Here is a 72,089-nt window from a genome sequence, read left to right as displayed (position 1 = left end):
AAGTGTCAGTACAGCAGAGAAATGTCACAGGAATCTAGAATACCTGAACATGAAATTTAATTGAGCCATCTAATCTACTAAGGTCCAGTCTTGACTATAGCATTTCATAAGTTGAATTGCTGTTCTGCTTTTCTGACCTTATAATTCTTTGGATCTCATAATCCCTAACTTGTGATGGCTTGCATTCAGCTTATCTTAAGACCCAGATACAAGACAGGATATATTAATTTCTCTGCTAAAATTAATGCATAGTCTATCTTCACAGTCCAAATGTCTGTCCTGAAAGTTTTCTATTGTGTCATGTCAGCACTTTTTACAGTGACTTCTTATTCAAAATAGATATACCAGGCACCAATAACTCTGGAAGTTCATGTGGCCTGAGTGATACAATATCTTGCACCTCAGCTATACTTGCTGCACAGTCCTTTCTTGCTTTAGCCCACCCAAAATTGTTAGCCTTCCAGGTCTTCTTAAAAATAATGTAACCAATATTCCCCAAAATGGTATATGCTCCTTTTTCAATGTTGAACCACTTTTTTAGTAATAGGATGCATCAGGTTCAACAACTCAACTTTTCTCTTTGGGAAAATGTTGCAGAATGCCCCAGATCCTGGGTCCTCTAATTTTTTTTTTAACAGTCCAGCAGGAAGGGTTTCTCTCCCAACTTTGTCAAACATGTCTTACTAGATAAGCTTTTAAACTTGCTACTTTTTGATTGCTAGGTCCAATTAGTATGATTCCACAATTACAGTGCACAGTGTGGAGATTCTGCAGAATGTCAAGATTACAAGATCTATTTATTTTATGTGTAGCAGGAGAATTAGCATAGCCTTGTGGCAAGATCATAAAACAGTGCTGCTTTTGTCCTTTGCACATAAAAGTGAGCTATTTTTAATCCTCCTTATTGATAGGGACTTAAAAGAATGCATTTGTCTGATCAATAACTGCACACCAAGTAGATGTGTTCCAGTAAAGATACCGCAGCCTGCATGGGCTGCCCAATTGAAGCTACCACCTGGTTAAGTTTATGATACATTATCTTCATCTACTGCAGTCTATCTTGTAGGGGCATGACACATGAATGGAAGGGGTATGATAAGCCCACTGCACTGAAACCTTAAAGATTTGATTGCTGTGCTAATATGATTTGTGTCTTACTACTTTGGTTGCAATGGAAAGATTGGGTACCAACCTGTGTCCTACCATAATGACCTCTTAGGTCTGGAAAACAATGAGAATTCTGCCAGCTGTTAAGTATATCTGTGCCAATTATATAACTGGGGAATGAAAAATAACATCAGGATGAGTCCATTGTGCCCACTGGAAGTAAAACTTGGCTCAAATGCCATTGAATGCCTGGTATCCAGTAGTTTTCCTTTCTACTGGAAGGATTGGACCTTGAATAACCTGGTATCATTTTTAGCTTAGACCTCATTTCAAACTGTTCTTAACAACCTGGGTATTCTTTTTCTACAGTTCAGAGTTACACAGTATTACCCAGGTAAATGGTGGAAGAGCTCTCTATGGAAAAATTATGGTATTTAAATATATGTACTTGTGCTGACATCATGTTGTCTCTCTTCAATGGGACTAGGGTTTCCCTCTGTATCTACGAACCAAAGTTTTCATAATGACCCAAATGCCCTACTAGATCTGTCTTATCACTATTACAATAGCAAATTACACTGCTTTCTTTCTTGTCAGCTCTCCTCCAGCCACACTTCACTCTTGCAGCTTATTGAGAAGCCAGTAAGCTATCTCAAAGCACTTGTTCCATCTATTCTTTCTCCTTTGAATTTCCTTCCTCAAGATATCTGCATGGGTAGATCCCTCACCTCTGGTAAATGATGGCTCAAAGATAACCCTCTAATGAAACTTGAAAATGTATCCCTGCACCAACCATCTCTGAACTTTACTACTTTGTCTGTTTCCATAGCACTCATCACATATATAGTAATAGTTAAATTTTATTTATTGGGTTGAATTTTTAATTGTCTATACTAATTTTCTATTATTTTCTCTTTTGTTTATATCTGGGAAAAGAAAAAATATATTCTAAGAAAAACACCTGGAATAGATCTCATAACAAATAGGTGTTCAATATATATTTGTTGAATGAATTAATTTCATTATCTTTGATCTTTGCAACGGTTTATTTCACTTTTTCTAATAAATATATTCTTTTACATCAGGAATGATAGTGTCCATTTCACCATAGCTACATCCAGGTGCTTTCTTTATTCTAAACAGCTATTGCCTCACCTGACTAGCTCCTGAAGTCATCTAAATGTATAATACCTTTGTTATAATAATCCCTATTACTATATTTTAAAAACACTTTCTTTTATTTTGCTGCAATTTAAACATTTTCAAGGTAGCAGACAGGAAAGGGCCAAAAAAAAGAGAGGATTTCATGAAGTGTGAAGACAAGGGAGGGAAAAATGGCCTTTTCTTGTGGAACAACCTTGAAAAGCCTAGAAAGCTTTCAAAGGACTTGGGGTGCTGGGGTCTTGGCTCTCCATGCAAGAAATAAGGTGTCTCTACTAAAAGTTGCATAACAAACACGATGCTTTTTCTACTCCTGACATTTCCCAGTATTAACTGTACTACTTTGGGACTGATTCTTTAAAAATATAATAAAACAAACAAATCAAAATAAAATAAACATAAATTGATAATCACTTCTCTCTCTTTTTTTTTTTGAATAGCAACGTCTTAAGTGTTTAGTGGGTTTCAGTATATTTTTGACTCAAATATGATTGCTGAAAATAATTTGGAGAAGTTGGATATACAGCTTAGTCTGCTGTCATCTGATAGGCATCTTTATGATCCACAATATGGAGTGATGTATGATGGGAAAGAATTACATAACTATCTGTGTTAGTTAGATTCAGTTGTCAACTTGGCCAGGTGAGCATACCTAATCTTGTTGCTGCGGACATAAGCCAACGGTACGTGAACCTCATCTGTTGCCAATTACATCTGCAGTAGGCTAGGAGGCGTGTCTGCTGCATTGAGTGACTTTGACTTAATTGGCTGGTGCTTAAATGAGAGAGCACAACGTAGCACAGCCTAGCAGCTTGGCATTCCTCATCTCAGCACTTGCAGCTCAGCCCAGGCCCTTGGAGATGGAGAAAGAAATAACCCCAGGGAAAGTTGTTGGAACCCAGGGGCCTGGAGAGAAGACCAGCAGAGACCATCCTGTGCCTTCCACGTAAGAAAGAACCTCAGTGGAAAGTTAGCTGCCTTTCCTCTGAAGAACCAACAAAATAAATCCCCTTTTATTAAAAGCCAATCCGTCTCTGGTGTGTTGCATTCCAGCAGCTAGCAAACTAGAACACTATCTGAAGAAACAATTTGCTTTGCAATATTCCTAACAACCTTCTTTTCTGGACCATTGGAATCTTCCTTTGTGTAAACATTGATGATTTTGTATACATGCACAAGTACACAAACAGTAATAATGTCCTATTACCAAATGGCTACTTCGTTCTAGGTAAGCAACTATTCATATCTCACAAGTCAAAAGCCAAGTTGTACACCCCTAAAGTTATGATTTATTTGAATATGATGTTGCTTGCCTGCCAACATATCATTGATTTAGTTCTGTAGCCAAACATCCCCAAATTTTCGGGATCAGAACATAAAATTCATGCCTCTAACTCATACAGAAAATTTTAATTCTCTTGTGCTCCTTTTTACTCAAGGAAATGCATTCATTTCCATATTTTTTAAAAACAGGGCATTATAGAGAACTAAATTGCTCATCTATGATTTCTATAAAATATTAATAAAGATTTTAAAGATCACACACTGATAAATTAGTTAAAAATAGTTATGATAAAAAAATACTCAGAACTATTTTACTATAAGTTAAAAAAATCTAAAACAGCTAACACTGAAGGCAAGTTTATTTACACTCTGGCATACATCGATTACTAAAGCAGTGATGCCTAATCACATCTAGAAGTGTATGTACTGAGATTCAGGATTTTTTTAAGACCCCAAGAATGTCAAAATGATAGCATAAACCTTCAAAAACTACATTAAAACAAGCCTAATAATACTTACCTCCTTGAATGCAGTTAAAATTTAATAAAATATTTTCTCTAAATTGCCTAGAAGAGGTATGACCTTCAATCATTCTTTAAAGTAGATTAATATATTTCATACACTATTAATTAACATAGACAAACTTTGAATGCTTCTTTCCTCTTCATGTAGCAAGGTCCATTTCATCAGGGCCAGGAGTGATAAGTTAGCAGTGTTTGAGTATCTCAAACTAGACAATCACTAAAAGAAAGTGAGAATGTGTACTATTTTGTCAACAAATGCAGTCCAAAGCTTTGTCTCATTCTGATAAACATCACATCCAGTAGGAAATGCAGTTTTTGAAATGATTCATAGGAGACCATATCGTTTTGAAGGCATATTCTCTAACTCTATCTCCAATGAGAGGATGACTGGCAAATTTAAAATTGTGTATTTTTCTCTGGTTTCAAAAGGTTATCTCTCAGGTTGATTTTAGGCTCTGTAAAATGTTGATAACAGCCTGCCAGAGTTGATGTGTTTTAAATGATTTTTCACTGGGTTAGCTGCATATATATCCTGTGAAGTAAGGGTCCTTAGAGCACTTTTTGAACAAACTGCTGTGATTTTTGAGAAAAATAAGTCATAAGACCTGCATCAATACTCTGAAAATGTCATCACTTTTTAAAATTCTTGCCCTGCTAAGGTAATTTTATAATGCATATGCGAACATTTCAGAGTTAGAGAAAGAAGTATAGTTAGAATGTTTTGCATTCTAGATATATAAATTTTTCAGGAGAACAAATGCCTTATTACCATGAGGAAATTAATATTTCAGAGGCTCTAAAAATGTCCCTTTACAATTAATGAACACATTAGTCTTAGAAAACCCTATCAGTAGTGATAAATAAAGTATCCTTATAGATTTGCTATAAACAGTTACATTTTTACTACTGATTTTACTATTTTGATTTTACCCCCCCAAAATAATAATTAAGCAGAGAAGGGGGAGAATTATCTCCAGGTACATAGCAAAACAACAAGAAAACAATAAACTCTGTACACAAGATGTGGGCACCATTGTGTGGTGGTTTAAAGCTGTTTGTACCCCAGAAGAGTATATTCTTTAAGTTAATTCATTCCTATGAGTGTGGACCCATTGTAAGTAGGATCTTTTGGTGAATAGGATCTTAATTTAAGTTAAGATGTAACCCAACTCATTCAGGGTGGTTCTTCATCCTCTTACTGGAGTGCTTTATAAAAAAAAATGAAACTCAGACAGAGAGAGAAAGCCTCAGAGGCCGAACACTGGAAGCAACGACATCCAACAGAGAAGGGAGAAGCCAGCAGACACCATCATGTACTTGCCTTGTGATGCAGAGGAATCCAGAATCACAGGCAAACAGTCTTTAAGGAGAAAGTATTGTCCTGATGATGCCTTGATTTGGACATTCTCACAGCCTCGAAACTGTAAGCTTATAAGCTAACACATTTTCATTGCTAAAAGCCAATGGTATCTGCTCTGGGCAGCCTAGTTACTCAAATATGTTGTTTAACAATCTAGGAAACAGACAGGAAGTAGTTGGAATAGAATTGCTAACACCACAGAGGCTCATGATTTGGGGAATGAAGGAGCTGGTGCCTCAGAGTACGCAAAGAGATAAAGCTTTTTTCAAAATAGAGCTGAAGTTCTCAATCTTATCCTCTAGCCAGCAAGTTTCCTAAATGTTATAGGAGTACATAATGTTTTAGAATCATTACAGCAAATGGAAATGTGAAAAAAAAAAGTCCTTTTAGAGTTCTAGGAAGGTGTTTTTTCTGATGTGTACTATACAATTACCATATCCATTATCATTCAATGACTATATTTAGATGTCTCACACAAAATCCTTCTGGATATGATGAACTGAAAACATTCTGGTAATTTCCTGAGTCCATTAACATCAGGGAAAACTGTATGTGTATATATATGGACACATATATTCATATGTGTTCATAGGACACATTCATAGGACAGAGAAAATTACTGACAAGGTAGATGGACACAAGGGAATTCCCTTGTGTCCATCTACCTTGTCAGTAATTTCCCTTGTGTCCATCTACCTTGTCAGTAATTTCCTCTGTCCTATGAATTGCTTCAAACTGGAGTTCTGGGATTTTACTTCTTTTTATAATTCTCTAATATATCAATAAATCTCCGAAATTATCAACTCCAGAATTGCCATTTTAAAATAATCTCTAGTTTGCCTCCATGGACTTTAAAACATTTCCAACTGAAAGAAAAGTTTTTCTAGGTTAGCATATAATTATAATTCAGAGAGAATAATTCTTGCAAATTTATTCTCATTTTACTAAGTTTTAGGGTCTTCTACATCCTTTAATTCTCCATAAAAATGTTAGCATCAGCTTGTTAGTTTCTAAAACCTGCCTGAATTTTTATTGGAATTGAATTGGATCTGTAGATAGATTTGGGGGAAAAGTGGTATCTTAAAATACTAAATCATCTGACCTGTAAGCATGATCTATCATGTTATTTATTTAGATATCCCTTGATTTATTTCATCAAAGTTTTGTTATCAAAAAAAGAAGAAAAAAAAAAACATGTATTCTTCAAAGGATACCACAAAACAATATAAAGGAAAGCAGACTAGAGAAAATACTTACAATAAAGATACCTAAACAGGAATTTACCCTGGCTATATTAAAAACATTTCAAAGTTTATGCTAAATAGATCCAATTATAAAAGAAAAACAGGCAAGCAATTAGAATGGACACTTTTCCAAAGATAAAAATTTATCACTAAGCACTTGAAAATATGCTATATGTATATATAAAGATGAAGAAAATGATATATATATCATTAGTCACAAGAAGAAAAAAGCATTCATTCAGAAAACAATGACCTCTTTTTATTTTACTAATTGTATAAAACATTTTTTTATATTAATGAATTTATTTTTAATTTTATGAAATAGTATTTGGCCTACTGAATATATGATGATGTCACATTTCCCCTTTGACTGATCAGTATGATATAGCATATACATCCAAATATTGATTCAATTTTGGCATCCTCAACAAAGATCACCTGATAATGAAATAGCTACTTTAGTATATTGTTAATTTCTATTTGTTAGCATTTTATTTAATATTTATGAACCAGTATCTTATAAGTGAAGTTATTTGCTTTTCTTTAATAATTCTGAACTATCTTTCAAGGGCTTATTATCAATTTTATCCATAAATGTATAAATAATTTAGAAAATTCCCACTTTTTTCTTGCGTTGGTACAGTTTATATAATATCAGAAGTGTCTTTTCTGTGGAAAACTGGAATAATTCACCCATGAATATAACAATGCATCCCTTTGGACTAGGGCTGGAAATTAGTACTTTAATGATTGTCCCAAATTCTTACACTATTAGGCTCTGTTGAGGTTTTGATCTCTCCTGAGGTATACTTTTATAACTTACATTTTCCCAGGAAACCACCTCTTCCATTGAGATATTAAAATTCATTTTCACAGGACTTTGTAAAGTATTTTATGGTACTTTTAATTTCCTCTTTCAGGGATTAATATTCTCCTTTCATTCTAATTTTGAATGTCTGTACCTTCTCTCTCTCTCTCTCTCTCTCTCTTTCTCTCTCTTACTTCTCTTCTCTTCTCAGGTTGTAAAAATTTTATTTTTAAAAAGACCTTTTGCAGTTGTAAGGCAATAATGGTCTCAATTATTTCTGATTTTTCAAGTAATAATGTCTGATTTTATTTTTATTATTTTATCATTTAAATATAATTTTCTCATTGTTTTAATTCTTTGATTAAGATGCTTAAAGAATTTATATTAAACATTGGTAATCTTCTCTGTTTCTTGTATCTGAAAATGCTCCCATTCTGTTGTTTTGTTTTGTTTTGTTTTTCTCTTTGGGATTTGAACTTTCACAGATATCTTCTGAGATACAATCTCCGCAATCACCATTTACCCCTCCTGCTGTCATATTATCTCTTTGTCCATTTTATAAGCAAACTCCACGCTTAGTATTGTCCTCTACAAAACTCTTAGCCTTCAAATGTTTGACTTCCAATATGACTTCAGTCACCATTAATCTAGTCTTCTAAACTCAATGGATATATCCACTACTTGTACTTTTTCTGATTAATTTTTTCAGGTCATCCTTCCCTGTACAGTCTCTGAATGTTAATTTTCATTGCTCTGGGCCCTCTCTTTTCCCATCCAGTTTCTATTTCTAAGCAATGCCATTTACTTCTAGGATTTCAGTATGTTTATGTCTCCAAGATTCCTGTCTATAGCTTAGACTTATGAGCTCTGAACACATTATCAACCACTCACTTACTATCTGACTGTCCCAAGAAATCTGTGAGTATATGTGGAAGTGGTGTCTACTTCTTGAACTCGATCTCTTTCTATGCTGTTTTTCCATGTGTGTTAAACTGACACTGCTGACATTTTTTTCCAGTGGATCTCTTGTAGGTCCATACATATTGATGGAGAAGTGATATTTATCAGTCAATGGCCCTTATACTTGACTGGACATCAGAAAATTCTAGGGAATTTGCTAATAAACATATTGTTGGCTTCTGCCCCCATGTTTCTGCTTCAGTAGGATGGTTGATGGAGGGGAAGGCAACAACTGGAATTTCTAAAAAGTCCCTAGATGATGCTAAGAACCACAATTTGAGAACTACTGGTCTAATTCACAGGAGGAAAATTTTAAGAAGCTGGAAGGATGAAATTATATATCCTCAGTCTTCCATTTAAGCATGTGAATATTCATTCGTGATTCTTCAGGCTCATTCTTGTTAGGCCCACTCATCTAATATTCTCAATGTTAATTTTCAATATCCCAGTGTTAGTAGATATATATGGAGAACACTTAATCTCTCAGAGATCCAAAGAAAATCATGAGGCACCCTTCTAGATTTGTATGCCCTGGAATTCATTAGGAGATTATTTTGTTTAGCCTAATACTACTTCATTCAATCTTTTTAAAACACACACATGTATGCACAAACGTACACATAATTCAAATTTAATGATAGTGAGAACAGCACAATAGGAGATGGTCTATATTCTTTCTTGTTCCCAAATTAATAATTCAATATGGATTAATAAGAAATAATCTACCTAGATGCATACAAGATGAAAAAAAAACTGAGATAATTTCAAGAGTGGTAAATATAAAAACACATGATAAGATGTCAGATTTAAATCATCAGTAGTGTTAAGGGATAAAATGTTTCAAATACAGACAAAGATTTCCAGATTGATTTGTTTTCGTTTTTTCTTTAAAATAAGCCCAATTACATGTGGCTTAAAAATGGTTATATTACATGAGTCTCAAGAAAGGTTAATTATAAAATAATGGTAAAATAATTAACATGTGAGCACCAATCAAAATAAAGGGCAGTTATATTAATACTGGGCAAATAGAAAATGTCAGCAGAAAAAGAGGTCCATTTCACAAGAGTAATTGAAATCCATAATCCAGAAAGATTTACTTTTCAAATTTTCTAGCTCCTAATAACATAACCTTAACTATATGAAACAAAGAATTATGGAATTGTAGGAAGAATACATAAACCCTAAACCATAGATTTTTAGCACATCTCTCTTAGAATTGAATTGAATGAGCAGACACAAATGATATGAAGATTTGTTCTACTTACCTAAGAAACTGGTGCAACCAACAAATGCACAATACACATTATTTTATACCTGAATTGGAATATTAACAAAATAACCACATGCAAGGCATAAAGAAAATCTTATTAGTTTTCAAGGGATTGATTGAAGTCCTACTAATATGACCTCTGAACACAGTGGGATTAAAGTAGGCACTAAAAAAGCAATACAATTAGAAAATATACTTATATTTCTAAATTAAGATATTTCCTAAATAACACATGATTTAGAGGAGAAATAAAAATTGGGAACAACACATTAAATTGCAACTAAATTTAGCTAAATGTAAATAATTATGGAGAAGCAAATATTAATTTGGAGAAAAATAGAGAAAAAAAGAATTTCTTGCTAAGAATAAAAGATAACTTTAGATAAAATAGGTCAAATTTTAGAGGACAAACAGGAGGTAACAAAAACCAGTGTCATAAATAAAGAGAGAATTCTACATATTCTCAACATTTAAAATAAAATGAGAGTTTAGTATGGTGGCATTCATAAATAAATATGACAATTTAACTGGAAAGAAAAATTTCCTGGAAAAATCTAAATTTTGAAGTAGACGAAGAAAAAGAAAACATAAGTAGTTCTATACTGATTATTATTGAAAACTTCCCCATAAAGAGAGAGGTTTCACAAGTGAATTCTACTAAACATGTAAAAAAATACAATCTTATAGAACCTCTTCCAAAGATTAGAAAATGGGCAACTTTTTTCTCATTTTATTAAGTCTTGACATGAAAATTTCAGGGTAATTCCATTCACCTACATGGATGCAGAAATCCTAGACAAGATATTAATAAAGTGAATCACCAGTACATTCAACATTAATATACCATTATCTCAATGCTTATATTCAGGAATTAATAGTTTTTTAATACTCACAAATGAATCAAATTTATTAATCAATTAAATTTATCATAATAGAGCAAAAGACATAAATCTTACAATCATCCCAATAGTCATACAATACATAATTAATGTAAATCAAAAACTATATTATCACAATTTTTTTAGCAAGCTAGGAAAGCAAGGGAGCTCTTTAACTGAGAACCTAGATTAAACATTATATTTAATGTTAAAAGATAAAAATATGCTCTCTGAGATAAGAAAAAGATGTACTCTATTGTGACTTCTGTTCAACACGGAACTGGAAATCCTACCAAGTCCAATAAAGTGAGAAGAACAATTAAAAGGTTTAGGAATTAAAAAGGAAGAATATAACTTTCATTTTTTCACAGTTAAAAATACTGAACACTTAGAAAATGTTAAATATTGTAAGTTTACATTTTTTAAACATATTAGAATTATTCCATCTAATGGAACATTTTTCAATCATGTTGAACTTATGTTTTCTACATGAGTTAAAAGTGCTTTGTCACACTGTGGGCTGATCATGAACTTATATCCATTCATTTGTACATGAATTTTTGGGATACCATTCTGTTTCTCCTAGATGTAAGTCAGCAGGGACTTCCTTAGCCCTTGCAATATCATGCTACAGAAGTCACCACCTTCTTGACAAATACTCGACACCAGTACAATAATAGATTGAAGGTAACATGAAGAAAATTAATATTAGCAGGGCCTATGACTAGGAACTAGGCAAGAGAAAGAATGTACATGTTCATCATATAGAGAGAGGAACAAAAGTAGAAACAGTTAAGGAATAGTTAGAAATCCACATCAAAATACTATTGCATGTAAGTTCTACATTGCTTACAACTCATATAAATAGGCAAGGTATGTTTCATTAGGGCCAACATTTACAAAACAGGAAATTTAACTCCTAGTGGCCAAAAATCCAGGTGATCTAGGATTCGAGTGGCAAGCTCAGTCACGCATACCACTTTTTAAAACCTGTTGACTTTGCTTATTCTTGAAAAGGAATGAAAATAACAGTGGGTGAAGGCACAACTGGATTTGGAATATCAAATCGAACTAGAATTTACAGGTGAAGGCAAGATGCGACTTGTGAATTAGTTTACTGAAAAAGGTGGGGGGAGATGCTGGTTGTGTGGGAAGCTAGGCAGAGACAGGTTCAAGGATAAAGACAGATTTTACAATTGGAATTTTAAGTGTGAAAGGTCCCAAATGTCTTTGAACATTTATAAAGCAAATCATCAAAGATAGATTTCTGCACTTTTGCCAAAAGCCAAAGAGCAATGACATATAAGATATTTTAATATCGGGTTAAATAAGTAATATGGACTATAAGTGTATCTTAAAGCTCTTTGAATTTATGGGATAAGCCCAGGAAATAGAGTAAAAATAATATGTCTTAAATGTTAATATAATGCAGTAATACTCAAGTGTACTTGTTAAGATCACTAAGTCAGGAATAGGACAACCTGATGTGATTCTTATTTATAAATTTTACCCATACCTTTGTTTTATCATTTGTAAAATGGAGATAAGAATAGTGCTTTTTCATAGAAGGTTGTGAAGACTAAATGATTTAATAAATGACAATAATAATAACAGTATTTGGAGCATAATATAATATATGAATATTGGATATTATTTATATGTATGGAGGACTATTCATATTCTCTCATCCTAAACATACCAGTTGTGATACATTTTGGGAGAAAGTAGTCTAACCATAAAATATATTTTATTCTCTTTTCAACATATTTTCTTACATTATCTCAATATATGACTTAATGGATTAATTTTTAAGCTACATTTTTTTCTAAATGCTGTTAACTCACCCTTTAAGAGATTTGTGTGTTAATATTACTCATTCATCTTCCATTCTTAGTGATTTTGATTTCATTCATATCATTTGTGATAGCTTTCATGCATTGGGAAGTTATGAAAATATAATTATGCATTCACAGTAATCATCAATTTAATGTTATTTTTGCACTTGTGCTAATATGAATTTATAGATTTTTGAGTTTGTGTTTACTCCTGTGGGGAAAAGTGCACAGGCTTGAAAAATAGGAGCAGAAAGGTTCTTAGTTCTCTAAACATACACACACACACAAGATTTTAAAAAGCCTCCCTTTGTTAAATAAAGAGTAACACGGTTTTCCTCAAATATGACTTAAACAATAACTTATAAAAGATCACCACTTGATTTCTTTCCCTCAAAATACAATGAAAATCTCTGCCCATACGAAAACTTGAAAGTTACCATATCTCAGTGTTAAAAAGTGATTTCTAATATGTTTAAGGCCTCTGAAAATAGCAATTAAATTAAAGAGCTAACTGCTCTTACATTGTAATAATCATAATTCAGAGAATCAGGTTTGATTAAGTGCTAATGGACTATCATTGATCATTCAAATCATAGTGGATTTTGAGATCTATTAAATTCTTTAAATTAACAATAATTTACATTGTGGATGAGACAAACCCAAGTCACCAGTTCATTACTTAAGCCCAAATTAAGTGAAAACACTCCTACTCAAATGCTAGAAAAGTTTAATGGAGATAAAGCAGCCTCTCAAAAATTTTAGTGTGCACATTTGTTTTCTAATCGGAATGATCACTGTGTCTTTAATAGTGATTTATTTTTCATTATCTCAATGACGTCATCATCCTTTAATTTTGGATTATAGATGAAGTCATTTCATTATTATAAAGAACTGAATGAACTCCTATTCCAGTTCAATTATTGTAAACAGTGTTAAACCCATGTAGAAGCTAATTATAAGGCAGCATGAATAGCCAGATTGAATATAAATAATATAAATGGTTCATGTTTTCACAGCATGATTCTCTTAAACACTTACTATAAATAACCGAATAGTTTCTTTTTTTCTATGTTACAAGGAAAATGTGCTTATAGAATGCTTTTCTGGATAAAAAAATTGTAAACAAACTATTTTAACTTTCTATACCATTCTGTTGCACATATTCTGAATTTTAGCTCACTTTCTCCATCTATTGTTGCAACTTTGAAGTTTATGAATATCATGTGAATTGAACTATAAATCCAAGCAATACTGAATAACCAGGAATGCAGTAGCATTTTAATGGATATATTGCTATGAATTGGAAGAAAAAATTTTGACAACTAAAATGATTTCATTGTAATTACAAAATTAAAATTCCAAATACCCTTTGAGAAAGTTAACATCAATCTGGGGGAAAAATCAGTGTGATCCAAGAAATTTAGATTCACAAACTGACCAGCTGTGTGATAAATGTAAACCATTTTAATACTTTGGTCTTTAGTTTTAATTTGCTGTATAATAAGAGAGTTGAGCTAAAATGATGTCAAAAATGGAAGCTGTACAAAATGAAATATTATCTTTCCAAATTAAGAAATTCAATACAACAAATGATTGGAATAGGAAATAAAAACAATAAATAATAATAAATTCAAAGGTTAAGTTTGTCCAGAGAGTTTTTTGGGCCAGAAAATTTAATGTCTAAGGAAATTCTATGAAATGGGAGAAATGAATATAGGACAAAAACATTTTCTTGGAAATGATATTCAGGGTAATATCTAACATGAAAGAGAGATATTCACTGAAAAGGTAGATGAAATAAAGATACTTTAGAAAGTTATGGATAAATATTCTTTCTTGAAGATAAAACTAAATAATTATTTAAACAATTTTCTTTTCCTACTCTCATAATTTTAGAATAATAATGTCATACCTCAAATTAGTCACATTTCTATCTTGCTAATATTTGATTACTTTAAAATTTTTAGCTATTCCAATAATTGTGGTTGGCTGTGGAATAAATAACTAAACAATTAAAATACATTTTTCTAGAATATTTGATATGAATATAAGTGTGAATGTTCTTTTTAATATGAAAATTGATGTTGAAAGTAGTATTTAATTTCAACATTAAAATGTATTGAAGGAAGGGAGACAGATTTAATTTATTAGACATCTCCAGTCTTAAATTTATATATGTTAGATAAATATTTTTAAGGAATCCATTGAAAAATTATAGTATATATAATTTCAAACAAAATAAAAATAAAAATTTCCAAAGACATATAAGTAAATTAGAAGCACAAAATAAGAAAATTGTAATTATATGTCAATATTTATATATCAGTAAATTACAGAAAATGTGAAAAGATAAGTTGCTATCTTATCCAGATTTATTCCCGGGTCTCCTCAAGAAAAAAATTCTAGACTATGACATTTAATGAGATAAAATAAAAAACAAAAATAACACCGGGCATTTCAAGATAAGTTGGAAAAAATATGGACGGCAGCATCAAAAATAACTATTAATATAGGAAACAGTAGAATTCACTTTAAAAATACCTGAATGAGAAAATGAGATATCTTTATTTTCTAAAGCAAGTAGTGAGAATTAAATTCTTTACTTCTGCATAATATTAATTGTCATTCTGGATCATCTTTCCAATCTCATGACATAAGTGTTTCATTTCTAATCAATTCTAGCATTTATTTGATAACCTCTTCTTTTTTCTTTTAACTCTAGAAATCACTTTAGTCAGATAAAAGAAATCAGGGATTTAGTCTCTAATTTCGATTTTTCTTTCCAATTTTACATCATATTCTTTTCTTATCTTCTCTAGAATATGGGTCAGCATGCTATAGACAGTCCCCTCCCTGTGTTTGTAAAATTTTATTGGAACACAGCCTCATACTCATTCCTTTATGTATTGTATTTCCTTTGAAACAACAGGATCGAGAAGCTGGGGCAGATGCCATATGGCCACAAAGACCAAAATATTTCCCTTTACAGGAAAAAAAAGTTGCTGAAACCTGCTGTAGGAGATTCTCCCAAATTTGTTTTTCACCTCTTTTTATGCATGATATATATATATTTTTTAATCTCTGTGTTAGTTAGATTCAGTTGTCAACTTGGTCAAGTGAGCATACCTAGTTCTGTTGCTGCGGACACAAGCCAATTGTTCGTGAACCTCATCTGTTGCTAATTACATCTGCAGTCAGCTAAGAGGTGTGTCTGCTGCAATGAGTGACATTTGACTTAACTGGCTGGTGCTTAAATGAGAGAACGCAATGTACCACAGCCTAAGCAGCTCAGTATTCCTCGTCACAGCACTAGCAGCTCAGCCCAGGCTTTTGGAGATGCAGAAAGAAGTCACCCCGGGGAAAGTTGTTGGAACCCAGGGGCTTGGAGAGAAGACCAGCAGAGACCATCCTGTGCCTTCCACGTAAGAAAGAACCTCAGTGGAAAGTTAGCTGCCTTTCCTCTGAAGAACCAACAAAATAAATCCCCTTTTATTAAAAGCCAGTCCGTCTCTGGTGTGTTGCACTCCGGCAGCTAGCAAACTAGAACAATCTCCAAGGAAGCTTTTAATTTCTTACCGTTCCTTTCAAAAATATGCTTTCCTGCTTTTTGGAAACAATTCTACTTTCTGCAAAGACTATTACCTGAGATTTTGTTTTAATTTTCTGTTTAACTTTTCTTTCCTTGCTTGTAGTCACTCTTTCTCTGGGTTATTTTATTCCTTTTTGTTCTGACTTTCACATCAGAATGTGCCTTCAAAAGGAAACTTTTTATTGTGCAGTCCATACATTATTAAGGTGAAGCATTACATTTCTGATTAAAAGTTCCGATGAGTGGGGTACACTGGTGGTTGGGGGGTAGAATGCTCACCTTTCATGCAGGATACCCAGGTTCGATTTCTGGACCATGCACCTCTTCTCCTCACCCCACCCCCCTCAAAAAAAAGTTGCGATGTGTGGATAAATGTGTGCATATAGTTATGTTGAGGGCTCGTTCACTATCACTCTTGAGCTAAACTCTGTGGCGATTCCAGTTTTTCTCTTTTAGGAGGAGAAAGGTGTGGTGGAAAGCGCAATAATATGTCTACCTCTTTTTTTTGTTTGTATTTTGTTTTTAAGAAAACAAACAGTACACTTAGAACCACCAAAAATGGATATCTTAGTTAGCTTACCCACAGGCATATTTAAATAAATTATCTATATAATCATTGTAAGGCTTGTATTTGTGCAGCAGGTTTCATAAACAAATTTAAAATTAAGACAAGGAAAAAAATCTACAAATTCAGATAGCAAAGTTCTTAAATTCTAAGTACTAAACACTAACTTGGATACCATTTGATCAGCTGTCAAAACTGAAATGTTCTCAAAATATCAAGTAGAAAGTTCTTACAAATATCTGCACAGCTATAGTAAATGTTACTAAATATTTTTCTTATTTTAGGAAAATATGAAGCTACAAATATTTGTACAATTAACATATGAAGATTTTAACCACATAAAATGGACATCTTAATTAGTTTATCCATAGGCATATCTTAAAAAATATATCTATGGCGGGCCATGGTGGCTCAGTAGCAGAATTCTCACCATGTAACAACATGGATGAAACTTGGGGATATTATGCTGAGTGAAATTAGCCAGAAACAAAAGGACAAATGCTGTATGGTCTCACTGATATGAGCCAACATTAGTGTATGAACTTGGAGAATTTCATTTAAGAACAGAGGCCATCAGGAGATAGAAATAAGGTACATATTGAGTAATTGGAACTGAAGGGATGCAGATTGTGCAATGGGACTGATTGTAAAAATTCAGAAATGGATAGCACAATATTGCCTAACTGTAATACAATAATAATAGCACACTGAATGAAGCTGAACTTGAAAATATTTACCCCTATTATTTGTTTATTTTTAATCCATATGTTTTACTCATCTGTCCATACCATAGATAAAAGGAGCATCAGACACAAGGTTTTCACAATCACACAGTTACATTGTGAAAGCTATATCATTATACAATCAAGATCCTTAATTTAATCATAACTTCTAAGTTATTTTTGATTTGTATTATATTCATAGGTCCTGGTAGTTAAGACATGGACATATTTGGGCATCATTACTCACCCAAGCACAACTTCAATCTTAGGCAGGTCATGTGTATCGAGGCCTTGTGGCAGGTGTTTTCTCAGCATTCCCATCCATCCTCTCAGCCAAATTTTGCTTGCTATCTCCGTTCAGCTTTTGGCAAGAAACAGTTTTCTGCCCCTCCCTTAGTGGCACAGGGTCTGTTCTTTTTTTTAGTACAGAATCCTAAGCCCAGTGAGTTTGCATGTCTCTCTCTCTTTCAGAGTAAGCTTTCCCCATAATCAATGTATCTCTGCCTGAGTTTTCATCATAGTATTTTCTATGCCTCCTGCTTGCTGCCTCTTCCCCATCAGTTTAAGGTTTTTGAATAGTGATGTTTCTACCTATTACGTAGTTTAAGTTTTTTACCTCAATAAAATTCAGGATCCCCCAAAGCATTCTCATCTCTGACACTAATGGTAGACTTTGGGGATCCCATGAACATCTCACTATGGACACCAACCATAAGTTCAGTGATCCCCAATACACTATAATTTCTGGCACCAATTGAAAGTTCCAGGGCACCCAAGGTCACTCACAGGCTTGATAATGCACACAAACTCCCCATAGTCTGATATACTTGCAGTCATGATTAATTACAGTAAAAGGATACAAATTAAAATCAGCCAAGGGGAGAAATATATGGTCCAGAGTCCAAGAGTGATCCACACTGAGAACAACCAATTGTTCTCTCTCAGTGGAATTATGGACAGTGCTAATTCTCCTAGAAACTTTGTGTGGCAATATACACAGATTATAGTCATCAATTAGGGATGCTTACCTGAAACTTGATTTTCATTGCTTTTATTAAGGCTCAGTCATGTAGACATGGTTGACTGCCCATGTGTTGACTCTTAGCCTCCAGCCTTTCTCAAGATCGAGCTGGTATTAGGTGACCTAAACTTCCCACCAAATTGTTTGACCATCCACTATGGTCCAAGGCTGTACAGGTAATCAAAGACATTCGACAGCCACAAAAAATTCCAAGAATGTAGGGGTCATCTCCCAGGAGTTGAGGGCAAAGGCCAGTCCTCTCCTTAGAAAAAGTTAACTTTTTACTACACCACATAACCTCCAAAATGGACGCACCTCCAAGGCGTAGGCTCAGGGGAGATTAATTCTCTCCAGGTCCTCATGACCCAAAGTTCCTAAACCTTGGCACTACTAACATTTTGGGCTAGATAACAGATAGATAATCTATTATGTGAGATCATCTTTTTATGTTTAATATCATCCTGGTCCTTTACCCAATAGATGCCAGCAATTCCCTTTATTATTAATTTTCTATTTCTTCATAAAAGATTGCTATGAACTTAGGGACTTAAAATACATGTATTAAATATCTCACAATATCTGTGCATCAGACTCTGGATAGAGGTTAACTGTATCCTCTATTCAGAGTCACATAGGGCTATAGTCAAGATATCTTGTCTGTGCTCCCATGTGAAGCTTAAAATCCTCTTCCAAGCTCACAGATTGGTGACAGAATTTAATTCCTTGCAGTTATAGGACTGAAACCTTCAGCTCTTAGGAACCATCTACCATTCTCAGCAATGGGGCTCTCTCCTTAGAAAGTTTACATGATCAGCAATAGCTTCTTCAAGGCCATAAGGAGAGAGATTCCTGCTTCAATCTGCTAAAATGACGTCTTATATAATGAAACAGGAGCTACATCCATCACCTTTGCATATTTACCAGTTAGAAACAATCACAGGTTTTGTCAACTTTCAAGGTATGGGAAAACACAAAGGTGTTGCTTGTTGAAGGCCATCTTAGGGTGTGTCTGCAACACCCCTAACCCCAATTGTGATCATGAAAAATGTGTCCAGACATTGTCAAATGTCCCCTGGGGACCACAACTTTCACAGTTTGAGAACCACTAATTCACATGGTCGGTGATTTAGACTTCATTAAAATTTTAGCTACTTCTTTAAAATTTTTTCAACCTGATTCATACTGAGCTAAAGTTGGCATGAAATATCCAACAACCATTTTCTTTGGCCACTGATGTGCGATCATCTTAGACTGGCTAATCTTTTATAGTGGCTATCTCTTGCTTCCATGATCCCCCAGAGTGGGTTGTGTATTCCATCTTTCCTCTGAGAAACTTGGTAATCTTTGGAATTCAGTTTACTTGGTTTCCTTGTGAACTCTGTTCTGGTTGGGATCAATATAATTTATGGGATTGAAAATTATCTGTCAGTTTTCAATGCTAATACAGGAAGAATTAGGCTTTTACATCTTAAGTATAAAGTAGAACTTCCTTGAAGAATGAATTTCTGATAGTGTGTCTCATAAAAGGTGAATGTCAGACCTATTTTTTTTACACAGGAAATCCCCATTATTTTATTGTTCCAACAATCATTTACTAATAACTCATGCAAGTTACTATACTAGCTAGCATGAGGTAAATAAAAGACAGTTTTCTGCAATAAAGAAGGTAGTAATCTGAAACTTGTGATCATTGTCAATTGTAATATATTCAGAAGAGTAACTCATATATTCCCCTGGATTTTCTGTATGATAGGAGTATTAAAACTGAACTATGATTTTTCTATGCTTTTTTAATAAATAATTTAATTTATAATTCAGACTAATCAGTTTTAATTAATGATAAATCTTCTTGCCTTGGATCATAATCAATTTATATAGAAGCATCAGTACATTTGTTGTATTATTATATGTTGAATATAAAAAATCTAAATAATTCTCATTCTGAAAGTATTTCATTGTAATAATATGTTCATAAATACCCTAATATCTATGCAATCTTTTATCATTTCATAGAAAAAGCAGAGGCATTTAATGTTTTCCAAGCAGATAAATATTTCCAATAATAATTTTTTTAGGTCATGTCCTATATTTGTCAGTTTACATATATGTATCTTACAAAGTTATTAAGATTTTTCTAGCTAGTTGAAGTTATTATGCATTCTACTAAATTTATACCTTAAAACATGTTGACACAACAATTAAGGAACAAAAGATTAAAAATGTGTGATGTTATTTATTCATATCATTACATGAAATACAATAGTTGAAATGTAAAAGATGGAATCTTATAAATTGCCTTATGACAGGTGAAAAAAAAGAAAGTATTGTCCAACCTAGCAGAGTAAAGTAGTGTTATTTTTCTTTCATAATATTTATATTACATTAAAAGCATATTTGGAGTAGTTTAAATTATTTGGTGTTTACAGTTTTTGTTGCAAATATAAAAATATCATTTTTCTAAATCCTCTCACTGTTATTTTTAAATATTTGATCTGACTTCATTTTTTCTTTTTAGCTATATTTAAAAGATTATTCTGTTTCTTATTTTACATAGTTTAGGAACAATAGTTTTAAAATCACAGATTTTGAATAATGTTAGTAACAGGGATATGTAGAACAGTGACATACAACATGGAATTTGAACATGGACACAAACTAAAGAGGGAATTCCATTATACTTATTTGTAGATCTTTAATTCATTTCCTTTAGAATACAATATCTTCTGAATTTGCATATCTTTAGTTTTGAACCATATTCCTGCAGTTCTTTTTATATACTTCATTTATTTTTTTATTGTCTTTAATTTATACTGATTAGAAAAATCCATGATAGCAAGTATTCACTGTAGTATCTAAATACTTCCAACTTTTTGCATTAACTGCAGGGTATTAGTATGATAGAATATAATTTTGTCACTTTCTTTGTTTCTCTCTTTATCACTATCCTCCTTCTTTCCTTGGAGCTCAAACTACAAAGCCCATTTGTTAATGTCTTTCCTAAGGCAACAACTTTCAGTTTCAAGCTGAGATTATCTGTGCAACTGCCTTTTTCCTCCATAACATACTGAATTAGTTTCAAATTGGATGGAAACCTCTTGTTGTCACAATAATTGAACTTCCCAGAACCCATCACAACTTTTTAATTCTTCCTAGTGGGAACTAACCCTTGGGAATTGTTCTCCTTGAGCCTTTAAATTTATTTTTTAGTGGCTTTTCCCCAGAGTGTTTTAAATTTTGGGTGACCTAGATTTATGGAATAGTTAACATTGTTGTCACTTTCCTTATGGTATTGTTTCTTAGAGCACTGAGAATCAAATAAGAGAAAAATGCATTATTCATTTTAATTTTTGTGTTTACAGATTCCAAAACACCAAGAAAATCAGAAATAAAAGAATTTAGTAATGTTATCCCTGATTCAGAATACTAACCCTGACTATTTTCACAAAATGCTTTCCTGTGCTTATAATCTAGAGCATACCTACTTTGTATTTTATTGAAAAGGTACTTTAACTCTTTTGTCTTGTTAATAATAAGTCTGGCTGTCTCTAATCAATCAGTACCTCAATTTTTTTCCTAACTCTATAGTTTCTTGGCACTCTTTTTTTAAACTAATGAAGATGTCTTCCTAGATTCCATTCAAATTTAATTTTTAGAGACGTTTGTTAGTTTTACATTCTGTTATTTGTTTTTCTTATGGCATCATCACTGAGCATTTTAGCTGACTTATAAAAAATAGGTAAATCATACATTGGGCCAGGAGGAGTGCACAGTGGCTGCTTTTGCTTGAATGTTGGGGAATCTAGAGAAACCATTGAAGATATGGACTTTTTGAGGCCATTTACGACTGTGAATTGATAATCAGAAACTATAGATGTTTTATGAAGTTCATTCTACTAACCAAAGAGCAAAGACATTAGATCTTGGTTACTGTACTGTTGTATTCTGCAATTATGTCCGGGGCCCAAAGACAAGAAACTCTTGAACTTGCTGCTTTGATTGAAGAAACTTAGTCTTTACAGCTCTGAGGCCATTCAAATAGCACAACACTGAAGTGATTTGGGCAGACTACACAAAAGAGTGAGTATGTTAGCACAGACTTTGAGGCATACTTAAGATAAGAACTTATATGTTACGATGGGTGAAAAGATGTTTGCATTCACATTCTAGTCAAAGATGTTATCACAGAGAGTGTTGGCAAAGGCTGACAGAGATCTGTTTAAGGAAGTCACAGATCAGTGGTCTATTTAGCCAAATTTTGGCCTGATTTAGCATGATCCCTTTCTAAATGTCTCTCAACCACTCTGGAAGAAAAAAGAGGAAGAGAAAGGGAAATTAAAAATGGTAGCGGGTCTCTGCAAACAAATGAATCCCATACTGATTTCCATATGTAATCATGGGTCTTCTAACTCTCAGGAGAGATGCAAACCCCTAAAGCTTCCCAAATATAGGATATAAGGGAAGAGTATGTGCCGTTGTCTGCCATAAGTTAATGGCTTAAGGTGAAACATTGGAATATAATGCTTAACATTTTCTATCTATCCCTTACTCATTATTCATGCAAGGCATTTCTGCTGTTATGAGTATAGAACCAGGTTATCCACTGAGATACCCCCAGCCAAACTCAGGCTTCAAATATCCATATGTTAGTACATATCCATATCAGTATATCTATATGCAGATATAGTGTTGACAGACTACATTTACTTTTAAAGCCGGAGCTAAGTCACTGAAAACGCCCTGTTAGTTCTTTAATAAACTTCTTATATTGGTAAAAATTCTTTCTTTCTGACAGCAATTGCAAGAGGTTCAAAATATGAGGGTTTCCATAAGCAAAATATTTTACATAATAAATTTACTGAATATTGAGAGTGGAATTTTAATCATTGTGATTCAAAGTCCTGAAAAACAACCATTTTGAAAAGCACATTTAAACCACTGCAAGAAGGAAACAAATACAATCTAGGATTTTATTTTACTTTTCATTCATTCACAAGAACTGCTTGAACTGCTGTTAAAATGAAAAAAATTGGTCTCAGTTGGACAAAGTTGAATTCAGAAAGAATTTGAACCCACTGCGGTTGGGGCAAAGCAGCATAGAATGTCCCGTTCCTCAAAGGCCAGGGAATAATGCCTGTCACCATGGAAAAGGCACTGCCATAATGCTTTTGGAGTCATCAGTTTTATAGAATTGCTTCAAAATGAGAAGACTAGACTGGTCCACTACGTGGAACTTTCCCTGTAGAAATGGGCGGCAGTACTTTTGAAAATGCTGAAGAAAAGTTAAGAAAGAATTTATGTGCAACTAATTTCCAGGTACCTGTGGGTGGCTATGGTGCCATATTTTGGACTAGCCCGTGTATATTGTTTTGTCTCAGGGAATTTATGATTTTTGTGGAAGATAGACAAGTAATTACATAATCATATTAGAAGGTTGAAAAGGCATGTTCCATATTCATAAGCTCAATACTAAGGACAAACACCAAAACAGATCACTTTTCCTAAATAATGTGATATGGATTAGAAAACTTTTTTGGTCCAATCTACATAAAATTATAGTTAAAAACATTATGTCTTCTTGAAGTACAAGTTATACAGTTTCCAGATATCACTCCACCCATTTACTTTAATTACACTTAATATTATAGGATATGTATATATGTTGTCCATGTTTGTATAGATTCTAAACATAACATTGTATCTCTTTTTAGATGAAAAATGCCTGACTTTTTAGTTTGCCCTGTTATGACTATCATGTTTATTATTTGCTTTATTATTCCATAAATTACAATAGTTCATTATTTATGAAGAACTTTCACAAACTACAGCTTCATTTTGGACCTAAATTGTATTAATGACATTAATATTAGTAATTTGTTTTTACATTCAGTCATGATGAAGAGATCACACTGCAACAAATATCAAAACTGGAATTTAAGTCAAATGACCTTTCCAGGCAAACACATTTCCAAACTTCAAAAGTTTCATTAATTTGTTTTCATAATTTTTTTCCTACTCAAATTTTAAATTATCATATAGTGGTAAAAGAAATAGTTTTGTTTTGCTCGCACACTTACACTTCTTAATCATGCTCAGAATTAATTGGTGTATGGAGATATTATGTAAGTTCCATTCTGTATATTTTAGAGATTGTCCCTTCTATTATTAAGGTGTATTTGAGATGGATGAACAGAAAGGCTCCCCAATGTATTTTTTCAACATTTTAAAGATGTTTCAATTTTCATGGTATGCCAAGTCAATTGCACACTTAGATTTGCTGAAATGTGTTCATATTTTTTCCTTTACAGAGTATTAACATTTTAGATATTCAATAAGAATATACCTTTATATAATTTTATGATATATCGTCCAGCCTACAAGTGGCTACACAACCTCCATTCTTTCATTTAGCTCTTCCTTGTTCAGTCAGTAACTCTAGAATGGCCAAATACAACATATGACACTTAAGTAAGGTGACTCTAGATTGTGACACTCTGACCTCCATTCTTGGTTCACAATAAGACTGTGCATTTGTGCCATATTCTTTAGTTACTTGCAGCATCAATCTTCATAGCCTGGAGTTTCAATATTTTATCTACAAGTTTTCTGGAAATTTGCTATTATATCATCCCAAATCAAAATGTAATAGGACATCTGTGTTTGCAATCATACTAAAACTTTAAATACACTGTCCAAATGTCATTTGTTCAATCCTTTATATAAACATCACCAACATATGTTTTTTTTTAATTAGAATTTAGTACTTGAAAATAATGCTTTGGCTAGAGTAACTGGAATGGGTTTTCCCTTGAAATATTTATGGCCATGTACATTTAATTTCGTTTAATCTTTCTGTTAGGAATCTTACACCACAATGCAATACCCTTTTGAAATGCCTAATATCCTTTGTAGAAGAGATATTATTGACATAAAGTTTTACATTAATTTAAGCTATTCTGAAATTTTTGGTCATTTCTGAACATCCTGTTTTCCATCCTAGATTTTAACTATCTTCAGAACACAGAATATATACTGAATATTCCTGCAGATTTTAGGTTGGCTCCTGCATTGTGGCATATGTGGTAGGTATAGAATCAAAAACAATTTACAGTATTTAAGAAATAAGATTTATTTGCAAAAGAACTATTTTTAACTAGGTGATACATATATATTTCTTATGTTTTTCTACACAAGATAAACTTATAAAGTAGACCTTAATATTTCACTTTTTTACAGATGAGCAAAATGAAGCTGTTGAGAGATTTGTTCAAGATTTAGAGCAAGTATGTTACTAAGTCACTACCAGAACTCAGATCTTTTGGTGAAAATTAAATTAACTGTCCAGTCTATGATTGAATGGTTTCAGTTTAAAATAAATGAAATCCTACCAGACAACTAAAAATTCAATTTTCATCTATCTTGTTCAAATTTATCGAAGATTGCATCTACCATCTCACAGTTGATTGAGTGTTGATTCTTCTGGTTTATGGTATGGGATGTAGATGGTGATAACTAGTGGCTTTTTGATTTAGAAATTGCTAACACTCAGAGAGTTTCCTGTTTTTGGAACTGTAGTAAAAATGAAATGTCCACTAATCTTTCTGTCTGTGGAAAAACTTACATGGAATAGTGTTCAGTCATTCATCATTTTTCAAGAAGTATTTTTGAGCAGCTTGTATTTGCCAGGTAATATGCTCCATGACTGGAAACATAACGATGACAAGAGAGAGTATGAACTTCAAGAAAAGTAATTTCTACGGTGAGTATGTGTGTGTGTCTGTGTGTGCAATTTCATAACTAAATAATGTCTAAATAAGGTAAAGGTAATGGTTGAGAAATATACAGGACATATGGGATTACTGGAGAGCTGGTACACAAGAATGCTGCACTGGTTTGAAAGGAAGTATGCCCCCTAGAAAAGACATGTTTTAATCAAAATCCCATTCCATAAAGGTAGAATAATCCCTATTCAATATAGTATGTTTGAAACTGTAATCAAGTCATCTCCCTGGATGATGAGATTTAGTCAAGAGTGGTTGTTAAACTGGATTAGGTGACGACATGTCTCTACCCATTTGGGTAGGACTTGATTGGTTTATTGGAGTCCTATAAAAGAGGAAACATTTTGGAGAATGGGAGATTTGGAGACAGCAGAGAATGCTGCAGCACCACGAAGCAGAGAGTCCACGAGCCAGCGACCTTTGGAGATGAAGAAGGAAAATGCCTCCTGGGGAGCTTCATGAAACCGGAAGCCAGGAGGGAAGAAACTAGCAGATGATGCTGTGTTTGCCACGTGCCCTTCCAGCTGAGAGAGGAACCCTGACGGTGTTCACCATGTGCCTTTCCACTTGAGAGAGAAACCCTGAACTTCATTGGCCTTCCTGAACCAAGGTATCTTTCCCTGGATGCCTTAGATTGGACATTTCTATAGACTTGTTTTAATTGGGACATTTTCTCGGCCTTACAACTGTAAACTAGCAGTTTATTAAATTCTCCCTTTTAAAAGCCATTCTGTTTCTGGCGTATTGCATTCCGGCAGCTAGCAAACTAGAACAAATGCTTACAGGTGTCAGAGAAAGTTCTATAAAATTGAAACAAAGCCCACAGGCAAAGTAGAAATGTGCCTTGCAGATTAAAGAAATGTGGGAATTCCAGGTGATGCAAATAGTTCGTATGCTATAAAGTGAACGGGTACTAGATATTCTGAGAACTGCATATAGTTCTTTATCTTGTATCCCCAAAATTGCTCAGAGCAGAGCATTTAAAGATAATACTTGCAGCTAATAAGTAAAATATTCCGCACAAACACAGGTTTTCCAAAATGTGCTCCACCCCAATTCAGTGGATGGCACTAAGCATTATATGGGTACAAAAAATCCCTTTGTTCTAGTAAATTGGGATTTCACTTTAAACAAATTCATTTACTAAGATTCTCTCATATTAACATGTACAATGGCCCTGTAAGAGGAAGTGTTTCTCATAGTTAGCCACAGATTCAATTTTTGAAGAACGATGTAGTGAAGGCACCCCCACGGTCATCCTGTTGCTCAGACCTGCACCCACACATCCTCACACTCCTGCAAAGTCAGATACATTCACACTCATCAGACTCTCCCACACCTACTAAGGTTCTTCCTGCCTTTCCCTCCCTCTCTGGCTCTTTTAAGCACACAAAGCTCATGTAAACATCCCAAATGCACTACTTCCTAACTCCCTCCGTCTACGTAACAAATACGTTGTATTTTAGAGAAATATTTGGAGTATATATTTTCAGAGTAGAATGCATTTAATATACTTACATTAATTTGATAATGTTTAAAATTAATAAATTGTACAGCATATCATTAAGAAACACCAATTTTTAAACTTTGTTTTTATATATAATTGTAGTCTAATATATTACCATAATGTTTATAAAAATTGTTTTCAATGCAAATGTAACAGTCATTTTCCTTAGAAAAGTTCAATCGAACTTTACCTTTAGGTTTTCCCAACAGGAGAACGTTTTTTCTCATGGGGAATTTTTAATTTATAATTATTAAGATAAACACCCCCCAAAATTATTTCTACTGAACAACAAAAAAATAGCAAATGAAACTTTTAAACAGCATGTTTAAATTTTGGCTGATTCATAACTTGTAATATATTCCATTTTGCTTTTTCAGTATTTAAGTGGCTGTAAAACTGTTTGCATAAATCTTCCTCTATTTTATTTTCCATCATAAAATAATGACTTTATATAACTGAGGGTTTTTGCACTGCAGAATATACTAAAATATTAAATATTTTATGATTATGCTCATTAATGTTAAAAATAAGAAATATATTAATTTATCAATCTGCAATGCTTTAGAATCATTTTTAAGAAATTTTACACTTAAATTTACATAACATTTATATATAAATTCTACTTATCAAAACAATATATGTTTGGCATGAAAAAATTATCAGACATAGAAATAAGGATAATAAAAAGTAAACTACGGGCGCACAGTGGCTCAGCAAGAGGCCACGGTGGCTCAGCAGGCAGAGTTCTTGCCTGCCATGCTGGAAACTCAGGCTTGATTCCCAGTGCCTGTCCATGTGTAAAAAAAAAAAAAAAAAGTAAACCACATTGTTGTCTTCCAGGGATAGTGGATATTGAAATTTTCATGGTTTAGTTAATTTTCTGTGCCTATATATATATATATATATGTACATACACACTCACATACATAATTTAAACATTAATATTTACTATACATTTTTTCTGCAATATTATGTGCAACATAAGATGTATGATGAGCATTTCCTCAGGTCATTAAACATATTTTTTAATGCAGATTTTATATAAACTGTTCTCCCTAGTTCAAATAGAAATTCCCAAACTTCTCCCCACAGAACAGCTAAATTTCAGTGGGTCAACTTTAGTTCCAGGATTATTAGCCCTGTACTATGCTAATATGCAGAATATAAGGTTAACTCTTCTTTCCAAATGTTAAGATAAAACTAAGAGCTTGAGAATATAACGCACATAATTGATGCATGAATTGTCTATATCCTCTGTTACCCTTTAAAGCCTAGTGGTGTTTGCATAATATCATGTCAAATTTATTCCTATAATTAAAGGTTTTGGAATTGATATGGTAATCATTAGTGTGGTACTCACGTCAAGAAGAAAGCTGCAGTTTGTTGTATCTGTATCTAAAACACATCTCCTTAGGTAGTTTAGAGGAAATCGTTGGGCGTTGAGATTTCCAAGGGTCATTTTATGGATTTTTACTATCTGTCTTCCTATTTCTTAATCATTAATAAGCATTCATTTTCCAGTGCCCTTTCTGCCTGTGATCACTACAGGTGTTTGTTTGCAATTAAGTGTCCTTATGCATGGTTTCCAACGCTTGGATAGCAGTGGATAAATTAGTCTTGTTTTGGTCTCTAACTTTATTGGGAGGTTCCAAATTTTATATTGAGTGATTTTCTTTGAAGCTTATTTTGATTTCCATATTGATTTTACCTTCTAGGGCTCATTGAAAATGTTTAGATATTTGTTGACGATCATCTATTTGAGCAGTTGCCTGTTCTAAGTTAATTTTCTAAGCAATTCTCCTTTTCAGATCTAATCACATTTTCAGTAAAGAGAAGAATGTTCCCTTTACTTCAGTTTTTGGGTCTACCCTAGAACACTCTTTGAAATGTTTCTGACTCTATTTTTGAATATTCCTATTAATTAATTCCCCCCACAATTTTGAATTTTCCCAATCTATCCTTAAAAAGACTTCTCAAGCAACTTTAATATAGTTCATTTATTACTTTTTCCCCCTCTTGCAAGGCCATGGGTTATTTGTTGAAAATTTTGAAGTAACAAAATAAATTCGATAGACACATATCAATGAATTAATTCATAACTGAGATTGCTGTTAAAACAGATGTACCTGGTCATAAGAATGATCAAATTTGGGCCAAATTTTCTAATCATCAGACTTGTACATCCAAGGTTGCAATAGAATGTTTCCACGTGATAATCTTCAAAAAATTTTTATGGATACTCCAATTATCAAAGAAAGAGGCTATCATTCAATATCAGAAATAAGAACATGAATTTATTGTTGCCAAGGAGGGAAGATGTGTGATGTAGGACACCGTCTATGTGAACCAAGCTCACTGTGGATCTTGTATAGGGATATTGGAAGTGCATATGTATGAACTGGCTACCTTCCAGAAAAGTGGGGCTGCGACTGGCTGATTACATTTAGTATCACAATTACTCACGGAAAATTGTCATTAATTATGATGGATTTCAAACCACTTCGATTTACTTGCTACAGTTAAAGAATAATTGCCTTTTTTTTCTTTTTAAGATCATAAGACTGTGGAATGAATTGATGATAGTGCTATACTGGTTAATTACACATAACACAGACTAATTTTGATTATTGACATAATATATGATTTATCTTTTTAAATGAGTTGTTGTGTAGCAATATTTACTTAGTCCATTCTTTTACCAATGTACCTTAGAAGCAAATGGCCAGTGACCATTTACAGAGTCCAGTGAGAAGCTGCATATGAAGTAATTAAGGATTAAAAAAAGTAATATATATATATATGTGTGTGTGTGTATATTCATATTCAAGAAATTGTTTAAAAGTACTTGGTTAGCATTACTTAATCCCTGACCTGAAATTGTATCGATTATCTTTGCCCTGGTGTTTGCAGTACACTTAGCTGTATCATATTATAACTAGACTAAAGCAATCACATCTTATTTTTGTTCAGTCCATCCCTACCTAAGTAATTGAAGCTGTTAATTCACCCTATCACTAAAATACACCTTCTCTGTGCTCTCATCTCAGGAACTACTAATATCACTCCCACAAATATTTGGGCCAAAAAAGTTGGTAAAACTTTCACTTATCTATTTTCTCATATTCCAAAACACATGGAAGTCTTAATGGCTCTGCTATCAAATTATATGTAGAACTTCCACCACTGCTACCAACATTTGCCTGGTCCATTGGGATAGATTCCTGTTTCTCATTACACACCTGCTTCCCATCCTCCTTTCTATTCTCATTTAACATCCAGATTGAAATATTTATTTTGACATAAATCTGAATTTGACACCCTTGTTTAAAGTTCCAGTGGCTTCCTAGCTATCCCACTTAGTGGTTTAGAAGGGCCCATGTGATTTGACTACTGGTGACTTCTCCATCTTCACCTTTTCTTCTCCCTTACACTGTTTCATATACTCTGTGTACTTTATACTTACCATTTTCTCTGCCTGGAATATCCATCTCAATATATCCTTGTGGCTTGCTTCATTGTTCGTGTATTTTTTAGACCCACCAACAAAAAAGTTACCAAAAGCCAGCTGCCCAGCATCCTGCTTTCCTCTTCACCACATTACTATCTGACATATTTTATATGTAATTGTGTATTTATTACTTTGGTATTTTACTGAAGGTGGAGCTTTATTTCATTTTCATTGCTGTATCCCTAGCACCATTAAAAGTGTTTTTGGTTTTTTTTTTTTTTACTATTATTATTACTTTTATTTCTTTTCTCTATATTAACATTCTATATTTTTGTCTGGTGTGTCGCTAGTTCTTCTAAACCGATGCAAATGTACTAAGAAATGATGATCATGCATCTATGTGATGATGTTAAGAATTACTGATTGCATATGTAGAATGGTATGATTTCTAAATGTTGGGTTAATTTCTTTTTTTTTCCGTTAATTAATAAAAAATAAATAAATAAATAAATAAAAAAGTGTTTGATATGTGATAATTCCTTAACAATACATTAATTGAGCTAAAATAGGAACCAACCATAGAATAGTTTGATCTAGGAATTCTCTTGGGAGACTGGGAATTGAGGTTAGATTTTGGTGACTCCTCCTGTTATCATATCACCTCTGAAATAGAACTCCAGTTCTCTTTTTCAAGTGGCTGGTGTTGAGTGCACAAAACAGGTAGAGTCCTGAAGATGAACAGATGTAAAATCCATTTTGAAACAATATGCTTCTAATATAGGTTTTTCGGTCCATTCTCTTCGCTCATGTACCTCTCTTCTACAAAAACAGAAATAAACCAGTGAATGAAAAAAATATATATATCAGTCTGAAATTCCTGAAAACATTCTCCTAATGAAGAATTCTCTTATCTTAGATGTAATTCTGACCACTGGCAACTGATCATGTCAAACTGTCTGACTGTATGAACAGGCTTAATTCCACAGTTTTCACTTAAATTATTATCTTTCAACTAAGAAACTGCATGAAAATGAAGAACAAATAAAATTATCAAATAAAAAGTTGGGATTTTTGCTTAGTTTTTAGTCTATAACATTTATAATACTACAGGATCTTTACTCTTCAATTATCCATGGAAAAACTTATCAAGTGCCCGTTTTGTTGTTGTTGTTAATGAAAAATGGCAGGGATTCCTTTTGGATTTAAAATATCTTTCATTTTTGCTCTTTTGAGAGGGCAATAATAAAAGAAGAGGGCTTTTTGACATCTTAACATACACTTTCAGAATTGTTAATGCTCTCTGCTCACTTTTAAGTAATTGTGATATGTTCACACTATTGTCAATATATCTACCTGTCTCAAAATTATTCAGACTAGCCTTAAAAACAGGTTCTTTTGAAAATTAAAATTTGGAAATGAATACAAGTTTAGATGATTACAGCATAAAGGATTAAAATATAATTATTGTGTTTCTCCTCCACACTATAGTTTCAATTTTATCTGAGTTTTTCTCCCTTTTGTAAATGGCATCCAGAATGACAGAAAATCTACATTGCCATGTTTTTAAGATAAATTAGGTAAATACATGTTATGCAATCATTCATGTTTTGAAGTATACACCACATGGAGAATATTTACAGGATGTGAGTGTGCATGTGTGTGCAACCATTTAGATGGAGACAATCTCTAATTAAATGATCATGATTATATATGAAAGGATTCCTAATTAATATGCACATTAAGCAATAGTTAGCAAAGTCTTTTGCAGAAAAATGAAACATATTTCAGTATACCTGACAATAGACACCATGATAGACATTATCACAGGAGCATATTCAGTGCTGTGCTGCCTGCTGCCCATGGCACTGAGAGAGCTTCAGGGACTGGTCCGGTGGATCTCTTCCCGACTTCTCCTTCAGTGACGTCATATCATTAGTTTGAAATCCACTTTAGTAGGAGTATTTACACCATGAAAGTTAGTAAATGCTACACATCAGAGCTTTTTTATTTTTTTGAGGGGTGGGAAGTTAGTCACAATGCTAACTTGCCAATGTTTACACTAACATTTACACTAGCAGTGAGAAATAACATAATTTTTATGTTGGATAAATGTTTTAAATAGAATCTGATTATTGAAAAATGCATATTATTATTAAAAATTTATTTTCAAAGCATCTTTGAACTTTAATACAGAATATAAGACAGATGGCTTGAGAACTAATTTGATGTGACAACATAGTTCATGGATTGTAAGTGGTACCTGTTATGAAAAATAATCTAAGCTTCAGATTTCTGCATATGTAATAACTTGCTTGTTCACAATTCCATAACTTCATAAATAACTAAATATGTGAAATATTTCTTCTCTGGTTTTACTAAAACTAAAATTAATTTTCAACATTTGGAAATCCATTCCTAGTTTGAGAAATGCTAATTTTGCATCCCAGAACTGCACATCACAGGAAATGTAAGTCTAGGTTAACAACAAAATATTCCAATGTAGTTTTTATTATTTACCAATTTGGGTTTAAAACAGTGACATGCACCATATTTTACTATTTAATGAAAATTTTTAAATAGGAACTTTCTCCTGGGAAAAAAAAGAACCTGTTTACCTTTATTTTAATGCTTTCAATATTAATGAATTAAAGGATTTTTGCAATCCAACTGGAGGCAACACTTAGTAAAGGGTCTCAATGATGTTATTTTGTATTACAGACAGAATGAAAGCAATTAATCTTATGTTAAATATATAATCCCTAGCACCTAGTAGCTGTAGCATGTAACATCACTTTTGGAATATAAGAGCAAATTATAATTGATGAAAAATATTAATATATTGAAATAAGATTTTTAAATTTTTAATGATTTATGTGGACATGTGTTTTTAGATTCGTTTGTAAGAGAGAGAGAACAAATGACGTTGCTAATTCCAATTCGCAATTGAATTTCCACCGTTCTTTATTATTAATTTTGCATAATTGAATGTTCTTGAGGAGTTACTTAAACTTTTGGTCATTCATTTTCCTCAATTGTAAAATGATTTCAAGAAAATCAACTGAGAAAATATGTGTGAGATATTTAGAAAAATTGCTTGACCATAGGAATTAAAATTGCATTAAATTTATTGCAGACACTGCTGCCTGCCACCATAATCCCTGCCGGCAACCAAAGTCAGCCCCACCATGTTCGTCTACATTGCTGTCAGTGAGGAACCCTGGGACCGTATGTTGTCAGACCTGTTGGCAAAGTTCCAAAGACAGTGGAAAATGTTCATGCTCTGAGCATTGAGGAGAAAGAATTTTGTTATTAGGGTCCCTGCTTTCGCAGAATTATTCCTTGGCTTATGTGCCAGGATGGTGACTTCACATACTATAATAGCACTGATGGCAAGTCCATCTACCAGGAGAAATTTGATGATGAGAACTTCATCCCGAAGCAGACAGGTCCTGGCATCTTGTCCATTGCTAGTGTTGGACCCAATACAAATGGTTCCCAGTATTTCATGTGCACTGCTAAGACTGAGAGGTTGGAATGCAAGCACATGGTCTTTGGCAAGGTGAAAGAGGACATGGATATTGTGGAAACCATGGGGGGCTTTGAGTCTAGGAATGGAGAGACCAAAGAAGATCACTGTTTCTGACTGTGGACAAGTCTAGTAAATTTGCTTTGTATTTTGTCCTAACCACCAGACCATTGCTTCTGAAGCTCAGAGGGCATCCCACCTCCCATGGTCTACCTTAGTATCCCATCATTTTTCTCTCACTGCAAATCTTTGGGTTCTACATTATCCTCCCCTTCCAAGTCTAGCTGGATTAAAGAGTTAAGTTTATGATTATGAAATATAAACTAAAGCAACCAAAAATTGCATTGAAATAAACTCACTTTTAAATGATTTTATTTTTTTCTTCTTCCCACTTTCGGTTGACTTCCTCACTTACACTTTCAACACATCTGAATTGACTGCTATGTGCTTATGCTTGTTGTGGTAATTGATGTTGATGAGGTTTTAATGCGATGATGATTTAGAAGTAGTTTCACTGTTAGAGGATGTAGAAAAGTCCAACTGAGTATTATTAAGCAACATGATTACATTCATATATGTAATTAATTGTTAGTGGTATTTCATTCCATTTCTTCTTTCTTTTCGTATCTGCCAAATAATTTCTTTCCATTTTGAAGCATTTACCCAGCAACATAAGTTGACACTGGCTTCTCTTTTTCTCCTGACAATTGTTCAGAATGTTTACAGGTGATGCTACAGAAAGTGATACTTCTACAATTAAAATCAGAACTAATAAACATTCTGTAAGGAGGGTGACTGCAGGGACATATCTAAAACATGCCTCAAGGTTTATCAAGAAACATCATAAATAAAATATGATTGCTTACATTTTTGTTTTCTTTGTTTCGCCTAAATTAAAATTTGTAAGAAAAAACATCAAATCATTTCAGTCTTAAAAATGAGGGACATCTTATATATGTTTGAACCACTCAAGGAATGGGTAGAGTAATCACTTTAAAGTATTCATAGCTTCAATTCAGTTTTCTGAATTCTTTTGATATTAAATACTATGTGTCTGAGACATTGCACTGACAAATGGATGGGAATAAACAGAGAAGAACAGGAACTAAAAGTTAGAATAATGAAGATAAAATTGATGATGGTAATCAGTTCACTGAAATTTGTCTAAAGAAACAAATTTCACCCTCCATTAGCTTTAGTACACACAGGCAGGGCAGACACAGGATGTAGGTTTTTTGTTTTTAATTTCTCCTTTAGATGCCATATTCCAAGGAGCATTCTTTGTTAGTTTACAGTTCTCTCATGCACTGGCACATTTTACCTGCTAACTTTTGTAAGGAGCTAAGCAAAAAGAAACTTGGAATATCCATTTGTAATATAAACTGAAGAGGAGGGTTAGAAAAAAAAAATGAAGAGTCATATATGAATGATTCTGCTCTGCTAAGCCATCCTATTGATCAAGTATTAAGAATTTATTATGATTTTCAAAAGCATGACCTCCATGGTGGCTCAGCAGGCAGAGTTCTCACCTGCCAAGCCAGAGACCCGGGTTCCGTTCCCAGTGCCTGCCCATGCGAGAAAAAAAAAACAGCATGACCAAGCAATTCTGATTAATTTTGTGTTGTTCAATAATTTATATTTACACTACTAAATTATTTTAGTTTGAATATTTGGATATTCTTTTGTGCAAGGAAAATGTTATATATCATAGTGGTTCAATATTTTATCATTAGGGTATTCATTGTAACTTTACAGTCATTTCAACTGTTGACGTTACAAAGTGTATTCAATATTAAAATGTTATTATCTCACTTTTTTCAAGGAGAGTGAGAGAGATAAAAATTCTTTCAATAAATAAAATTGGTCTAAAATAATAGTTAAGTACAGAAAAAGAAAGAAAATTTCAAAGAGCAATAATTTTTAACTACTATGGAACTCGATTAACAAAATTCCACTTACTACTATCAAATATTTTGCTGAAATTAAATATTTATCATTAAAAACAGCACTGCAGTGGAAGAATATGTCAATGACATTAATCAGATGGCTATTTCCAGATTACAGAAAATATTCAGGTTATTTTGTCAACATTGAAGCTTTATGGTGAATTCAGGGAAGAAAATCTGAAAAAATACATATGTTTACAAAAATTGTATATGTATTTATTAATTTTCTTCTAAAAATAAAGGCTGTAAATATAAAATATAGTTCATTCTTGAAAACTCCAAGGCAATAAACATTGACTACATATGTATATTCAAAATCAATGCTTATTCAAGGACAAGTAATACATTTTACATTATTTTTCAATAAAGAGAAATTGGTTTCACATGGTTTAGGATATATTTTCTCATATGAAACACATTTTTCAGTATGTGAAAAAAACATTTTGAAAAGCCAAGATTTAGATCTATTCTACAGTTGAATTTGGGTTTTGTTTTCTTTCTAAACATTATAAATTTTGAAATTGATTGATATGTGATACTTAGCACTTCCTTCACTTCTTAAAAAAGATAAATTCTTACTGATGATTCAGGACCCAACCTGTGACAGGAGAAGCTTTCAGGCCACATCTTAACCATTTTTCATTGAGATGATTATGGAGTTATGTCCCTTTGTATATATGTTTCATTTGTTTGCAGCTCCATTACCATACTTTTAAGCTATTACACAACTGATACAGGGAGAAAATTGTTTAAGAACAGGGCTTTTCCAGAGATCAGTAATTGAAGCTTAGGACCTTGCTATCCAACCTTAGGATCTCGTTACCTTGTACCCTTGGACCTGGGAACTTGTCAGGAATTCTGAATTTCAGTTCCCATGACAGACCTACCGAAATTTGTATGCATACTAAAGTTTAGAAGTATTATTCTATAGGGTTATAACTCAGAGGAGGAGTGACATCATTTCATAGTAATTATACTTTTAGTTATGGTAAATCTACACAGATTAAATAAAAGGTTGTCAGATCTAAAACTTTACTGGAAATCATATTCATCTAATTAATAACATATATTTAATTGAAAAATTTCTAATAAAAATACTAATATCTTATTTTCTCTGTTTTATAGTAGGAAATAATAATAGGAGTCTTATTTGCAAATAGGCAAAGAACCACTAATCTATTTCATGTAAAAGGTAACTAGTTATTTTGAGAAGTATGAAATTACATATCATTCATTTACATAAAAAATTATGTATTTTAGATTTGTATTCTGTTCCTTAGCAGGCACAATTATTTTTATGCCTTCAAATCAAGATTTCATTTCAATTACAATAGCATAATAATATTGTAGAATAATGAAAGGTAAAAGAAAAACATAAATATCTGACAATTAACAATGAGAGCATCAATAATCAAATAAAGTTTTACTTTTCATGTAATTACAGGAAGTCAGCATTCAAGTAAATTAGAAAATTGAGGTTTGTGCCACTTAGTTAGTTATAATGAATTTAAATGTTATTTATTCATGATGTTATTTATGAGCAATCTAAAATGAGTTTGAACTAAAACATTTTCTAGAACCAGTATCTAAAACATGTGGAAGAAAAGGATGCTCATAAACTTTTCTTAAAATATGGGAAAATGTAAACATCTCAAGATACAGAATTTTAACATTTTATTTCTAAATAATCTAGGCTATGTTACTTAAATGTTGCCCTTTTACAATTGGTTTCTTTTGGTAGAGTGTGGATGTAAGATATTTCCTACTGATGTTAATTTTAAAAAAAGAACCATCTGATTAATTCTTTTCCTTTTACATTCTGACTATGATAACAATTGGGTTTTTGATTTTTTTCCTGAATTAATTTTCTTAAAAAGAAATCAATGGGTTATTTTATTAAGGACACTAATTGCTTATTACTTAGCTAAAAATAATCAACTCACTGGATATTTAAATGTGAACAAAGTTTTTAAAATAATCTGCTAGGTGGTTAGAATAAAGACCTAATTTATTAGGTGATGGTTTCACTTCTCCAATGCGGAATTAATAGAAAAAAATATGCATTCGTGTTTTCTATATTTGCTTGTTGTTGACTTGATTATTTTCATTTTGTTGATGATGAACCATAACATAAATTAAAATTATCATTGCATAACACTAAACGTTTCCTTTTAAAGAAAAAGATTATTATTTTCCCCTCAGCTCAAATTCATTTGCTTCCACATATTTTTAGATGCTTCCTTAGAAATTAGGTATAAAGACAAACTTCATATTGTTGTTATTGCAGAAAGAAAAAGCATGCCTTTTCATTGCTTTGTGTTGAGGTGGGGCCTAGAAATCTTGAATATGAGTTCTGACCCTTGAAGTTTTCTAGCCACATGATCTTGGGGGTGGGGGTGGGGGTTTGAACACTGAGAAGTTTCTTACTTTATTATGAAATTGCTATAGAATCACCCTCACAGAATTTATTTGGAGGAATAAAAGCGATAATGCATGTAAATGCATTTTGAAACCTAAAATGGTTATATGTATGTAATTATTCATAGGTACTAAAAGGACAATTTTCTCATTTAAAGATGAAGTGGTTTCAAAAATACTTTAATAGATATGCTTCTTCATGAAAGCTTTAAAAGTACAATAGAAAATGATGCACCAAAAATTCTACAAGTATATTGCTTGATTGATTTATACTTGTTTTTCACAAATAATCTCTTGAAGCTCTTCCAAAGAATACATTTACTACAAATAAAAAGGGTAGAATATGCATTACAAGTGACAAAATGACTGTGAAGATTATTTCAACATATGGCATTTTTTAAGTAATAATTCTAAGCTAAATATGATATGCTTTCATGTTGCTTATGATTACAGGAAGTTTATTGGATTTCCTTAATGTCACCTCATTTCTCTAAACCCACTTAATGGCTTCTCACCATAAATTAGGGATTTGTCTTCCTAGAATGTACTTGCGAGAATCAAATCAGATGATGTGGCTATGTGTAACTCTGTATAAACGCAAAACATAATTTCTATCATCATCTTCATTTTAAATGATCAGAAGTAACATTTGGGAGGCCTAGTCCTCTAATTATAATCTTATACTTGTGCTTAATTGAGTCACTTTCAGAAAACTTTAGAGCCACAGAGAATTGTCTGTTTGATTGTTATTAATTTAAATGTTCTCTTGCAAAATTAAAATTTTGTATACTTTTGATTACCTAACTTTTCTCATACTTATTATTGCATATTTATATTTTGTCTTTCCCTTGAGCAACAATTATGTGATGTCATTTCGTTATTAATAAAAGTACCATGACTGAAATTTATTGGCATTTAAAAGGTTTTGTTTGGGTGCATGGGTGGTTCAGTGGTAGAATGCTCGCCTTGCATGTGGGAGACGCGGGTTCGATTCCCAGCCCATGCACCCACCCGAAAAAAATGTTTTGTTTTTAACTACACTATTAACTTCCACACATTTTCTTTATCCTTAAAAATCTATCTTTAATAGAATTATTTTCTGACCTATGGTTTGAAAGCCATTGCTTAAATACGCACAATTTTGTATTCTTCCGGAAAAAATTCTGAGTCAGTTTTTCCTATTGTGTGTAAAAACCCTGCAAATATATATTGTTTGCAATTGCATAAAATATTTCCTGCATAATATAATAAGCAAAAAAAGTCTATTCAATACCCACATTTTTGGTTCAGAACTTTTATTTTCCCTTCATTTTTTATAATGGTTTCACTTGGTAAGGACTGAGAAACAATCATTTTCATTAATTAAAGTTTTTAATCACAAATAAATTCCAAAAGTCAGATGGACCTTAGACATTTATTACTACCTTCCTCACTCCATCAATAATCTTTGCTTTTGCATACCTACTGAAAAGAAACTAAACTTTAATTGATTCATTAGACTGTGGGATTAATTTACACAGTTGACTTTTACTATTTAAAACTGTCATTCTGTTTTCTCCATCTTCTATTTTAAACTCTGTCAGTCATATCTCAATAAACTTGTGTACACTTTATATTTGAAAATAGACTGATAATTATACTGGAATTAAAGAATCATGTTTGAAAGAAGTGTCTCTTTATTTAAATACTTTATCATTGTAAATCAAGCAGATGAGAAGGAATACAAATTTTGTCTCAATTTATAATAATATACCAAATATATATAGTTGTTTGTGGATCATAACAATTTAAAAATAGCTTTATAAAATTTTAACTCAACTTTAAAAATGAAACATATCTCAACTGCTTTGACCTTTCATTATTTATGCTTCTTAGAAAACAGCTATAAAAAGGAGTAATTTGACAAAATTCCTCGTCTTCTAAAACAGAATATATGAATACCTATTGCTATCTATCTCACGTCAACAAAATTTAAAGCAACACGTATTTAATTTTCTCATGATCTTTGGGTCAGATAATTTGGCCGCTTCGGGTTCAGCTGGGAGTTTTTTCTGCTTTCCTTGCTGTGTTCATTTCATATCATCTTGTGTCTAGATTGACACTGAATGCTCAAAGATTGCCTCACTTACATGTTCAGCGGTTGGTGCTGAATCTTAGCTGAGTATTTCTGATTTTATCTCTCACCATTGCAGAGTCTCACAGCCTTCTTTTCATAGTTCTTTCAAAGGAATGAGTGCTTAGAGAATGTTTTAAATAATCTTAACTAATGTTCACTAATATTAACCTGATCATAAAATCCTAGCTCTTTTATAATTTTAATTCAATATTAATTCATAAATTACATAAAATTGATGACCCATAAAATCTAATTAATATATTACTTTAATATTACAGATGGTACACTTGTGATGGTTTCACTTCTCCAATGTGAAATTAATAGAATAATAATGCATTTTTGTTTTCTATATTTGCTTGCTGTTGACTTGTTATTCTCATTTTGTTGATGATGAACCATAACATAAATTAAAATTATTATTGCATAACAATAAATGTCTCTTTTTAAACAATGAGTTAATACAACCAATAATTTGTTATGCTTTGAAGAGGCAATCTATTTAATAACAGAATGCTGTACTAAAGAAAGAATGTGGTTTTATGCATATTTATTCATTGACTACTGCAGCATGCAGTATGGGTTAATAAATACGTACACGATGGAGAGGTGTGTGTGTGTAAATTATTTTGTGCACTAGTAAACAAAATGATAACCAGCTTTCACATTAACATATCTTCAACTCCACAATGAACTTCAATGCAATGGTTTTCATTGATTAATAATGATTACTATTGTAAACGGGCTTATATTTCATCTATTTATAATATAATCTCCAGGTGAATGGCTTCCAGCTGAATAGTAACATCCTTACATCCCTCAATGAGTCTAAAACTTTCACTCCCATTGTCAAAAGTATGCCAATTCAGGATTCCAGTGCACCTGAGTGCAAATTTTGAGTCAAAACAAAATAATTTCATCTCATTGTGTTTTATGTTGCACAATGCATCCTAATAAAGTCAAAGGATTTTTTTTTAAGTGTGTGGCAAGAGAAAGCGGAAATAGAAGTAAAGAAGGGAAAAAAGGAATAAAAAAATGAGGTTCTTATGAAGGAGGAGAAGGTAAAAGAAAGAAGAAAGAAGAGGAGGATCAAGAGGAAGTAGGATAAGGACAGCAGAGAAGGAAAAGGAATAAGATGCTGAGGAAAAAGAAAAAAAAAGAAAAATTTTTGAAAGTGAGAATAAAAATAATGCAAGAGACCAAATTACCAAGATAAACCTTCTGGTTCTAAGAAACCAAAGACAAAATTATCTAGGTTTAGAATGGTCTAATTTCCCTAATATCTAGAAAATTATTTTAAATTGTATTCAAAATGTTTTGTTTCGTTATTTGGTTTTCTTTTGGAAACTCCAATCATGTGTATTGGATCTCTACATCACTGGGACTTATATGGCCCCAAAACAAATGTCCACATTAATTATCCTATTCAAGTTTCCAGACATTAAGAATAAAGAAAGAATCCTTTGGTCAAGCAAAGTGATCTAATTGTTTTTTAGGAGAGAAAAAAAATCAGGCTATCAAACTTTCCACAAGAATCGAGGAAATTGAAAGAAAATTTGGCTCTAGCTACAGGATCTTCAGTGGAAAAGAGTGAAAGACATTTTTTAAAAATCCAAGCAAGTGATTATTCAAATATCAATAAAGCAATTCAGAAAACCATACTAAGAATTATTGTCCCCATGACCCCTTCTTGAGGAAAACACTTTATAAAGAAACTATCTCCAAACAAAACTGTGACATGTCCAAAAAACTCTGGGTGACATTGATACATTCAACTGCAGATTTACTGTGAATGTCCAGGTGACATAAGTTTGGCAGAATAGAACATGTGTGTGTATGTGTGTGTTTATGTGTGTGTTTTCTCAACCAATTTCAGGAAAAAGTGCAACAGGAGAAAAAGAAAAGTTAGAACAAAAATTAAGCTTGCTTAGTGCTCCTTTTTTAAGCCTTGGAACCCATAGGGAATTCTATAAAGCTGGTAAATCAATTCAAAGGCTTATAAGCATATTTAACAATATAAAAGTAAGCATAATGAGTTTGCTTAAAATTGAGTGGGGAAAGAGAGACAATGGAGAGAAATGAAGGAGAAAAAAGCTAATAGAAAAGGGAAGAAGGAAAATAACTATTGAAGCACATTTCATATTGTGTTCATCATCCCCTAGACCACTCCCATATTTGAGAAATTGCTAGAATGACTTCCAAGTCTCTGAAAAGCTGCTATATTAACACTTATGGTTCATTACACTGAAAAGATGCAGATTAAAATTTTTAAAAGCAAAAGGCACATGGGGCAGATTCCAGGAGAAATTGACTTGAGCTCTGAATTGTCCTCTCCCAGTGGAATAGACAGTACTTGATTCTCCCAGCAATGATGTGCATTGACATGTATGAAGCATTACTGTCAACAAGAGAAGCTCACCTCAGCTCCCCACCAGAGTTCTAACTAAGAGAGCCTTGCTCAGAAGTAAAGTCAAGTAAAAACAAACGTTCACCATGAATCTCATTGCTAGTGTCAACTATCTGGCATGACCCAAGACACCAGGTATAGAAAAACAGTCTTATTCAGGCAGAATATTCCAAGGGTTTAGAGGTTATCTCCCAGGAAAAAGCAGTTAGCAAGTCCTTTCTTTGGTTTATTCAGAGTTTGAATACATCAAATTCCCTGCATTAACCATTTACTACAAACACACATAAATACACACACACATACCAACATATATTTGTGTAAATAATTGTAGATAGAAGACTATGAATAATGCTAATATATTTTTGACTTGTGCATAGCTATAGAAAGAGAATATAATATACAATTATTACAGATCACAGACCAAAAATAATTCACTTCAATAATTATATCTGGGTTTAACATTAATTATAAGAAACTCAGCATATCATTTTAGAATGTATATTAATAAAACAATTAAATTATCACTAATTAAAAAAAGAGCTAATTATTGAATAAAATTAAGTAAATCAACTAAAAGTTACTCTCATAAATTTTAATACAAATTTCTAAAAGATTTAAAAAACACAAAGCATTGGCAATAAAAACAAATTCATAATAATATGACTTACTTAACTCTATGTAAACATATTTGATCACATGGACGAAATGGATAATTTTCTTAAAAAAATACACTACCCCAAACAACTTTTAACAGGTTTATTTATTATGAGATAATAGAGAATTTTTCAAAAAGCAGAACTTTCAAAAGCCTCCCAGGAGAAAACTAAGCATTTAAATTTTTGAGAATTCTTATGCTTTGTTTACATTTTGAAAACAGAGAAACAAGGAAAACTTTAAAATTATTTTTGAATCATATATAGCATTTATACTAAAACCTAACAAAGATTGCCTCCCAAAATATATAACTACATACCAACAACAAATTGCTGATATCAATATAAAATTATTAATTCATTAGTAAAAATATGATCCAATGACCAGAAGTGTAAAGAAGATTCAACATATTAAAATTTATCTATCATATTAATAGACCTAGTGAGAAAATCTGTATGCTCATCTCACAGACATTGAAAAGATATTTAACAAACTTCAACACATGTGCTAGATAAAATCATCCCCCAAATTAACAGAACTTCTTTAATGAGATATGCACACATCTCAGACTAAAAGTCATCACCATGCAATGAAACAGCTGAGACTCAGCCACTAAAACCAGGAGCGAAACAATAATAGGGCTGTTTATTGTCCCTATTATTTAACATCCTACTGAAAATGGCAGCTAGTATTCTATAAGGGAAATAAATTAGAAATATAATGATTGGACAGAACAGGTGAAACTATTACTATTCACCATTCTAAGACTGTATAACAGAACATCTTCGGAATCAAGTGAAAACTGCTATAAACAAAACAAGAACTAGGTAAAACATTAAGATATAAAATTAAGGTATAGAACATTACACACTTTGTGTGTGTGTGTGAGTGTGTGTATGTGTGAAGTAAATATTATATATAAAATATATGTATATTTAATCTCATGTATATATAATCACACACATAGATCATGTAAATATATAATAGAATTAAAGACCCTATTTACAATTAGAAAATGAAGTTAAAACATCTAGGAAAATTAACAAAAATTGTTCATCATTCATATAAGAAAAAATATAAAATGTTACTGAAAATATTCAAAATTAAGTAATTCCATAGACTTATATTCAATTAGAGTGGTCAGAATAACTAGATTTTAATATTTTGCCCTATATTCTTGACTTAGGAGTCCATTAAAAAGTCAACAATGTTTGAATTACTGATGCAATTTAGTTGTGTTGGGTCTCTGGATGAGCAATACTCGCTCCTTGAGCATTTTTCTGAGTTCTCACCCTCTCTTCCAGCCTCCTCATGTGATACATTCGCTTTAGAAAAAGCAAAAAGGAACAAAGCTTGCATTTGAAAAGCAGCAGGAATAGAGGCTCATTTGTTGTTGCACAAAGATTTATGTCAAGCAAAGAAAGACGATGCTGCCCTAACTTGGTGGACAGTGACACCTCCATCTAAATACCACGATGGTTGGTCTCAGGCTTTGAAAATTCGTACAGTCAGATAATCACTACAGAATGGCAGTCTGACAACTAGGTGAGTTTAATGTCATTTATTTTTAGAAAAGGCTAAAAATCACCCCCAACACTCTCTGATAAACAGTATCTCTTCCCAATAATATTTATATTATTAGGTTTGTTAATCAACGAAGATTTTTTTTTGCCAAAAAAGCGACGTTAATTGTATGCTACTTGTATTCAGAGATATTTTTTTAAAATATGATTTCTTCAATGATTGCATCGGAAAATAATCCATGTAGTGTAAATCATCTTAAATTAAAGTCATATTTATTTCATTCCTTTAATTTTTGTCACAGCATATGATAATGAAATTCCATGTTATGAAAAATAAAATCATATCAACTGAGTCTCTGAATAAAGAGTTCGGTTTACTTCTGTTGATGTAGAAAATGAATCAATATTCATATTATTATGAGTCAATACTAACAAAAATTATTGCTTGGAATTAAGACTGTGAATTTTGAAGTCAATCTGCCTACGTCTCAAATTTATCTACTTCACGTCTGACTGTGTCTCCTCAAGAAAATTACTAACCTTATTTTACTCAGTCCCCTCATGAGAAGAATGGGGAAAATAGAAGTAGCTCTTCATACGATGGCTTTGAGGATTAAATGATATAAATATGGAGTAATCAGAAGAGATCTGCACAAAGTGGTAGATAATTCTATTATTGATATTATTTTTATTAATATTAGTCCTCCTATCAAGATATAGAATATAATAAATCAATTATATTTATTTAAAAAAATAAATAAAAATTAAAGAATTGCTTGCTTCTTTTAAATTCAGCTTTGGCCATTTCTTTTCTTTCTTTCTTTTTTTTTTTTTTTCACATGGGCAGGCACCAGGAATTGAACCCGGGTCCTCGGGCATGGCACGCAAGCACTCTCACCTGCTGAGCCACCGTGGCCCGAGCTTTGGCCATTTCCTAAGTTTGAAATAAACTTCACGGTAGTCAATAAATTTCGCGTGTGTATTATACTTCCTTGAATTATCAACCCAATCGTGCTTCTAATTTGATAGTCCTATGACATATCAGTCTTTTATCATACTGGCATTTTAAAACTGAACAGATAACAATGTACTGCAACTATCAACTTCACTGGCAATATAGAAGATTGAGCACACATTGAGATCTACTCACCTCTTTGTGCTCAAAATGCATTAATGTACTTAGAATTTATTTTTAAATACTTTAAAGTAAATTTCCAAGTGAAAAAACAATGAAGATAAATTCTCCAGAACCAGAATGGAGAAGAAACCTGTAACGTTGAAAGTAGGAGAAATAAATTTGTGAAATAAATGTGTGTGGTGTACAGCACAAAAGCAGTGGCTGTGCTTTCAAAGGTTTATAATCTAGAAGATGGGGTCACTATCCAGAGACCTACAGAGAACCTATGCTAGACTTCTTGTCACAAACAAAAGAAAGAGAGTGCACATTTGGAGACCGACCAACATTTTGAACCTCAGGCATGTTTGCAGAAAAATATAAATCCCCCACGACCATGAGTTATATGCTTGAAATGATAGAGAAGCTGATTCAAAGCACAAGAATACTTGAAGACCTGGTCAAGGTTTCTCCCCGCCCTGCCCCCTCTTTTTCTTTCTCTCTCTCTCTAAATATAAACCACTGTGACCAGAGGTGTGTGCTGGAATCACCACCTGGGGATGATTCCCTTCAGGGAAGATAAATTCATAGTAAATAACCACACACAAATTGAGAAAGGCTGAAAAATGAAAAACATTGTACTCACCCCCAAAATTTGAGAATTTATATCAAATGCATAAAAGATTATTGGCCAATCTGAAAAAGATTTCAATGGAAAAATTTTAAAATTTTGAAAGCAGTGAAATAAGTTGAATTATCCTTAACATAAATAGGCAATTATTATACAATAAAAGTCACATGTTTACTCTAACCTGGTTGAATATAACAACAATGATATTAATAATGGCTAATGTATATGGAAGGCTTAACATATTTCTCTTATCCTAAGTCTTACTCTCTTATTTAATCTTTACAAGACCCATTTTACCACCCTCAATTTTACAAATGACACTGAGTCAAAAGGATATACACTGGCAAATATAATCATTAAAGTCTCTGAAAGCAGTATTAAATGTAGAACTTTTAGTATCCATCTTTTACATCGACCCTCTGTAATAGCAAAAAAGAAAGGCACATTGAATTCTGTGACGCTGTTTCTATAATAAACCAATTTAGTGAAATACATGTGATATGTTTTAATGCTGGACACAAAGGAGAGAATAGCCAATATGTCCCTTATTCTTTACAAATATCCAAGTTTCAACCAGGTGTCTTACAAGAATTGTTGTTAACCCTTGTGCTGGTTTGAAACTGCTGTATACCCCAGAAAAGCCATGTTCTTTTAATCTAACCTTGTGGGGGTGGACTTATTATTGGGTGGGAACTTTTATTGAGGTTGTTTCTGGGGAGATGTGAGCCACCCAATTCAAAGTGGGTCTTAATCCCTTTACTGGAGTTCTGCATGAAGAGAATAAAAGGCAGAAAACATAAAAAGAGCTCAGAGCCCACACAGAGAGCAGAAAGATGAGAGAAAGTGACAGACGTTTGGAGATGCAGAGGGGAAACACCCCAGGAGATGCCAGAAGCTAAGAGGGCTTTTGGAAAATTGAAGCTAGGAGAGAAGGGCCAGCAGACATCACCCTGTGCCTTCCCCTGTAACAGAGAAACCCTGGACATCAGCTTTTCTTGATATGTTCTTGTTGATGCCTTAATTTGAACATTTTCATGGCACTCAAACAGCAAATGTGTAACTTAATAAATCCCTTTGTAAAAGCCAATTCAGTTATGGTATGTTGCATTCCAGTGGCATTAGTAAAACAAAACAGCCCTCAATTGTTGTTAAGAAAATAAGACCAAATACTATTATAAATAAAGAAGGGCTAGGTGCAAATAAACAGGCAAAATATATCAAGATCAATTTTTTAGAAGAAATTCATAAATTGTGAGTGAACATTCTCTGTGTGTGAGTAGACTAGAAAGAAAGACAGATATAGATAGACAGATGGACAGATGATAGATATATCTACATAATTGACTGTTCTTTCTGTTTATCAATGTAAGATAGTTAAAAAATATACACAAGAATTCAGGTTGTAAATCTCAGCATAACATTTCAGTGACAAAGAAGCATTTGCGTTTTAAATGACTGTTTTATTTTTCCTTTCAGGCTGTTCTATTTTTAGGTAAATGGATTGCTGTTGCAATTCAGGATTTGATTTTATGTCTTACGGGAAACCTTAAGCCAGTCTTATCAATTGGTTTACCCTACCTGTCACAGGATACCTAACTATTCCTAGTAGGAGACATTCTTTTTCATTTATGGCAAATAATATATTAAAGCTATTTCTATTATTCCTCAAATCAAATAATCAGTGTGATTTAGTTAAATATAAAACTACAATTTATTTTCCTTTTTTCTCCTACCCTATATTTTACTATAAAGTAAACCATATGCTATTTTCAGAAATGGCTTAAGGGTATGCATACACATAAACCTTAAGCCATTTCTGAAACTGTGAAGTGCTTTCTATAATAAATATAAATATACATTAAATACAGATAAAAATATATAGATAACAATTACAAGTCCATCAACAATTGAATCTTTATTTTCTCCTTTTGGCACCCTCATTTCAAGTGTCAAGTGCCCTCTTATGACTCCCTGTTTTGTCAACCTTTATCTCCATTTCCCCTGTCCCTCATTTCCCCACAATATATGTCTCTGGTTCTTTCTGTCAGTATATTCAGAATGCACACACTTTCCTTTACTTAATAGCAGCATGTTTGTTCATTATTTTGATAAACAAACAAATTATTTGTCACATATTAATAGCTAAGAACAGCTGATGAATCATTTTTCCAGTTAATAAGTGTATCAATGGGATTTCCTAGTTATCCCTTTGAAGTGCATAGATTTAGCAATGACAATTGTCTCAACAGGAGGCAGCTGTCAACGGCTGTGACTAGGCAGTGAGCTAGCTACTTTGGAACAAATACGTCTTAGTGCAAACGCCAAATGTATGTGCAAGTCAGCTATTTATTTTTAGAGTTAAATGATGTCCTTCCCCTTTGTATTAGTTGAGATTTTCTGGAGAAACTGAACCAACAAGAGATATATGTAAATATTATCAGAATTTTATTGCAGTTGTCACACATGATTGGAGGAATGAGCAAGTCCAATCTCTGTAGTGGAGGCTGCAAACTGGGAACTCTGAAGAAGGTTTTCCATGAATTCCCCGGGAGAAACTGACTGGCTGACAGAGATGGAAATTCTTTCTTCTGATTGCTGAAATCATCACTTCCCCCTTTAAAGTCTTCAACTCATTGGATAAGACTCCTCTCATAATTGACAGCAGTCTCCTTAGTTGGCAAAAGATGCAATCAGCCACAGATACAAACATTTTACTATCCTCACGGTAAAAATCAGGCCAGTATTTGCTTGACCATATAACCTGGCCAAACTGACACATGAACTTCACCATCACACCTTTATTTTCACTCTATTGTAATTGTGTTCTGCCGATTCCCTTATAAGTTCTCTGAAGGAAACTTAAATCGTCTGACTTGGTTCTCCACACTACTTATACAGAATTTGAAGCATTGGAGGTCCATGTTAAATGCATATGGGGAGGGAATGTTTTAACATATTTCTATATGTTTGCCTGGACTTCCATCCCACCTTCTCTACAGATTTAAATAGTCTAGAGTATTTAAAACTTACACACTGTTATACTGTTATGCTTTCAAGGCTTCTCGTGCCAGACACACATTTGCACTTTGTTTTATATGAAAGTATAAAACCTGTCAAAATTATTTAGTGGCAGATATCCCTGAACTAATCTAGTGTCACCAAAGCAATGACACTTTTTCATGATAATAAGCCATATTTTCTTATTTAGAAAGGGGTTTATATTCACTTAGTAAAATGATAGTCATTGGGCAATAGAATCTATGCATCCAATAACAGTCAAACCAAGATCTTGTTTGACATTAAAGGAAAGTTAGAATTTGCAAACCACTCAGAAAATCCTCATTCAGGAAAAACAAACAACAAAATAAAAAATGCAGCTTATTTAGGGGAAAGAGAAAATACATTTGAAGGAAAAGAAAAGTTCTTGAAGTAATGTGGCAGGTAAGATATGTGGAATAAAGAGCCTCAAGGAAGAAAAATTTTAGAGGTTTTTCTAAAGGGAATGATTTGAGGGAAAATACATTTTGAATTGGAAAAGTATACCTTAAAATAGCAACTAGAAATTTACTTTTTTAAATAAAATTAAATAAGATAATTTTAAAGCAGATGCATGCAATTTGAAGAATTCGGTTTTGAGGATATGAAAATCCAAGATGAATTTAAATGTTTTTGAAAAATTAAGTGACATCTTTATTGATTTTAAAATCTCAAACAATTTAGCCCCATATACATTGCATATCTGATGATATTCCATGTAAATTCTGCATTAAATGTAAGGTTGCAGACATTTGAAATAACAAGTAATCATATGGTAAACAGATAATTCATGCAAGCATATTGGATGATATAGACAGATTCATTCTGCTTTGAAGGATAAACATCTTTCAAATATTTCTTATAAGCAATAATTCTAGAAATGTATTCAAGAAAAATGTAATACCAATCAAGACTTTATTGATGTAAAAACAAAGCTGTAATAGTCTTAAAAGAACACATGGAATAACAGTAGAGAATGTATAAAAGAAAACCAAATCTGTGACAAATAGAAAAAAAAAAAAATCCCTGAATCAGAATCCCTGTTACAAAACATTTTCCTAAATATCAATCACCTTGTAATGTAAATATTAAAATATATCTTGCTCAGGGTATAGTCAATATTTTTATGTATGTTTAAAACATAACTTGTTCAAGGTTTGAGGTTAGGAAAACCTCAGAAACAGTATAAATACTTCGAATTTCTTTTCTTTTTTTTTAATTTTTTTTTTTTTTTTTTTACATGGGCAGGCACTGGGAATTGAACCCAGGTCTTCCGGCTTGGCAGGCAAGCATTCTTACCTGCTGAGCCACCGTGGCCTGCCCAATACTTCAGATTTCTTATGAAGGCTTTTCTTCTCCTAGAAGGTGGTTCAAGTGGAAGGAAAAATAAAATCAATAAAGGTTTTAAACCATTATTCCAAGGCTATTTTGTTCCCAATTTTTGTAATTTTACCTTTTATTTGATAGTTCACCTATGAATTTTTGTTGATAAAAGACTAGTAGAGGTCAAAGAAATACAAAGTGGATTAAAGATAAGGTGTATTTATTTTAAACCTTGATATTTTGTATTATAATCTTGTATTGAATAAAATTGTGATCCAGGACATGAAGTAAGGAAAGATAACTCGAGATAAGATAATACTTTGATCTAGGTGACCCCTCTTGCCAGCAGCTAATTGCTTCTTTCCTCATTGTAAAATTATAAATCTCAATTTTCAAGAAGTGAAAAGTTTTGAAATATTACTATTTGGTGAAATTCCAAATACAAGGGGGGAAAAAGGCCATTTAATTGAGAACTGTTGGCTTTTTGCCTTGCTTGAATAGAACATTTAAGTCCTATGCCAGCAATTAATAGCAAGGGTAGGCAAATGTCCAAAAATTATAATCCATTATGCACTTTTAAAGGCGTCTACCATTTACCGTGCATTTATATAGGTCATCACATTGATTATCTCATATAACCTTTGAAAAACAGTTGATATAGAGAATATTATTTCATTTGTACAAACAAAGAAACTGAGGCTCAGAGGAGCAAATAAAAGCACTTTCCCCAGGTGGACAGTGCAATATTTAGATTGAGGTCTGTTCATGTCAAAACTATACCTTTTGTCATGACCTAATATTCCCTTCATTTTATACTTCTAAGTGAAGGATAATTTCACCTAGAATATTACTGAATTAATAAAAATGAGGGTTATCTCAATTTTCACAATATTTCCTTTAAAACATGAAGTGGATTTCACCTGTTTGAGAGGATCTTCCTCTGAAATACAATGAACATCACAATTTCAGATTCACGATTTCCAGGGTGAATTTTAGCTTGAACCAGTAATTATTCTTCTAATCTAAGAACAATCTGTCATTTAAAATGTAGGGAATTATCTGAATCATTCCAGAATATCTACCAATTGTTAATGTTTTGAAAGACTGAACCCAAATACTTGTGGCAACAATATTCATAAGCAAAACTTGGTTCCGATATTAAATTTACTATTGCAGGATCAGTTCTATATAAAAGGGATAGTAATTCTGAATCTTTTACTCTGTTATACTTTGTAATATCCAAATAGTATCCTGACATTCTCTTTTCTTGAACATTTATGTCAACAAATTCAAATAATGCGATGAGATGACACCTAAATTTGACATGAGTTTAGTAAAATAGGAGATGAAAATGATATTGAATTTGTGATGCTAGATAAGTTGCATACTATACACAAATTTCTTGTAGAAGAAATACTAGAATGGGAATGAGCATGTTTTTATTTTCTTTCCTGAAAAGTTCATTTTATTTGCTACTATTCAGATATAATTAAACATTTTGAATTTGCATTTAATTCTCTTCTCTGAATTTGCATCTTTCCTCAGTTCTACATGCCTATCCCTAGATGCATCAAGACTCCCATTTCAAGATTTCTTAATTGCTACCTGCATTCTATGATTACTTGCTTATTAATTCTTCTTTATGTATGTACTATTTCAGTTAAGGAAATTCATTAGCTACTCAATTCCAAGTTGTTTTGCAAAGGCAATACATCAAGCAAATAGTTCACATTTTCCAGAGAATATTTATATTTTTATATCTGTCTTTGACTTTTCTGAAGGAAATGTGTGATATTGGAATGGCAGATGGAAAAACTAAATCCAATTGGTTGTATTAAGAATGGGTCATAGCTTCTATGCTTGAGGTATCTTGTCATTCTTAAAACCAATCCATGAGAGATGAGAGTTTTCAAAAGTTTAAAGGTTCAGAGTTTGTACTGAGATCATTAAAAGGACTAACCTGTGAAAAGGAGGATACAAAAGCTTGTCTTTATTTTGGATGGTCATATGCCTAGCAAATATTGAGATGGTGTTTGTGTTAGTTTTAAGTTGTTATATAGCCCAGGAAATGCCATGTTCTTTCAATCCATTCCTATGGGTACAGGCCTACTGTAGGTGGGAACTTTTGGTTAGGTTATTTCCATTGAAATGTGACCTACCACATTCAAGGTGGATCTTAGTTCCTTTAATGAAGTTTTTATAAGAGATCAAAGTACACACAGAAAAATCCCAGAGAGCTCAGAGAAGCTGAGAGAGATGAAACCAAGAGGAGTTCACAGAAAAAGCTCCAGAGAAGCTGAAAGGAAGCCACTGAAACCAGAAGCTAGAATAGGAGAGAAGGATAAACAGATGCCAGCCATGTGCCTTGCCATGTGACAGAGGAGTCCGAGATGGCAGCAGCTTTCCTTCAGAGAAGGAATCATGCTACTGATGCCTTAATGGGACATTTTCATGGCCTTAGGACTGTAAATTTGTAAGCTAATAAATTTCCATTGTTAAAAGTCAGTCCCCTTCTGGCATATTACATTTCAGCAGTTTTAGCAAACTGAAACAGTGTTAATAAGAGTATAAAAGAAGAATAAATATTGAGGAAGGAAGAAGCAGTCTCTGTCACAGTGAGAAAAAATAAACTTCTTTTTTCCTTACAAGCAATTTTCCTGACTTACAATGCAGGAAGGAGGGTTTTTGGGTACCCCCCAATGTTAATTAAAAATACATCAAAACTCCCTTTACAACAATACTGTACTTCTGTTTTTATTTAAATTCAAGCAATGCATTGAAATTGTTAAAAAAAATTTGAAGTAAATCTAAAAGGGACAAAAGTCTGTTAAATGCCTGCAGATGACGTTTAAAGTTAATTAGTGTATTCTAGCATCTCACCGATTATCCCAAAATTCTGTTTGAATACAAGACTTCCTCTTCACTAAGGATTCATTCTTGTTATATGATGCTAAAGATTGTTTTCACTATTTAAATAGGCAGAATTTTTGGTCTCCTCTGTGTTGTGATTTTCAGAAAGATTCCCATGAATAAATATTTTACAATCATTAACTCAGGTATCTAACATTCAGCAAGTCTGTTTATAAATACATTTACTATGAATTTTTCTGTTTTATGTGGGAAAAGGTTCTCTAGAAAGTGCTCTACTAGGGGAACGAGTTATTTCATTGTCTTCAAAAAAAGAGTTTCATAAGTGTAACCAGTAATACTTCCATTCAGATTTCCAGACAAATGTACCTAATTAATGTATCCTATTTTATAAAATACGATTTAAATGATCTGTTTATTATAAGCTCCATGAAAGCAATTGTAGGTTCTTTCATATTCACATATACCTCCAGCACTTAATATAAGCAGTGCCTGAAGTAGGAATTCATGAATATTTATTGGGTTAATTAATTATTACACAAATGCATTAAAGACTAAAGGGTAGATACTAGTATATTGCCCTATTTAATGATCCAGAATTAGGGAATAAAATTTTCTTATTATATTAGTCAGGAAATTCCAGTTGTCAGAAATACAAATTATGACTCTACCTGTACTTTCCCTGAATATGTTTGTGGTGAATTGGAGCTGTTATGTAACCCAAAAAAGGCCATATACTTTTAACCCATTCCTGGGGATGCAGATATCGTGGGCGGGATATTATTTCCATTGAGATGTGACTCATTCTATTCAAGGTGAGTTTATTCCTTTTACTGGGGTCCTTTACAAGAAGATAAAAGACAGTGAAAGCTCAGGGAGCTCAGAAAAAAGCCCCCAGAGATGCTGAGAGGCAAAGACACACCCACAGAAAGTGAGAGGGCCACTGAATCCAGAAGCTGAAAGCAACAAAACCCAGGGGAGAAGGACCAGCAGATGCGGGTCATGTGTCTTCCCATGTGACAGATGGGTCCCAGATGCCAGCAGACTTTCTTTAGAGAAGGAGTCCCCCTGTTGATGGCCTAATTTGAATATTTTTCATGGCCTTAGAATTGTAACTTGTAAGTCAATACCTCTCCATTTAAAAGCCAGTACATTTCTGTTATATTGCGTTTTGGCAGTTTTAGCGAACCAAAAACAGTATCACAATCTTTTTCCTTTTCATCCAATTAGCAAAGAAAACCTAAAAGCTAAGGCATATAGTTCCTAAAATCAGCATAATCCAGAATACAATAAAAAAAGTGCTTAGAATGTGTTTTCCATGTGACACTCTAATTTGTAAAATCATGGAGATTATTACTATAACTATATTATTTATTAATGAATGTGTAAGGATATGGACATTGTTTCCCTGATATTGTGGAGATTTTAAAAACTGTTTTTGAATAAAGAAATAAATATAAATATAAATAAATAAAAGAAAGATCAAATGCATGAAATCCACAATAAAAGCGAAAACAGCTAGAAATTTCACTGTTAGATTGCAGTAGATGTTCAATAAGTAAAAATCGTATTCTGGGAATTAGTTTATAGTCATAATAATGCTTCTTCTGTCACAATAAAGGGAAAACCAGCTCACTTGTGAAACGCTTAACTTGAGTTTTGCAGGCAAAGGACACCTGGATCCACAGATATGTATAGTGTAGTCAGATCTCATTGCGAGAGTAATAAAGAACATCAAATGTTCTAATAACTGAGTCAGCCAAACAAAGTTAAAATTCAGTAACAGGTCATCTTGACACAGCAGATTCAAATAACGCATGAGTGGAAAAAGTACAAAAATGAACTGAATAGAGCTAATGAGGGAGACCAAAACATTGGATAGAAAAAGCCTAGGGGGCAAGTCTCTCTGTATCTTCTTTTTCATCTTAGCCATTGACGAGTCACTTTTATACACAAAGCATGAGAAACAATTACTCAAATTTTTCAACATCTTGACGTGTGAATTGGTAACATACGCTACATATGCAATGATTTTCATTGTTGCTGCAATATACTACCTGCTCTACAAGTTACTTAAAAACAGCAAGTAGAATTGTTTTCTTCCCCCCTCAGTCACTTCTCTTTTTCGTCTCTAAGCATGGTATTCACTTTCTAGCAAGCTCTTGGTGTTCTCAGCACCTACTATGTACCTGGACCACTGCCTGGCTTTCAAAATAGAAACATTTTCATTAGTCAAGACCCAATTTACCTATATAGTTGCTTTTACTTATCCATACTTAGGTTTTAAACCTAATTTAGAAATAAAACATTTTCTCTAGGTCAATATGAATTATAAAACAGAAAAAATGTACCTCAAAATGGTGCTTAGACACACTTTTGAGATTATGAAATAGATATGTTTAATCAGTTTTAGAGCTATTTTGAATTTTCAGTTGAGCAATAGATGATAGATTAGAATTCTTCACAAGCATAATCACTTTTGATTTTGACCAAAAAGAAAAGCAAAGAGACATATTTTTAAAAATCCAGACCAATTTTCTTATCCTTATTGTTGACCACTTATAAAGGAATAATAATGACCATAGGTTATTTAACCATATTTTATTGTTGAGTAAAGCAATAATTTAGAAAGAATTATAGTATCATAAATAACGGAAAATCATGGAGATGTTGCTATTTATTTTTACTAAAATCTTTAGGACACTATGATTAAAATATCAATATCAAGGAAGGTAACCTTCCCTTCAGTTATATTTTCTGTTCAGGTCTTCCCAGTATACTCACAGAAACATCGTCAATTTTTTATGCTTCTTATTTAATTAGTTTCAGTAGGGTTATAGTTCTTTAATGAGTGTAATTCAAATCGATTTCTAAGGATGGGTTTTTAAGAAACATATTTGGATGCGTCTTTATAAGGAGACAAAATAACATAGGATGGCTCCATATGTGATCGGAGATTTATAATCGCAGCTCAATCGTAGTCACCAATGGCGAGAAGAAATTTCATGGAGTAAGAATCTAAGGACGTTGCTTGTCTTTCTCTTAAAATGAAAATCTGCCAGCCAGAATGAGAAAGGGTTGCTCACAGGCATTCTTTAATTCACTGCATAATGACTATTTGTACAGCAGAAATTCAAGTCAGGTGAGGGACTAAAAGTGTACTTAGTGGGAAGTAACTACACTTCCCCAGAGCTGATGAACTTTGAAATTGAGGTAAGTTGAGGAAAGAATGGAAATCAGGCATCCTACTGTCTCTGCAGCAAGCACTCACACTGATAATGAAATAGCTATTGATGCCTGCCCACAGAGATGAATGGTTGAAGAAAAAAAGAAACATTTTTTCAGTTCTTCTTGATTCCATACAAGCCTTCTTCCAAGTAGTGCTTGAAAGCGAGTAAAATGATTCAGGAATACCATTACCTCTGAAATGTGTCTAATTGGATAAATGGCAGCAGGTCATGGTTCCTGATGATGCAAAAGCAGTTACATATTTTTTGCTTAAGAGAGCTCCATGATGCTTAATGAATTTGTGTTATTTTTGAAAGACAAGGATAGTAATGGTTTTCTGTTACTTTCCTTAGAAACGTATTGGCACTTCAAGCAGTATATCCAAACCCAATCATGTCCCATTATCAGCAAAAAACTATAAGATAACACCAACCTTAAAATAATAAAAAGAAAATGAAGTCTTTCAGTCATCTACAATATTTCTCTAATGCTGAGTAACTTTTCAGAAAACAAAAAATAATTGCAATAAATATCTTAATATTAGCCAGATATGCATGGTACACCATTTATACATACTTAATCATTTTCTTTATGATAATCTGCCAATAGTACTAGTAAACTTCCGAAAACCTCTGGACAAGTGTTGTACTTATATGTTACTTAAAATATATAACAGGATGGGCAACGGTGGCTCAGCAGGCAGAGTTCTAGCCTGCAATGCAGAAGATTCGAGTTTGATTCCCAGTGCCAGCCATGCAAAAAATACAATAAAATAAAACATATAACAAAGGTTCACATTGTTGTTAAATGCTTAATGTCAAAATATAATGGTTTTGCAATACAAATTCAGTCAAAATATCTGATAAAATGGATGAAGAAGGACAATTCTCATGATAGAATTAGAAAAATATACTAGATTTTTGGTCTTCTGAGTTCAATGCTGCTGAATTGATTGGCAAGATTTTGTCACTTGGATATGATTTTATTAAAATAGTCATATGAAGAAAAGGATGGTGAATGATTTCTGTGCTGGTTTGAAATGATGAATGTACCCTAGAAAAGCCATGTTTTAATCCTAATCCCATTTTGTAAAGGCAGCCATTTCTTCTAATCCTTATTCAGTATAGTATGTTTGAAACTGTAATTAGATCATCTACCTGTAGATGTGATATAATCAAGAGTGATTGTTAAACTGGATTAGGTAGAGGCGTGTCTCCACCCATTTGGGTGGGACTTGAGTAGTTTCTGAAGTCCTATGAAAGAGGAAACATTTTGGAGAATGAGAGATTCAGAGAGAGCAGAAAAACACAGCCATGAGAAGCAGAGTCCATCAGGTAGCGAACTTTGGAAATGAAGAAAGAAAATGTCTCCCAGGGAGCTTCGTTTGGGGAAGCCAGGAGAGAAAACTGGCGTATGATGCTGTGTTTGCCACATGCCTTTCCTGATGAGAGAGAAACTGTGCCCTGTTCGCCATATGTCTTCTCACTTGAGAGAGAGACGCCGAACTTCATCGGCCTTCTTAAACCAAGGTATCTTTCCCTGGATGCCTTAGATTGGACATTTCTATAGATTTGTTTTAATTGGGACATTTTCTTGACCTTAGAACTTTAAACTAGCAACTTATTAAATTCCCCTTTTTAAAGGTTATTCTGTTTCTGGTATATTGCATTCCGGCAGTTAGCAAACTAGAACAATTTCTTATTTTTCTTCAGTCTCAAATCTCACAAATGTGTCTCTGTTTCTCAATATCACAGTTGCAATATATTATACTTAGCATTTGAAGTATGCTATGATATTCCAAATTGATATCAAAATATATGATTTCAAATTAGGGGAGATAGTTTCATTCTTCAACAGATGCTTCTATATGTTAACAAAGTCCTATTTTGAATGAACCATGAATGTTCACATATAGTTAATATCAATGGATGTTCAGAATTTCTTAACAGAATCCACATTTTTGTACACACACATGCAAATATGTACCCCAAAAGATGAGAAGATAACAACATGCTAAATCTCACAATTAATTCCATTTAATTGATTTACATTTTTATATTTGTTTATTTCATTTTGTATTTTTTTTAATTTGAAAGTCTGAAACAGAATGAAAGCCTGATTTCCTAAGGAAATCATGCAGAAAGAAAATGACATTAAGTCAACCATTCTCACAGTGAAAAAAGAGAAGAGGGCTAAGTTGTTTTGTAGAAGTTACTTATACCTTATGAGCAAGAAGCAAAAGACAGGATATCCCAAACAAAAGAATTTAGGAGAATAAAATTATCTCAGATAAAGAGAAAATGTGACAAAGGGAAGATGTAAGGTTTTTATCATGCCTGTTGGTTCTCTCATTAAATCTACATGGTATCAGTGGAAGTTGTGCATCCATGGAAAATGTGAGTTACAAAGAAATTTGAACCTCTGTGGCATATTTTTCAGGGACTGGAGCCTAGCCATGCTTAAAATTTTTTAATCCTTCTCTCCCTCTCTACATTCACTCTCTGCCCTCCGTACCTGTAACTCCCCTCTCTGTTCCCCCCTTCCCCCTCTTGTTGTAGACCACCCATTTCCGTAGCTCACCACTAAACCACAAGCCTTCCTGTTATTCTCTTCACTCCTCTATACCTAACCTAAGCCCTCAGCCTAGCAACTGCCTCCTGCCTTGCGTGATTGGCTGTCCCTTCCTGACGTGTGCGCCCAAGACTCCACCCCTCCCCGAGAGTACTTAAGCCCCACGCTTACCCCACTCTGGGTCGTCCGAGCCCCGGGGTCTTCGAACCCCAGACGTCTCACTCCTCGGGTCCCCGGGTGGCCCATCCCGGTGTGTATCAATAAAGCTCTAACCTGAATCTGGCCTCAGTGAAGACTTTTCTCGCGACCGCCGGCTGGGGAAAGCGCCAGCTCGAGCTTACCCAGGTTAATTCCCCGCGAGCTCGCCCTCCAAACCACCCCGTGTACCAGTCCGCCGCCCGGCTGAGTTAATCCCCGGCAAACCTCCATCCAGGAGAATTCTATATTGCCTTTCTCTTTTAGCAGCTCAGTCCAAACTGATGTTTATGTACTCTTTTATAAAAGAAATCTATATTTTAACTTTACCAATTCCATTTTTATATCAAAAGCATAGCAGACCAACTTTGAAGAGGAGCTTTATGTGTTTGGTATGACCTATCATTATGATTAACACAATCAAACAAAATAATTAGTCAGCATTAATGCATTTAGAAAGAAAAATAAAGTTTCCATTTCTGTTCTAGAATATTTCTCCAAAAGCCCAGCCAATGCTTATTATAAAATATGTACCTAATTTAATAAGTTAGTATGTAAAAATGCAAACTTCACTTTGTTCCAATCAACAGACAAGATACTGCTATTTGTCCTTTGTCTATCAACAAACTAGATCAAATTAAAAATTTTATAAAATTAGAATCCCTAAGAATTATGTAATGAATTCTAAAGCTTCTTAGTTTTATAAATATTAAAATTTAAATGTGCACTTTCAATTTTGTTACAAGATGCTCTTCTGCAATGCCACTATTAAATCCAGTGTTAACCATAGTAATTACAAAGGTCAATAACTATGCTATATTAGTAGATATTTTAACAAACTTTGCAAATATTTATTTAATTTCCAAAGTTTTTCAATGAGTTATTTTAAAAAGCTATTATTATCAACATTTCTTTATGTAAATATTAATTACCTAGGAAGTCGACAAAATAACTTAAGTAAATATACACATGGAGTTGCTCTAATGGATGGTATATAGTCAGATGGATTTACATGATAATAAAGTAAAAAGTCAGAATATAAAATATATGTCAAAATACATAAATTGCTATTATATTATTGTTTCCTATTCATAATTTAAAACTATTAAGTTCAAAGTAACATTACTACAAGCTCTGGCTTAGGAATCTTTAAAATAAAAAAAAATCTCATGATAAACTTGCATTGTATGATAGTTTTTCTTTTAATTCATTCCTATAAATGCTGTCTGTTAGGTTTACATCAAATCTCAACTTACTGTGATTGTTTTACTAATCCTTTCCTTAACCCCTTTCTTTGCACCCTTGACTGAATACTTGTAGCTAAATTGAATCAACAAAATAGATTTGCTAAGTGCAGTGCTAACACTCTTAATTTTCCCATAGTTTAAGAACCACAAAAAGAGATCAAATGTCATTATACACACTGTGCTTTGTGAAGGAAGTGGCTAACATTCATTTAATTAAAGAAAATACTACACATGGAGTACTCTAAGATTTTACTCTACTTTAAGATGATGATAAATAGTCAATTTTTAAGTAAATTTCTATTACTTTGAAGATTATTCAGGCTCTTATCTACATAAAACTGCAATTTACAGATTTGGCAAGTAAAAAGATTTCCTATTACCAATCAGCAGACTTTAGTACTCATAATTTAAAGCCTTATATTTTGCTGATAACAGCCAAAGCTTAGAACCTTTTAGTTTCATTATATAATTAAATATATATAAGCTTATTATTTTAAGCAGGATAATTTTATTCTATTAAATTTGTCCTAATAGCTTACATGACACTCAATACAAGTGAGATTCTCTCATCATCTATTGTGTGATTTAACAATGAAATTTCCCTTTCTCCAAGTAATGAGAATTTTTTCAGTTTAACCTAGCTCTAAAGACTATTTTGGATTTCATGTGAGCTATGTATTAGTCAGGGTGGAAGGGAACATGCTGCAGTAACAAATTATCTAAAAATCCCTATGGCAGGAGCCCTCAGACACTCCAGAGATCCAGGCGGACCTCAAATCCATCAGCATGTCATGGCAGCATCTGAAATATGTGGTCTTCTTTGGCTGCTGTATCAGAGAAAGACAGATGGGACATTTGCTGTGGGATTCCAGTGTGTCTTTCTGCAAGTGATATGCAGTTCATCATTACCTTTCAGAGCTCATTGACCAGGAGAAATAACAGGTCCTTGCCTAATTATAAGGAGGACTAGATGATAGGGGTGTGTAAATAGAATTTTTGATATATTCTCTAGTTGCCAAATTTTGTGTTGTACACGGGGTAAAAAAGAAATTAATAGAGAAATCAAATTTGCTATAATGTAGGTAAATCTATACTAAAAGGCAAAATGTTCTGAAATATAGTCATTTCAAATATGCATGTTGATCCTTGACATTTTACTTGTGTAAATTCCAATCTGGCCATAGTAGATGCTTAACTAAAGTAAACTGTAATTTTGAGCCCTTTCACCTATCACTCCTGATTATTTTCTCAAGAATCCTGTGACAGAGGTTTAAAGTATGAATTTAACTATGTTCTGTGATTAAAAAGCAATCCCAAAAGCATTTTTTCCAAAAAATTGTCTTTCTTCACTCTCACAACATTAATCTTCCTATATTGATAAATAGTAGTACTCATCATTTTCAACTTTGAATTTATAATTTAAAAACTCAAACTTTCATTTTGTAAATTTACAAATAAACATCGTTTTATTCAATATTAATTTAAGGTTAACTCTTGGAAAAATAAGAAATGAAACCAGTATTGGATATTGAAATAATAAAGGGTGTGTGCCATTATGCTGATTATCTGTACCTAAATGGAAAGGTATTGGGCCGTATAAGCCACAGGAATAGAAAGAGATCAAAAATGTCAACAATTATATAGATATGGGAAGTCTTTTAAACAGACTACAATTGTGGAATTAATCATTCTTCACAGGTAAGAAATGCAAAATTCCAACAAGGTTATGTCCTCTGAGCCCTATTTATAAGATGGAAAGGAAAACAATGATGCAAGGAAAATAAACTCTCACATTTTGTTGTTGGGACTGTATATCTGTAAAAGTCTTTTACAAAAACTTGCATTATTATCTATCAAAATTCCTATACTATGCATTTCCCTAACCCTGATAGCTTTGCACATTTATAAAAAATGTGCACAGATGTTTGTCACAGCACTGAACTTTGTACCAACACATAGAAACCAATATTGAAGATGAATATTAAATTATGGAGCATCTATTCTGTGAAATGTTATATAACTCTTAAAAAGCTGTATTTAATTACCCTTCTCTGTAAATATTCCTGGCAAGGAAGATGCACCAAAGCATAGTGTTAGCTGGTAAAGGTACCTGGTAAAACTGCAATTTTAGCTAATATGTATTGGGTTCTTTCTCCATGTCAAATACTTCTAAACCTCTGAAAGGTGTTAGAATTGAAGTTCTCATCAAAAGTATGTGATATGAAAAAAAAAAGTATACATTGGAGGTACAATTATAAGCTTCTTTTTACAAACGGGGAAATTGAGTCAGCGAAAGCATGGGTCTTGTTCAGGATTGCATGTCAACTGAGCAGTAGAGCCTGGCAACAAACCAAGGCTGGTTGTGCTATTTACTCTGGACTATGAATTTTAAAAATGTGGAGAGCATGATCCTATTTATATGGAAAAAATTCCTGCAGCTATATATCTACACAAATGCTTTAAAAAGAATAGGGAAATAAACATTAAACTCCCTTCCTGTCACACCAGAATATTAGCTTCGTAAAAGCTGCTACCGTTTCTAGTTTGTATAATGCTTTCTCTCCAGCACAGTGCCTTGTGAGTTAAAGCATTCAATAAATATTTGTTACTGACTTACCAAGCAACTGAAGGACTGAATGTTAACAGTGCTTACCTTTAAAGAAAGAAATACATTTGGGAGAGGCAGGAGGGTATACTTTACTTGGTCTACATTTTGATATTATCTGATTCTTTGAAAATGACAGTATATTAATACATTGCTTAGATAATTTTATGGTGTAATAACAAATTTTGATAGCCACTTCTAAAAACAGAAAACAACAGCACCAAGAAAGTGATCTAAGAGCCTCACTTACACCATCCATAGGTACTAGCGACCACTGGTGTGTACAAAGGGCAGGGATTTAACACTAGCTTATGACTTGCACTTACTGGGAATTCCTCATTTATGGAAAATAATTACAGTCTCTCATTCTCATCACTTTTTTAAAATTAAGAATGACACTTTAATATATCACATCTTAATTTGAGAGTCCAGAATTACAAAGTTGTTAATCAAAAATAAGTGATTCCTAGACTTTCCAGGTTCAGAGCACTTAAGTGTGTCAGTAATTTTTTTCAGGCCACCTTTTACATAAAAGTATATGAAATGGTTCTTTTACTTATATAGCAAATAATTTAGTAATTTTACTAAATAGTTAAGTTTGGATCACTTGATGTATTAGTTCACATGATGTTTGACAGATACTCTGTGTTTCCTTTAAAAATTTAAAACAGCTTGGGGCACACAGCAAGCTCACTGAGCGTTCTAGGAGAACCTCTGAGCACATTTGTGAACCATAATATGAAAGAACAATATTTCAGTCCTTTAGTTGGGAAGAATACTTTTTAATTCCTAATGCAAATTATTTGAATTTAGAATGTTTGCTAAATGATAGAGTTATTGTTAATAATGTTAACTTATATGCCGTTAGCTGACATATTTTTTCAAATTTTAATGATTACAGTCTTGTTTAGGGGTATTTTCCCTCTCTGATCTGTATATGTTAACTATTTTATGATGGGTTTCTTGTATTTTTAGGAAAATAAGTTAAATTTATTGTTCTTTATAATGTGGCTTATTTCTCTGATGGTCTATTCATTTTCATGTTCATACAAAGTTAACATGTCAAAATGAAGTATGTGCTTGCTAGCATCTATATAGCTGCTTGAATACTGACTAGGTAATAATCAAGACAAAGTGGTGAAGAATATTTTATATGTCATCAGTTTAGAATATGTTTTGTTTTACTTATGCTCTGTTTTCATATTTTTATGATGTGGTAAATCCATAAGCCTGTCATCATATAGCCATTCTCCAGAAATTAAAATCCTGAATACATTTTATGACAACATTGACATAATACTGCATTTTGGAAATTATAAGTGCAAATCTGTGAATTTTTCAATTATATAGCATTCTAAATTGAAAGAGCGCTGAAGGACAGTAGGGACACTAAACTGCCTGATCCATAACCACAATGACAATAAATATATAATCATTAATGAGTGGACTTTACTTCTCTGTAATTGTTTCCGGGATATGTAATAAATCTAATGTTATCTTCCTCACAGAAAGATGTCAGGGTGGCTGAGCATACTACTAATTGCTAATATCTGGCACAGGCTAGTCATTTAACTAAAACACACAGAATTTTTTTAAGGTTGAATAACAAAATGCCATCTTATAAGTTGCAGCTTAATCTTGTTTCTGTGAAATTAAATTGTTCATTCATTAAATGACTTATTAGTTGACTTCCCACCAGTATTTACCTGGGGAAACAGTTACCAATATGGCAATCATTATATATACACCTGAGGATGCATCACTGAGCAAAACAGGCAAGATATTGACCACCGTGGAGCTTCCTTTTCCAGTATGCGAATGGAAAGTAGGGGTGACAGAAAATAAAACATATTAAAAAATCAATATGGAATTTCAGAAAGTGATCAGTAAGAGGATAAATTAACATGTGAAAACCAATTGGAGGTTGCTACTTTAAGAATAGTTCAGGATAATGATTGACATCTGAACTAAGGACTTAGTGATAAAGAGGAACCAGCCATGCAAAGTCTTGGGGAAAGGGCCTTCTATTCAGAAGGAATGACAAAGCAAAGGCCTAGAGGTGGAGACATATCTGGCACATTCCTATTATGGCTCAGAATAGTAAGAAAAGTCGCAGAGGTTTCATTGCAAGGGGAAGGCAGAGACTGGTTTCTAAGTCATGGTGGAAGGTTAGATTTGTCCTCATTCTAGCAGAAAGCCTTTAGATGATTTTAATCAGAGCTTTGATATATCTTTTCAAAACAACAGTCTAACTCCAACTAGTTGTGAGTTCTTTCTTTAGTCCAAGTGGATGATAATGTATGTATGATAAAGTAGAACTACTAGAGATAGAAAGAGAGAAATGTTTTGGAAAGGAAATAAAAAGAATGAATATCCTGATAGTCAGTAAGTGAATACATAAATCTACGCTGATTTGTGTCATACCAGAATGTTGGTGTGTACCGTGAGACTGGATCAGTTGTGGAATTAGGGAAGGAAGACAATGGGGTGCAATCCAAGTGTCCTCCTATGAACATGTACAATATTGATGCCTGTCACATTCCCAATAGAAGATTTTGAGTAATCTGTTAGATATATGAGTCTGTAACTATAAATCTAGTAGTCATCAGAATATAGATTGTTTTTATGACTTGACACTGAGTGAAATCATCCATTAAAAGAAGAAAAGTGTCTAATAAAATTATATAGAGAAAGCCCTGGGGACCTACTAGAGCACCCACACACACACACCACCGCCACCAAAAGAAGAAAAGAAAAAAAAACTGGTGCCTTGCTTCCTCTTTGAACTTCCTCTTGAGTTTCTCTTGGTATGTTTTGAAATTTGAAATCCCCGCCAAGGCAGATGAACCAGACAGCCAATCAAGCCCCTAGTTCATTACATTTGACCTTTAATACGATAACGCCCACCCATAAAAGATGGGTAAATTTCTTCAATTGATAGGAGTCAAGCTAACTTCTTATTTGTGGCTACAAAATTTGTCTTCCATTTCTAGAAGATCAAAACTACTTTCATTTCTGCATGTGATCCTGTTTCTTTGCTGCAGTAAACTTTTGGTATCCTGTATAAAATGCTGTAACCTGCAAAATTGACTCCAATTTGCCTTTTGAAAAGTTCAAGAAGATATACTAAAACAGTCCAGTAGTTTGATGCCTGGAAGGGCAGTCTGAGCAATGTAAAGGGACTGAATACAATCAGGATACCCGGCTATCAGCAATGCTTGGGATGGGCATGTTTCAAGAAATTGTTAGTGATTTTCATTCAAATCATGCTGAGAGGAAAGTTGAGATGAGATATAGGACTAGCATTTTATAAGATGTAAGGTGTTGGTACTCTTAATGTGTACCTTTTATTAGTATGTTCAGAACTAAAATTGAAGTAGAGTAGACCAAAGAGAAAACAGGAGAGGAAACAAGGCAGAAGTTATGCAGAATATTTTATTCTGTTAATGTCAATTATATTATATCTCAGGTGGAAATACTGAAGTTTAGAAGAATTTGTATCAGTTCTAATATATTTCTAAGAGACTAATAACTTGAAGATAAATAGATAATGACAAATTTTTCTGCTCATGAAAATAAAAATTGACAAAGTTTTCATAATTTTTTGAGAAGGTATAATTTTATTTTTCTTAATAATTCAAAAAATACTGCAAATCTGTTTATCTTTTCAAGGGAAACTTTGCGAGCAAGTATGCTTTGAGACTTTCAAGTAGTACAAAAATAAATTTAAATTTAGCTTTCATACAAGGTGGTGCAGGATGAAAGAAATGGAACTAACTAAACAAAGTGCTGCAAAATAGCTCAGATGGGTCTTGCAGGCAGAGAGAAGAGAGGGCTTCTGACATAAGCCTAGAATTGGCTCCAAATCCTTGTACAGGTAAAAATAAGTTTAAATAAGTAATGGTCAGGGTCATTGAATTGTAAAGCGCAATCAAAAGTGGGACCCTTTGGCGGGAAATTTGAATGTTAGACTATCTGGATGGGCTGTAAAGTCTACAGTAGCCAATCAGTAGAGAAACATGGGAAATACTTCTGTACTAAGCTTAGGGTATAAAATCTATGGTATTCTATCACTTGGAATGCCAGCCACCACCACATTTTGATTGCCTGTTCTTGCAAGATCGTGAATAAATTCAATTCTAATCCACATCAGGTGAACATTTATTCTCTTTCAGGTATGGCTTTCTTTCTAACAGTAGTGAAATATGGAAAAATATCATATATAATTTAAATTATTTTTAAAGTAAAAAAATGTCTTCCTATTGATTATCATGAAATGTTTGGTACATTTATTGGCAATGAGTTATTTGTCAGTACTCTGTAATTTTGCTCTATTTGTTTTTATGTACCCCTTCTTGTGATAGAAACTGTGTCTCTATATGTGTGTATATATGGAAAGAGGAAGGGAGAGAGAGAGAGAGAGAGAGAGAGAGAGAGAGGGAGAGAGAGAGAGAGAGAGAGAGAGAGAGAGAGAGAGAGAGAGAGAGAGAGAGAGAGAGAGAGAGAGAGAGAATTGGAACATGAAGACACATTTTTTTACTTTTCTTCTCCTACAAATATGAACCAGTTTTTAAGTGTAGCAGATATAATTGTTACCATGCTGTTAGACTGTTAATAAAGATAAGAAGGCAGATGTCGATGATCATGCTGTATTCTATGTTGATTAATTCTGGAGTGTTGTAGTCCATTTTATATTCCATATTTAAAAGAGATAGATTGGAATTAGTCAATGTATAGCCAAGACAGTGAAATACTTTCTAGTAGAAGAAAACTAAAAATTGTCTCATATAATGACTCAGTGAAGACACAGATTTTAAACAAAAGGTAATCTCCTTCTTCATATACATGGAAGGCTCACTTATAGTAAATGAAATGTGTTTTGTTTTACTTCAAAAGATGCAATGCATACCCAACAAGGAAGAATTAGTTCTTGAATTTTTCTTAGTAGAATTTTATGCCTGAATCAGAAAGTTTCTGGAAACAGGTCTTTATTTCAGTAGGAAGTCCAAATACATTGCTTTGAGGTTTCTTTGTGGTGATTGCAGTGATACTCATCAAATATTTCCTCCTGAATCCTCCTCTTTGGACTGCAGTATACTTCCCTGGCCTATTGACTTCAGGTCATGATTTGCTTTGGCCAATAGAACTATGAGCAGTAGTTATATAAGAAGAAGCATTAAATATGATTGCAAAGTGAAATTGGTCACTTGTACTTCAGTGATCAAGTATTAGAAAAATTGCTATGAATAGCCACTACCACTTCAGCTGAGGTCCAGAAGGAAGACAAATGGAGAAAATCTGAAACAAATGTGTTGCTTATAACCAAGCCCAGAAAAATGACAGATAAAAACATTGCTACCTAGCCAAACCCTGTTTCAATCAATGGAAGTAGAGTCTACCTCCAGAGAGTTTGGAATGTGCTTTTGCACATGGAATCAACTGGAATCTAATATTTACAAAACCCCCAATTTTTTTTTGAGAGACTTATATTGGCAAAACAGTCTGCAATTTTGCTTAATCTAAATAGACTCCCGGGTCCAGTGTCTATAAGTAAATTTTCAGAACAACTCCATCACTAAGAATGCATGCTCTCCAGTATTGTCTTCAGATATTTCAAAGAAAAATAATGGAAAAGGAAGGATTCACCCCAGAACAAAACCAAGAATCAAGGAGAAAAATGCATTAGAAGAGTAACTTCCCCCAAGAACAACTGGTGTCTCAGCCAAATGATTTCCTTACTATCAGAATTGGAATGGTTTACAATAGCTGTTTACTAGGATTTTAGAATTGCTGTGAATATGTTAACTAATTCTCTGCAACTCCCATTATTTCACATTTTGAATCAAAATATATATTGTGATTATCCAGATTCTATTTTCATTATATGTTGGCTCTTTGAGGACATGAATTGTCTCTTCTAGTTTTCAGTCTTCACTCCAAGAGAAGCCATTGTAGTATTTCTGATACAAAGGGATCCTGAATGTTGCACCTAATATCATTATTGAAGCAGACATTTAGTGTATCTTGAGAAAAGGATAATTGTATCATTATACATGCAAAGAGGAAAGCAAATATTTTTTGAACAAGAAGGAAGACTGTAAACAATTGGAATCAGTTCTGCAATATTCATACACCTTCCATCTCTTAGGGTGGAGTACATTTTTCTTACCACTCTGGCTTTTTCTTGGACATATATTTTGTTTGGCCAGTAGAATGTGAGTGGGTATTATGTGGACAGAAGATTTAAATGCAGTTTTGTGGTTTGTTACTTGTTCTTTGCTGGTTCATCAAAAACGCCTGCTTTGGTTAGCTGCTACCATTTGCCTGCATCCTGTACTTTTTACACCTGTAGGGAACCTGGAACCAACCCAGAGCATAAAGACAAGCCTATATGAACATACCCAAGTTAGTGACCCTCCCGAATGATCCAGACTAAAGTGCAGAACTGTGAGCATGAGAAACTATTTTTGCTGCTTTAAACCAACGAGCTTTGGTATAGTATTTTACACAGCGTTAGAATGACTGACTGATAAATACTTCTAATGTTAAGATTTGGTTCACTGAAAAAAAACAAAAGAGGGCATTAGTTGATATTATTCAATTATTCTATTTTCCATTTTTGAAAAATATATAATGGAGATTATTCTAGATAATACCGACTAACTTAAGTTTACATCTTTTGCCATGTTATAAAATTTTACTATGAGTATGGATGAAAATATATTTGGGCATGTTATATTATGTATAAACAAAGATAAGCCCTGATTTTATAACATTTGAAACATCAACTTTTTGAAGTAGAATAAAAAAATAGGTATATAAAGAGGCAAGCTTCTGGGTGCGCCACGGTGGCTCAGCAGGCAGAGTTCTCTCCTGCCATGCCGGAGAACCGGGTTTGATTCCCCGTGCCTGCTCATGCAAAAAAAAAAAAAAAAAGATAGCAATTTTTAGTTTGTTAACATGAAAAACTCATTTAAAAAAATTAAGTGGCCTGTGCTTTGTCTCTCGTTTAGTTGGTAACAAGACTAAGAAGAGTTAGAGTCCACACTTTCTGACGCAGTGATAACTCCAATATGACAAAGCCATGGATTTCTATTGATATGCTTTTACTTTCAGTATATATCAGAAGAACCTCTTTTATACTCACATTCAGCCTTCTAAGTCTTTCAAGAAGTACTGAAATATATATGAAGTATATATATTATAAATATATTATAAAATCACTGGGAGGTCTAAAGAAGCAGTTATTATGAGTTAGGCTTCCCACAGACCACCACAGCTTTGAGCTCAAGAACAAATCCCTGGTACTGAAATCCAAGAAATAGAAGGCTGAAACTGAAAATCATTGCCTTAGCCACTTTTGGACATACAGGAAGAGGACAGTGAGCACTCAAATTATGTTGCTTTAAAACCTCGTTTAATGACTTTGCTTGCCGGAAGAAACTTTGAAAACGGAAGGGAGATGATTTCCATTTTACTTCCTCCTGGTTAATCACATGAAAGTGTAACAACTTTGTGGAAAATTATTCGCAGCCAGAATCTTCAATGCTTTGCATCTTTTCCAAACACAAGAAGGGAATGAAGTTAAATCAGTCAATCTAGAGTATTCACCACAGGAGG

At 33.0% G+C, this 72,089-nt stretch overlaps 1 long non-coding RNA gene and 1 other non-coding gene across 2 annotated transcripts; both read left to right on the top strand.

Moving 5' to 3' along the window:
* Positions 1–23,508: 23,508 nt before the first annotated feature.
* LOC143646160 (uncharacterized) lies at positions 23,509–25,710 on the top strand. The gene is made up of 3 exons (XR_013157351.1): positions 23,509–23,644; positions 25,329–25,410; positions 25,565–25,710. It is a non-coding gene; the product is annotated as an uncharacterized LOC143646160 (long non-coding RNA).
* Positions 25,711–39,889: 14,179 nt separating this feature from the next.
* On the top strand, positions 39,890–39,960 carry TRNAA-UGC (transfer RNA alanine (anticodon UGC)). Its single transcript has one exon. It is a non-coding gene; the product is annotated as a tRNA-Ala (tRNA).
* The last annotated feature ends 32,129 nt before the right edge of the window (positions 39,961–72,089 follow it).

This window comes from Tamandua tetradactyla, chromosome 9 (genome assembly GCF_023851605.1).
Source record: "Tamandua tetradactyla isolate mTamTet1 chromosome 9, mTamTet1.pri, whole genome shotgun sequence".
Classification (NCBI taxonomy): domain Eukaryota; kingdom Metazoa; phylum Chordata; class Mammalia; order Pilosa; family Myrmecophagidae; genus Tamandua; species Tamandua tetradactyla.
Note: the sequence above shows the minus strand (reverse complement) of the source record. Positions and strands in the feature narration are given on the sequence as shown.